The sequence below is a fragment of the Amphiura filiformis genome, chromosome 17 (genome assembly GCF_039555335.1).
Source record: "Amphiura filiformis chromosome 17, Afil_fr2py, whole genome shotgun sequence".
In the NCBI taxonomy this organism is placed as follows: Eukaryota; Metazoa; Echinodermata; class Ophiuroidea; order Amphilepidida; family Amphiuridae; genus Amphiura; species Amphiura filiformis.
In genome coordinates, this window is record NC_092644.1 from 4,472,991 (window position 1) to 4,533,938 (window position 60,948).

At 37.1% G+C, this 60,948-nt stretch overlaps 3 protein-coding genes across 4 annotated transcripts in view; 2 read left to right on the forward strand and 1 right to left on the reverse strand.

Moving 5' to 3' along the window:
- Positions 1-12,260, forward strand: part of LOC140136826 (sialidase-1-like) — a 20,689-nt gene extending 8,429 nt beyond the window's left edge. Inside the window, exons 4-6 of the mRNA XM_072158422.1 lie at positions 114-293; positions 7,055-7,274; positions 9,083-12,260. Coding sequence (XP_072014523.1) covers positions 114-293; positions 7,055-7,274; positions 9,083-9,288 — 606 coding nt within the window. The 3' untranslated portion in view covers positions 9,289-12,260. The remainder of the gene's footprint in view (positions 1-113; positions 294-7,054; positions 7,275-9,082) is intronic.
- A 6,600-nt stretch (positions 12,261-18,860) lies between these two features.
- On the reverse strand, positions 18,861-40,914 carry LOC140136827 (peptidyl-prolyl cis-trans isomerase-like 3). Of its 2 annotated transcripts, XM_072158425.1 has the most exons (5): positions 40,789-40,914; positions 25,317-25,447; positions 24,119-24,224; positions 21,005-21,123; positions 18,861-20,036 (listed from the first exon to the last, which is right to left on the reverse strand). In XM_072158425.1, the coding sequence occupies exons 1-5, from the start codon at positions 40,789-40,791 to the stop codon at positions 19,901-19,903; spliced, it is 495 nt and encodes a 164-aa protein (XP_072014526.1). In that variant the 5' UTR covers positions 40,792-40,914; the 3' UTR covers positions 18,861-19,900. The 2 variants fall into 2 exon arrangements, with proteins under 2 accessions (XP_072014526.1, XP_072014525.1); XM_072158424.1 differs by lacking the exons at positions 18,861-20,036; positions 21,005-21,123; positions 24,119-24,224; positions 25,317-25,447 and adding an exon at positions 34,039-35,144.
- A 233-nt stretch (positions 40,915-41,147) lies between these two features.
- On the forward strand, positions 41,148-59,284 carry LOC140136828 (anaphase-promoting complex subunit 2-like). Its single transcript, XM_072158426.1, has 13 exons — positions 41,148-41,304; positions 45,823-46,245; positions 46,729-46,931; positions 47,644-47,776; positions 48,686-48,850; positions 49,644-49,785; positions 50,342-50,459; positions 51,034-51,209; positions 52,883-53,175; positions 53,765-53,884; positions 55,524-55,662; positions 55,928-56,166; positions 57,493-59,284. The coding sequence occupies exons 1-13, from the start codon at positions 41,224-41,226 to the stop codon at positions 57,703-57,705; spliced, it is 2,445 nt and encodes an 814-aa protein (XP_072014527.1). The 5' UTR covers positions 41,148-41,223; the 3' UTR covers positions 57,706-59,284.
- Positions 59,285-60,948: the final 1,664 nt, after the last annotated feature.

Genomic DNA, 60,948 nt, shown 5'->3' on the forward strand with positions numbered 1-60,948 from the left:
TAATATTAGAGAGCTAAGAAATACAGAACCTGTGTTTTATTGAACCTAGAGGTTGCAATCTTGATTCCAATAGGAAACATAATTTAATATAAAATTGACACCATTAATTTCAGAAACAAAAAGAGCCATTCAAAGGACGTCTGATTATCTGTGGTCATCGGTCAATGATAGGTACCTTCTGTATATTAAGTGATGATCATGGAATGACATGGAGATATGGAAAACAAGGATTGGCTGCTCTCCCTTCACATCAAAGCAGACAAAAAGGGGACTTTCAACCTGATGAATGCCAGGTATGTTGATTTTTTTGTATCTTCTGAGTTTTACTCATGAACACAACACAAAACAAAAGTTCTTACTTAAATACCGTATTTCGTCAAATAGTCGTCCCCCTTCAAATAAACGCCCCCCACCACTTTTTTCAACCAAGATGTTTCAAAAATGCCGATATTTCCATGCTATCTTGTGCAGTAAGCTTACCAAGTTGCGCACATGGTCGATAATAGCGTCAATAATTGGCGAAAATCTGGATCAGAAACCCGGAAGTGAGCCAGAAGTCAGTGTTTCTAGTTCATAGTTCGTCATTTTAGCGGGTGTTTTTAGTTTACCTAATGATTTTAACAGGAATTATCGTTCTAAAATTGACCTTGAATAAACGCCCCCCCCCCCCTTGGGAAAATGTAACGCCCCCGGGGGCATTTATTTGACGAAATACGGTAACTCATCATAAATTTAAACCTGCTTATGTTTTGAAGATTTGATTGATAGCATCTTGTTAGCTCTAATTTGACACCACATTTGTTACCGAAAGCTCTAAAATTGACGATTGATACCAGTATATAAAATTTGGTGCATTTGTCAGGCATGAGAATTTTCAGTTTAAAAACTGAATGCAGTTTTTTTATAGTTAAAATTTCCATAACTTTATTTAATTTCAGCCCGTTTTTGGTACTTTTTGCCCAATTTCACGCACATTTTCAGTTTTTTTCAGTTATTTTTAGGAAGGTGCAGTCTCATGCCTGATTTGTAAAAGTTGCCAATTGAAAATGAGCACATAGAGATGTATCACAGAGCATGAACATGATGCCCAAAATGACTGCTAGGTAAATCGTCGTGTATATACAGCCTGAGTAAAACAATCCATGAATCAGACGGGCATATGGGATAGTCGGCAGAAGCTCGTGTTGAGCTTAGCCATGCCTGAATTCCAACTGCATGATCATTTTGATTTGCAAATGCACCAAATTTCATATACTGGTATAAATCTTTGTCAATTTAGAGCTTTTGGTGGCAAATGTGGTGTCAAATTAGAGCTAACAAGATGCTTCACATAGCCATGTCAATCAAATTGTCATAACATGAGCAGGTTTAGTGAATAGATTCATCAGGTTTGTAAAACATATCAATTAGCAATTTTCGCTTGACAAAACCAGTAAGTTTTACTTACTCTAATATTTAAATCCTACACGTCGGAGGACTTCATCAGATGTGACCATCTGATCCACTTTCCGGAAACTGACTTCCGGTTGTGATTGGTCTTGTCTCCAGTCTTTAAAAGTGGGTCATATACGTGACTTAGGAAATAAGTGCCTTCCTCTCTATTCATGGTCTTTGTCCCCCTCTTTCTGATCTCCACCCTTACCAAAGTGTCAGGCCTGAATTTAACCTGATTTCAGCTAGAAATCAGGCCTGAAATAATGACTGAATTCAGGCCTGATTCTAACCTGAAAAAGGACCGAAATATTTAAATGAGATAAACCAGAAATGTTAATTTCAGGCCTGAAATTTTAGCCAGAAAAATTTAACCAGAAATAATAAGCCAGAATTTTAGCTAGAATTATTAAACAGAATTATTAGCCAGAAATATTAACCAGAAATGAAATCAGGCCTGATTCTAACCTGAAAAAGGGCGAAATATTTAAATGAGATTAGCCAGAAATGTTACGGCTGAAATTTTAGCCAGAAAGATTTATACAGAAAAAATTAGCCAGAATTTTAGCTAGAATTATTAAACAGAATATTAGCCAGAAATATTAACCAGAAATGAAATCAGGCTTGATTCTAACCTGAAAAAGGGCCGAAATATTTAAATGAGATAAGCCAGAAATTTTAATGTCAGGCCTGAAATTTTAGCCAGAACAAATTAGCCAGAATTTTAACTAGAATTATTAAACAGAATATTAGCCAGAAATATTAACCAGACTTCACACTTCTCTACTTTAGCCTCATGCATGATATAGATTGAAATTCCCCCAATTGCCATGATCAGAATGCACCAGTGGCATAGCATCATAGAACGCAGAGGGCACACCCCCCCCAATCGATTGCAAAATTGAGAAAATCCCATAGGAACATTGCCAAAAACAGCTTGTGCCCCCTCCCCCGCATTAGACCCGGTACCCCCCAATCATGGTCAGTGCCCCCCCCCCCTCAATATGATCGGATGACCCATGCTACGCCACTGGAATACACCCAGGTGAAAAGTGTTACTGATGTTCTTGGGGTGTTATGAAGGGGGGAAGGGATATTTGGAGAGTTCAAATATGGTGAGTTGTCATTTGGAGAGTTCCAATATGGTGAGTTGTCAATTGGAGAGTTCAACTATGGTGAGTTGTCATTTGGAGAGTTCCAAAGTGGCGATTTGTCACCTTGAGCATATTGGAAGTTTTGTTTGTAAAGTTGGGATGTGGTGTGCTATGTCAATGTAATGGGAAGGTTTCTATTTTGAAGTGGGGAGGGTAATTTAGAGAGTTCAAATATGTATAGCTACCTTTAGCATATTGGAAGAGTTTTATGTTTACAAACCACATCCTAACATTACTACACAACTCTCCCAATATGCAGAAGGTGACAACTCTCCAAATGACCCTCCCCCACTTTAAAGTACAAACATCCCCAAGGCATCAACATGACATCCATACCACATTGCAACCTTTACAAAATATAACATTTTAGCGTGTGTTTTTAGTTTACCTAATGATTTTAACAGGAATTATCGTTCTAAAATTGACCTTGAATAAACCCCCCCCCCCCCTTGGGAAAATGTAACGCCCCCGGGGGCATTTATTTGACGAAATACGGTAACTCATCATAAATTTAAACCTGCTTATGTTTTGAAGATTTGATTGATAGCATCTTGTTAGCTCTAATTTGACACCACATTTGTTGCGAAAGCTCTAAAATTGACGATTGATACCAGTATATAAAATTTGGTGCATTTGTCAGGCATGAGAATTTTCAGTTTAAAAACTGAATGCAGTTTTTTTATAGTTAAAATTTCCGCAACTTTATTTAATTTCAGCCCGTTTTTGGTACTTTTTGCCCAATTTCACGCACATTTTCAGTTTTTTTCAGTTATTTTTAGGAAGGTGCAGTCTCATGCCTGATTTGTAAAAGTTGCCAATTGAAAATGAGCACATAGAGATGTATCACAGAGCATGAACATGATGCCCAAAATGACTGCTAGGTAAATCGTCGTGTATATACAGCCTGAGTAAAACAATCCATGAATCAGACGGGCATATGGGATAGTCGGCAGAAGCTCGTGTTGAGCTTAGCCATGCCTGAATTCCAACTGCATGATCATTTTGATTTGCAAATGCACCAAATTTCATATACTGGTATAAATCTTTGTCAATTTAGAGCTTTTGGTGGCAAATGTGGTGTCAAATTAGAGCTAACAAGATGCTTCACATAGCCATGTCAATCAAATTGTCATAACATGAGCAGGTTTAGTGAATAGATTCATCAGGTTTGTAAAACATATCAATTAGCAATTTTCGCTTGACAAAACCAGTAAGTTTTTACTTACTCTAATATTTCGTCCTACACGTCGGAGGACTTCATCAGATGTGACCATCTGATCCACTTTCCCGGGAAACTGACTTCCGGTTGTGATTGGTCTTGTCTCCAGTCTTTAAAAGTGGGTCATATACGTGACTTAGGAAATAAGTGCCTTCCTCTCTATTCATGGTCTTTGTCCCCCTCTTTCTGATCTCCACCCTTACCAAAGTGTCAGGCCTGAATTTAACCTGATTTCAGCTAGAAATCAGGCCTGAAATAATGACTGAATTCAGGCCTGATTCTAACCTGAAAAAGGACCGAAATATTTAAATGAGATAAACCAGAAATGTTAATTTCAGGCCTGAAATTTTAGCCAGAAAAATTTAACCAGAAATAATAAGCCAGAATTTTAGCTAGAATTATTAAACAGAATTATTAGCCAGAAATATTAACCAGAAATGAAATCAGGCCTGATTCTAACCTGAAAAAGGGCCGAAATATTTAAATGAGATTAGCCAGAAATGTTACGGCTGAAATTTTAGCCAGAAAGATTTATACAGAAAAAATTAGCCAGAATTTTAGCTAGAATTATTAAACAGAATATTAGCCAGAAATATTAACCAGAAATGAAATCAGGCCTGATTCTAACCTGAAAAAGGGCGAAATATTTAAATGAGATAAGCCAGAAATTTTAATGTCAGGCCTGAAATTTTAGCCAGAACAAATTAGCCAGAATTTTAACTAGAATTATTAAACAGAATATTAGCCAGAAATATTAACCAGACTTCACACTTCTCTACTTTAGCCTCATGCATGATATAGATTGAAATTCCCCCAATTACCATGATCAGAATGCACCAGTGGCATAGCATCATAGGAGAACGCAGGGGCACACCCCCCCCAATCGATTGCAAAATTGAGAAAATCCCATAGGAACATTGCCAAAAAACAGCTTGTGCCCCCCCCCTCCCCACCCCAATCAGACCCGGTGCCCCCAATCATGGTCGGTGCCACCCCCCTCCCATCGGATGACCCATGCTACGCCACTGGAATACACCCAGGTGAAAAGTGTTACTGATGTTCTTGGGGTGTTATGAAGTGGGGAAGGGATATTTGGAGAGTTCAAATATGGTGAGTTGTCATTTGGAGAGTTCCAATATGGCGAGTTGTCAATTGGAGAGTTCAACTATGGTGAGTTGTCATTTGGAGAGTTCCAAAGTGGCGATTTGTCACCTTGAGCATATTGGAAGTTTTGTTTGTAAAGTTGGGATGTGGTGTGCTATGTCAATGTAATGGGAAGGTTTCTATTTTGAAGTGGGGGGGGTAATTTAGAGAGTTCAAATATGTATAGCTACCTTTAGCATATTGGAAGAGTTTATGTTTACAAACCACATCCTAACATTACTACACAACTCTCCCAATATGCAGAAGGTGACAACTCTCCAAATGACCCTCCCCCCACTTTAAAGTACAAACATCCCCAAGGCATCAACATGACATCCATACCACATTGCAACCTTTACAAAATATAACATTTTAGCGTGTGTTTTTAGTTTACCTAATGATTTTAACAGGAATTATCGTTCTAAAATTGACCTTGAATAAACACCCCCCCTTGGGAAAATGTAACGCCCGAGGCATTTATTTGATAAATACGGTAACTCATCATAAATTTAAACCTGCTTATGTTTTGAAGATTTGATTGATAGCATCTTGTTAGCTCTAATTTGACACCACATTTGTTGAAAGCTCTAAAATTGACGATTGATACCAGTATATAAAATTTGGTGCATTTGTCAGGCATGAGAATTTTCAGTTTAAAAACTGAATGCAGTTTTTTTTTATAGTTAAAATTTCCGCAACTTTATTTAATTTCAGCCCGTTTTTGGTACTTTTTGCCCAATTTCACGCACATTTTCAGTTTTTTTCAGTTATTTTTAGGAAGGTGCAGTCTCATGCCTGATTTGTAAAAGTTGCCAATTGAAAATGAGCACATAGAGATGTATCACAGAGCATGAACATGATGCCCAAAATGACTGCTAGGTAAATCGTCGTGTATATACAGCCTGAGTAAAACAATCCATGAAGCAGACGGGCATATGGGATAGTCGGCAGAAGCTCGTGTTGAGCTTAGCCATGCCTGAATTCCAACTGCATGATCATTTTGATTTGCAAATGCACCAAATTTCATATACTGGTATAAATCTTTGTCAATTTAGAGCTTTTGGTGGCAAATGTGGTGTCAAATTAGAGCTAACAAGATGCTTCACATAGCCATGTCAATCAAATTGTCATAACATGAGCAGGTTTAGTGAATAGATTCATCAGGTTTGTAAAACATATCAATTAGCAATTTTAAGCTTGACAAAACCAGTAAGTTTTTACTTACTCTAATATTTCGTCCTAAACGTTGTAGAACTTATCAGATGTAACCACTTTCCCGGTAAACTGACTTCCGGTTGTGATTGGTCTTGTCTCCAGTCTTTAAAAGTGGGTCATATACGTGACTTAGGAAATAAGTGCCTTCCTCTCTATTCATGGTCTTTGTCCCCCTCTTTCTGATCATCGCTTCTCGTACTTCTCTGGATCTTCTGACATGCTCTTTGCCAAGTATCTCGGAGTCCTCCCAGTTGACAAAATTTTTTCCAGTTTTGTCAAGCGAAAATTGCTAATGAGCAGGTTTAGATTTATGTAGGGTTATGTAAGAAAGGAGTATCTATTTGTGTTGTGTTTGATATACAAACCTGCTGAAACATCGGAAATCTGTTAGTTTTCCTGATTCACATTCTTTGAACTAAGCACAAATGTACTGAATATCTGCGGTGCTAGAAATGATGAATAGCGTATTCTAGAATTTGGTCAATTCACCTGGGAAACTAAAAGTTAACAAGTTTTATGGATCAAAGTAGGGTTTGAATTCAGCATTTGGCTATTAAAGTTGAAATACACATACCCTATATGGAGGACATGCCCTTAATCTCCCGTACAGGGGTGTAGATTTCAAATGGAGTCACCCATTCAGGTTTAAGTAACTTCATTTGAAATTTACACTCCCTGTGTGTGGAAGGTCAAGGTAATGTCTTCCATGTAGGGTGTATGAATTTCAACCGATTTAGCCAATGTGCCCAGTTGTAAACTTATTCCTCACAAGTAAAATATCATCCGATTGCGCATTAAACAAAATTCAAGTGAATTTTATATATTTCAATTTTGGTTATGAGTGTCAGTTTTTGCAATATGCAATAAAAAATTGATTCTTTTTTTCCAACAGATTGTGGAGCTTCCAAATGGTTCCATCATGTTAAATGCTAGAAATGAACAAAAATATCGCTGCAGGTGTCGCATTGTTGCCATGAGCTATGATGGCGCCGACACATTCCCGATGGAAAAAGTCAAATTTGATGAAGCACTAATTGATCCAACAGTCGCTGCAGGACTTTTGTATCATGATTCCGTCCTGTTCTTTACTAACCCAAAGAATTCAACGCACCGTAAGTATATTGTACTAAAAACCCAATAGGTAATGTGGGTCTTGTAGGGGAGCCAGGGTATACCTAAAAATCCATGGCAGTGTGGGGGAATTTTTCTTGATTCCTGCAAATTTAGGGTTGCCTCAATTTACGTATCTACCTCCTACTGCCCAAAACAATGATTGAAAAAATACTGACTTCTATCAGTCACCAAATCCAAGATGGCAATCGAAAGATTCATGTCACAGATTAATAAATAAACAGATTGGAATTGTCCATGCCTGTGCCCTCTAAGTGTACTTGAATTCAACTGACGCCAGTACTGTGTTCAGACCTGGTGACATCGTGTGAAGTTTCTTTTGTGTACACTCGCACTATTTGCGCTATTTTTGAGTTTGCTCACGCGGTACCTGACTTAGCGTCTATCCCCATGGGCAACACGCCTTGTTTCCACGGTATGGTCTTACCATTCAACCGAACTATGGCTGTTTTTGCTGTTAAAATGCCCTCTCAAATCAGTATTATTGTACAATTATATTAATGATTTAAGGGGGTACTACACCCCTGTGGTAAATTTGTGACTATTTTTATTTGTGAATATTATTGGGGCAAGGAATCCAATTACTACACTGAAATTTCAGTGAATCAAGACAAGCAGTTCAGTAAATATGATAGGAAATGAGGTACATCCTAGCGGTACCTCATTTTCTATCACAAGTATCGAACCGCTTGTCTTGGGTTACTGAAATTCCAGTGTAGTAATTGGATTCCTTGCCCCTATAATATACATAACTTTTGTTACCAGGGTGTTATTAGTTTTTGAGAAAAATGCAAAAATAGTCACAAATTTATTGAGGGGTGTAGTACCCCCTTAAATAAATTATACCATAATTCGCCAAATAGCAAAAAGGTTAACATTTTGGGAAGATATCCATTTTCACAAAATCACCTCCTCCCCTTGAAAAAAGGTCCACTTTTTCAAAATCAGCACCCTCCCCCCAAAAAATATTCCTGCGTACGGGCCTGATAAAGTCAAACCGAGAGTCAAACTCGGTGCTTCACAAGTGCATCTTTTATCTTTCTGTTAACTGTCAATGTTTACACATTTTCCTTTTTGACACTAAAAATGGACATGATAATTTCCCATAACATACCTCCACTTCACATGATAACTAAAGCACGGTGGCCCAATGGTTAGGGCGCGAGCTTCATAATCGAAAGGTTGCGGGTTTGAGCCCCACCACGGCCAGTGTGTTGCATCCTTGAGCAAGATAGCTTAATTCCCAATTGCTTCACTCCACTCAGGTGTAAAATGGGGAGCTGCTGGGGGTAATCACAATTTAAGTCCCTGAGAGTACCTGCGCATCAGTTGCGGACTTGGTGAAGCAGAAACGATATATCCTAATGGCAGTGGAATAATTGTTGAAGTGTGCTGATAATTAGGTCATGCCCAGCTGAAGCGCACGATAAATCAAACAACATTTAGTTTAAATTAGAAGAATTTTTGACTTCAACACTTCTTAAAATTTGATCACTTACCGGGAGCGCTTTCACAGTACCAACTGCGTCCTCAGCCGGATGTTATGGCTCTGATGGTTTATGGCTTGTTGACAACCTTCGATGGCGGTCATCGATGACCATCAGAGCCATAACATCCGACTGAATGCAGTTGGTACTGTGAAAGCGCCTCCGTAAGTATCAAATTTTAAGTAGTGTTGAAGTCTAAAATTCTTCTAATTAAATTATACCACTACGTATGAATTTACAATTTTATAACATTTAGTTTGTTTATTATTTAACTTGTGTTTATTGTAATTTTTGTTTTACAGGTATGAAGCTAACCCTCCGATGGAGTTTTTCACATGGAAATCATTGGGATGGGGAATATGTGATTTGGCATAAACAAAGCGGTTATAGCACCATGGCTTCCTCCAATCATCCTACCGACAAAAATTATATCTATATTTTATTTGAAAAAGGTATCCATAGAGAATATGAATCGATCAGTTTTGTTAAAGTTAAACTTACACAGTGAGCTTTTTGTACATGTTTGTTGTTAAATTTGTGTGGAGCTAAGCTCCTGTATCCTGCCAAAAATGAGGTAAGTTCAGCGTTGCCAAAACTTTTCAGCGCCAAGGCGGGGCACATTGGCTCGCCAGGCCGCGGTAAATGAGTCTCAAGACTTGAGTCAAGTAGCCCAATTTTTAAGATTCCAAAGAAAGCACTCAATACTGGATATTTGGGCGGATTGACCCGAATTTAAAATGCAAATCGCCCAATTGGGTGGAAAAGCACTTGACTTAAAAACTTTAAGTTACGGACCGATCAATAAATGGTCAAAAACCCTTTGTAATTGAAATTTGGAGCTTCAGAGACTCAAAACCTTTATAAATCGGCTAAATTGAAAGGAAAACACAGCAAACTACTGCCGCGACCTGACTTTTTTAAAGTAGCACAATTTTATGCAGGTAGCGGCATGGTTATTTGAGTAGCGGCAAGTGATTGCCAAGTAGCCCAATTGTGCACCTAAGGTGCAGCGTTGGCATCACTGTTCAGTCTAACAACTGGTGGCAACCTTGATGACAAATTATGGAGGGGAACCCCAGCTCTTGCCAGAATGGTGATAATATTTCACGTTCATGAGTACCTATAGTACAAATTCTTGCTACTCTCATTATCACAAGAGCATTTTTACTTCATCCATGGCATTGTCTTTTTTTAAAGGCATTTCTTGTTACTTGTCTCCATTTTCATTTAATGTAAATGGAAGAGTAAGTTTTTATACTAATGAATAGCCTTTTTGTTTTGAATCATGCAAGGGTAACAGTTCTGAAGTCTGCTAAGCAGATGTCTACTAGGTGCTAACAAAATGAGCAAAATCAAATAAAAATGGAAAAAGCAATCACAATACCAATTGCTATGGGAATCTGTGAGAAAATTTTCAAGTAGATTTATTAGGGAATATTCAAATACATGTTTATCATGAAAATATAAGACAAAATATATATTTATAAAACCTGTGAGGGAAAATTATTCTTTTCTAGGGATATTTGCTTAATCATTTTTAAATAAACAATTTTAAATCTTCAAAATAAGATTACAATACTAAAAAGTATTTATGATGAACTTAAAGCCATATTATAACATTTCTTTAAAAATAGATTTGTATTTATTTTCCATAAAATGTTAGCTTTTACTGTCAGGTATATCCCCTTTTGAATTTGAGCCGAACAAGTGAGGTAAAGCAAAGAAAATTGGAATTTACTACTAGCGCTATTATATGTTACTCCGACGTTTGTAATACAGTACGACCCTCTGGCGTGTGTGTGTGCGACGATTCCAGCGGTTTATTCAAAATTTTGACAAAACTACAGCACCTAAAGTCTTGATTTTTGCAGCGAATCTTTGTTTACTAAAGTACATTACAATCGTGTAAAAACTTGAATTTATAATTTTTTTGAGGGCGTTCTCCTCAGCAAATGTTATAATATGGGCTTTAAAATAAATACAAAAATAGGTGAAGCATAATGATATTCTATGCCCGGATTCTATGTGCAATATAAGTCACCTCTTCCTTATTATATCTTTCTTTATTTTTTTTGCTGAACCATGAAATGGTATCAGCCTATAATAGTGTATGTTATAGTTAATATAATATTAAAGAAAGGGGGCATTTTGTATTCAATTACCCCTTGAAATGTTGTAACAAACTTTCCTAAATGTATCTACAATCCCCGAAATATCATTTAATATATTAAAAGCGTCTTTGGGGGAAAATAAGCCCCCCCCCCCACTCCCCCGTGCAATGTTGAAACGTGCAAATGTGTTCAGCGTGTCTCCAAAGTGTCGCAACATTGAATGATGGGGGGTGGGGAAGGGAAAAGTGTTAATTGATGACCCAGCTTTCTTCTAATTCCAAATATTGAACATTTTTATCCACATTAAAAATACACTTTTTATTTCATTCAAGATGCCTAAAGCATTTCAAGGACATATTTCAGGGATTGTAGTTGTATTTGGCATGATATCTTGTCTCAATATCTGTTCTTGTCCAAATTCAGTGTTGATTCAAATAATAATTTCCATAGATCTTTTTGTCAATATCTGTGCAATATATTCATGTGTTTTAATCTATATTGTTGTTACATAGCCATGGTTGTGGTTGCTGTGAACATCTAGTTTCTGTTCAGTGTTGATTCAAATAATAATTACCATAGATCTTTTAAATTTTATCTAGGTGCATATTTTCATGTGTTCTATTTATCTCTTACATGTCACCGGTGAATGTGTGTGGTTAAATTACATAGCCATGGTTGTGTTTGCTGTTCTTGTTCAAATTTGGTGTTAATTCAAATAATAATTACCATAGATCTTTTAAATTTTATCTGTGCAATATTTCATGTGTTCTAATCTACAGTAAGCCAAAAAATTAAGATACCAGTTACGTTCTCCCCCTGTATATTGTAAACAAAGGCAGATATGTAATAATTGGAACCAACAGCCAATAGCTGCATCTTTTAGCTCGAATTTAAGACCCCATTCGTTCACATTTTTTAAGAAATAAAGACATAACGATCCAAAAACCCAAGGAAGATGCAAATTTAAAAGTTGCAGTTTGCCACATTGCATGCCCTATTGATTTGTACACAAAGCGTTCTCGAACAAGACAACTAGTGCTGTGCTTTCATTGATTAGCACGAGAAACTAGCGTCATGCTTTCATTGATTAGAACACAAATGTGCAACTTTTTATTTTGTATCTTCATCAGGTTTTGGAGTACTGTTTCTTCAATTCTCAACCAATTTCAACAAATAAGGTCTTAAATCAGAGCTAAAGAGTACAGGTAATTCTGACACATTTGTCTTTATTTAGGATATACAGGGGTGAACACAACTGGTACCTTAATTATTTGGCTTACTGTATCTCTTATAATTATGTCATCTGTGATATGTGTGGTCATAGCGTAGCCATGATAGCATAAGTCACAATTTCTATCAATTTTTTGTGAGATTTGTGTCAGATATGTATTATCATTACATTGCCAAAATTGAAAAAATACGAAATAGGCTGCAATTATACCTTACCTTGGTAAATTAGTAATTTAGCCTGGCCCCCCAACTCAACACAAAAGTTGGCAACCAGGAGAGTTACCAAATTTTTTAAAGACCCCTTAAAGACCCCCTTTGCAATGATGTTTCTGTTTCATAAAATTTACCTCCCTTTTTCATCCAAAATCAAGGACAAAATTTGGCCAAAAAAAACCCCTTTTTGTGGTTTTCAATGACTAGAATTTCAAACAACTCTTTTCAATGACTAGATTTAAAACACCCATTTTCAATGATACTAAATATTGACATAAAATTACCAGATTTTCCCTAGTACCCATTTTATCCTAATTTCGCGGACAGTGCGAATTAAATACCCCTATTTGCTGATTTCACGGTCAAATTTTGCAGACAGTCCAAATTAAATACCCCCTATTTTACCAATTTCGCGGCCCTTGCTACTGGTAAAAAAATACCCTTTTCCGCGCTATTTGGTAACTCTCATGGTTGCCAATTTTGTGTTGAGTTGGGGGGCCGGGTAATTTAGTATATGATATGTATATTAAATGATATAGAAATAGTATTTATTTAGCTGCCATAAGTTCTTTCAGTGTGCCAAATAGTGATGGATGGTGCTATTCTTGTGATGTATACAAGTGTGTGAACCTTGCTCCATTTAAAATGGAGATTTTGTGTAAAATTTAAGATAAATATAAATCATGTGAATAACAAAATTATATGGTTACTGTTCAGCTTGGAAACCTGTGTGTTAGCTAGCCTACAATTATAGGGAAGTGCTGTGTTTTTGTCCTGCGAAGTATGCAATTCTCGCTATTCGCAATAAGGGCGCCGCCAGCGGTTTGCGACGTAATCGTGATGTATCATGGGAAAATCGTGATGTATCATGGGAAAAGGTCGACATCAAGTCCAGCATAATCTGAATATTACCATGCTATTACATAGGAACCGTGACAATATTTTTAGTTTGTCAATATAACGGTATTACACGCAAATCGATAGAGAAAAATTAATTGTGCACATTTCAAATCACATTATTAAGTATTATTGAGTATCGATTCGCGTGTAACACCTTTATTTTGACAAACTAAAAAATATTGTCACATGTTCTATGTAACAGCATGGTAATATTCGTATCGCGCGGACTTGGATGTCGACCTTTTCCCATGATACATCACGATTACATCGCAAACCGCTGGCGGCGCCCTTATTGCGAATAGCGAGAATTAAGTGAAGTTGAAAACCAGCATTGACAGTTAACTTTAAATTTTAAATGGATAAATTTTCGGAAGTAAATTTTCTGGACACGTGACCAATGCGTATCAATGTGAGTGTAACCTCAAGCCTGATCCCTGATTGATACATTGGTAGACCACCCGCTGTGCTCAGGGTCACATAATGCTAATATGTTTGCGCCCACGGGTGTCACATGGCCAGAAATTTTTCTTGAGAAAATTTACCCATTAATGTTGACTGATTGATTTTAAAGTGTTGTCAAGTACCAACTTTTTGAAATGATTCTAAAATCTTGCAACTGTAACAAAGTCTCAGCATCGCCCAATAATGAGGGCCGATCGTTCCATGAAATGCGACAGGGGAGATTGCAACTTACACGTATACTGTGAATTTTTACGTCCATTCACGTAAACGCAAAGACACGTAAAGCTTCATTGCATATACGCGAAAGCATTCAACACTGGCATGATTTTTAGACATGGCATGATCAAACGATCAGTCCTCGTGAATATGTGAGAATTCACAGCCAGGGCATAATTTAGTGTCAGAATTTTGCATAGCAAAATTGTGACAAAGTTTTATTTGTATAGCAATAATTATGTATAGCATGATCGACATGTTTGTGTGGTTGCATAGCAATTTGGCTAGATTGTGTCACAAAATGCGATGCTATACCAGTTATATCATATGCCCTGTTCACAACATACAATGCACAGGGACTTTGACTGTTGATAAATAATCTGTAGTAGTAGTGTGTGGTTATTACACCTGGTTCTGGTACTCCGATCCTCATCCGCGGGCATGCTCGTCGGTGAAATTTGAAAACATCCCTTTTGAATCTAAGTTTCGCGAACTTTTGGGGGCTAAAACATAATTATTTCTAATATACCCTTTTTGATGGAAACACATAAATTAATGCAGGGAAGCAGCACCCGCGGTTGTGATCTAATGTAATGTGTGCCAAAAGGAATAATGAAACTGGGATTCGTTCATGAACTGAATAATGAAATTACGATGATTTATGTGTATACATATGTACATGGTGACTAAAGAGCACCCTTTTTTTCAATTTCACGAACAAGTGTATGAAAAATGACCTATTATTGCGAATCATATTTCTTTATCTGCAAAATTTCCAACGAGCATGAGTACCCGCGTATACACAGAGTGCCGGAACTGGGTTATTACATTGCATATAATTTTTGTAACAGTATTAATGTCTTTGTATTTCAAGTATCTATATGTTGTGTATTAAATAAGAATGTCAGTGCAGATATACTAGTACATGTATGCACTTTTTATGCAGTAATATTTGTTAAGAATTTTCATTTTTATATTACAAATAGTGTGACCAATGGAAAAAGAAGAATAATTTTATTGCAAAAGTATAATATATTAAGAGAATTTTGATAGTTAAAGTAAATTGTCATAATTATGTAGAAATTGTCGTCCAAAGGAAAAGACCTTTTGGCATCATGAGTTGTGTGTCCATCAATTATTTGTGTTGTCCGTCAACAATAATTTTTTTGTAAGGCTTTGTGAGAGTATGGTCTCATGTGAACAGTTCAAATCCTATTGCAACCAAACATAAGTTATAGCTGCGTGTTGAAGGTCATTTATTGAGGTCAAAGGTCATTTGAGTTCAATTTGTAAAATTGGCTGAAAATGAACAAACTGTGCTTCACAAAAATGAAATTGATTCATGTGAATATTTACTATGTGTGATTTAATTTATGATATGCTTGTTGATCATTATGTTTGAAGTTAATATGAGTTGTCCGCAGTGGCGGCGCCAGGAATTTTTTTTTGGGGGGGGGGGGCAAATTAACCAATTTTGCACAAAATTGTTGCCAAAGTGCAAATTTGTGTAATTTTGGGTTTTTACTGAGGGCAAGAGTTGTGACTGGGGGAACCCCCTGTGGCAATGCCACTGGTTGTCCGTTTGACTCAAGAGCAAATATTCCTGGGAGAATTGGGTGGGACTTCAGTGGGGAGGTTGACCTGAGTAGTACTGGAGGGAATCATTCTTCTGTAAATAGTAGAAATAGGTCAATGATAAATTGGAAATATTTATATGAACATGTATGCAACATTACAGTGTCACAAAATGTGGACCATGTTAACGAAATGATGCTGTACATCCATTTTTACATCAAATATTAAGATATGCTGTAACATTTTGCTTTGTATTTTATTTATAGCAGTTTTGTATTTTGATGTCGTACATGTGCGATTCAATGTTTTGAAACACATGTTCGTGGGGAGGGGGGTTATTCCATGTAAAGTGGTAGAGGCACATGTGCGATTCAATGTTTTGAAACATATGTTCGTGGGGAAGGGGGTTATTTCATGTAAACATGTCAGAGGTGTATGCAGTGGGCCAACTTCCCCTTTTCAGGCTCTCCAGTTTCCACATTTGGATCATGCTCCAGTTCTTTGAGCCCCAAATTCTGACAATTGTGGCTCTTTAGCTATAATTTGGACAAATTTGGAATTTTTTAGCTCCACTGCTATAAACAAAATTTTAGTTCACCAGACCCCCCCCCCCCAAAGTGTTGAAATTTCAAGTTCATCAAGCCACTATTTGGCCCAAATATCAGTTCTTAATCTCCAAAGTGTGGTGAAGCACTGCACACAATTACCAAATTTAAGGACATGTTCACATATGGATTATTTATCAAGAACCTGAGTTGAAAATGTTTCTGTTCACAGAAGAAAATTGACCCAGTTTTTTACCTAAGGGTGTGTGCAATAATTGTGTGTACCCCAGGGTTATATACCCCCATTTGATCATGCCAAAAAGCCTTTGACCCCTCCTGTGACATGTTAAAAAAAAAAAACCTTTGCCCCCCCTTACCAGTCCTGTACAATGATTTTATATAGTCAATAATATAATATTGAGTAGAGCTCTTGGAGGCAGCCATTAGCAGACCACCCATTGTCAGATGACTGGATGATTTTCAGCTGCACACACAAATGAATAGGAGAATTTTGAAAATGAATCATGACATTTTGATAAACCGCTTATGGCAAAAATTCTGAGCACTGGGTGATTCTAAATTTCACATACAATGCACAAAACAATATTTGTAAAATCTTTGTCGAGAGATTTAAAAAGTTATTGAGAGAATTTTCTGTAATATTGTTTTAAATTAGCACAAAATACAATTTTCTAAGCAGAAAAATGGCCACACTTCCTATCTTGCCATTGAAAACTACAGGAAGACCTCCCGCAGAGCTTCAAGCCACATGCCAAACAACCTGGCGCCAACTGCAAATGGCTGCGCTCATGTGATGTAAGTCGATAATATATTATCGACTTTATAAAATCATTGTACAGGACTGTTTACACATGCAAGATTTTTGGGAACCCAAATTTAAAACCTTATAATTGTCTTATCATATGTAAATGCAAGTGCAGCTAGCAGGAAATGTGCATATTTGAACAGGTTCCTAACGTTTTCCTTCATCTTTATATGGCGTAAAATGTCATAATTCACTAACTCGATGTCCAAATCAACTGACATTTGGAAATCAGCTTTTTTCATGGATATTTATTGAACCATATCCTAAAAAGAGGGTTCTAAAATTATGAAATGGCCCTTTAAAAATACCATTACTGAGGATATCATGTGCACTCAGCTGAAATGCAAAATTATTATTTGATATTATTGTGTTAACTTTCATGATTCTGCTGTTTTTATTACATAATATTCTAGGTAACATTGAATTGTACTACATTATTTCCGGGCATGATTTAGTAGGAGTTCGTACTTTGTGTGCTTAATGGCAGCTTTATATTATTAATAAAAACATTCCATTGTTTTATCTAATGAATGCCTTTCTTCTCTTTGTGTTTTTTGTTGTTTGTTTGTGTAATTATATTGTATAAGCCAAACTGGTCTATATGTATCGTTGATACGAGGGTTGGTCAATAAGTTTGCAGAACGAGGTAGTTAACTGACCCCTCTGTCATGGATGGCAGCTTGACAAACTGAGAATAGGGTGCAGGACACAATTCAAGAACAGTCTCATTTTAACCATCATTATATTCAAGAATTCATCAGATATCAAATCAAATTTGTATTATATCACAAAAAAAAATCAAAATTGATATCATCAGGACATTCCTCATATTCAGAATACAATTTGGTGTGTCTGATGTGCTCTCAGGTCCCACAAAAATACTGTGCAAAGTTGCTGTTGGATCCCTTATTTGAACAAACTTCCAAATCTGTGTTATCTGAAGCTGCTACCCTCAAATATTAAATAATGCTTGTTCAATTAGGGGACATTTGTCAAGTTTGACTTCTGGATACCTGTTAGACAACAATTAAAGACTAGTCTTACAATAAAATATTAATTTCAAGTGAAAAACATTGAGTTTTTGAACAAATCTGTAAAAATCATCATTCAAAAAAAAAAAAAAATTGCGACCCTGATTTTTCAGGATTTAGAGTAGGATGGTTGAGGGCAACACAACAATATTTTTTTTGCCTTATGATGGAGATACACTTTGTTTCCCATGGCACACCTCAAGTTTGGTAAGTGATGTCAGTGCTTTTATGTGGTTGTGCTACAAGCACCTGCATCATAACCCAACTCCAGACAAAACAAGGTATAGAAGAGGTTCAAAAATGTTTGATAAAGTTTCTGTTGTTTCTCCTCGTTTCCTGCTTGTCATATTTTGTTTCTATGGATTTCCTTGATCTAAGACTAGCGTCATGTCAGCCTCCCCTATGACAGAATTAACCTATCAGCACTAACTGCAATTCTTTGGTCAATTGGGCTATTTCCATTTAAGATCCACACTACCCATGTGGAAGATTTTGGGAATATCTTCCACAGGGGGAGTATGAATTTCAGATGGAATGAACACATTAGGCAGCTCCATTTGAGTTTCATACACACTCTGAGAAAGATTCAACTTGAATCTTCCATTGAGGGAGGGTGAGTTTTAAATGGAGCTGCTAATGTGTTAATTCCATTTGAAATTTATACTCCCCTGTGGAAGATATTTCCAAAATCTTCTATAGGGAAGTGTGGATTTTAAATGGAACAGCCAACTACATGATGTAATCATCTGAGTAACCAATCACAATACAGCTTTTAGATCTCTCAGCAATTTTAAGCTTAATCCCCTTCAGCTATACTGACTATTCTAGAAACAAATCTTTGATTGGATCAATAGATGATATTGCCCTCTGTGTAACAAATCAAAATAGTTCCTAGAGGCTGCTAATTGACCGGTAATGGTTCAGCATCAAGTAGGGCATGTATAATAAAACATAGATACAAGATGCAACAATTCACTTTGAAAATCATCTTTAATGTATAAAAATCTGAGCTACAAAATTCCAGACTACATGAAGCTATGTGAGCATTTAAGAGCCTACATCTCTCTGATATTTCTGATTATTACATCCATAAATCATTCAAAAGTATGCAGTTAATGTTCTCATTTATTGGCCAAGACTGTAGAGGCCAATCTGTCCACAGCCTTGACACTGTAGTCCACTGCACTTATTGGTTCTATATGACTTGAGGATTCAATCATGTATCACTGTTGTTCATCACCGTTTAACATTGATGTGTCCAGCATGTGCGTGTGTGGTTTACATCGCTTTAGCTGCCCGAGCAAAGTAAACCACACAGACACACCGGAAACGAGTTGATAAATGGTGATTGAATCCCTTTCAACAAGGAAAACAAGCTAAAGATCGTCTAATTCACACGATTATTTCACAAGGAATGTCAGTTTAGTCACTGCTACTTAACATTACAAGAAGATCGATAACTTCTCTGTTGATATCAGCAATAAAACTACAGGATAAAAATGGCAATGTTTAGGTGCTTCCTCCAAAATAATGAATTCAACATGTAAGAGTGTATATGTACACAAGCTCCAGGCATGACAAATTTTAATGCGCAAACGCATAACGCTTCTGTTGACACATGTTCGCACACACGCTTCTGTAAAAGCGTGGATTCATCACCAATTAACAATGTTTGGCGCCTGTACAAAGGTATAAACAAATATGATTCCACACATTCCTACACCTCAATGGCAGCCACTGAAGTGGGCCATCCCACCTGAAATGTGAAATGATGCAGGCTTTGCAGGAATTTTAAAGTGTGTTCCATCACCCATGTGACAAAAGGATGTTGAAAGTTTACAATGCAATACAATAATAAGATTGATTTTGAAGCAGCGCTTTTCCACCCAATTGGGCACTTACACTGTACAACACCAGTTTGGTGCGGATGGCCCCCAGTAGTGGCGGAATGAATTCTGACCATCACTTGGCTTGTCAGATTAGTGTATAGGAAGAGTTGTTAAGCACTATTTCAAACAGTTCCCTCTGCAATAGGGTTTGCATGTATTGTGACATCTGTTAGTCTACATTCATTCAATGGTCTAAAGTTCTTCTCATTTATCGGTAGTTTCTCAAGTTCATCCAGTGTATCTAGTCCATCTATAACTCTGTAAGGAAGGAAAAGAAGAGAAACAATATCAAAATGTAACAACCCATTCAGAGATCCCAGTGCAAGTGTAAAAAATAAAATTGTTTATCAATTGATTAAAAGTGAAGGATAAGGCATTCAAATTGTCATTTGGTATTTTTGAAAAGAAACATTTGGCAAAAAATAAAGAAAACAGTAGTATTGATTACATGTAGCTAATTTATACAGATTCATGTCAAAGTCCATGACAATTACAAAGGTACCAAAATCTGAATTTTGATGATTTTTATGATCGTCCGGATGAGCAAATCACTGAATGGGCCTGTAAATGCCTTTCTATATCTCAGCCATTGGCATAGCTGGGGGGAGGCAGGACAAAATGGGAATGGCAAAGAGTAAAGTGTCCTTAAAATCACTTAAAATGGGACAAAAAATTGACAAATGGGGATGAAAATTTGGCTTTGCCCCCTCACAACAAAATCCTGGCTACACAAGTACGCGTGGTGACTACGCTAATGATCTCAGCCAAAATGGTCAGGAGTTATTTGATGTCATAAAATCTGACACTCTTGAAACCATCCTCTTGCGTTCGAGTTCTCTAACATCATTTTACAAAGTAATTCATGGAAATATCAGCACTAACACCCTGCAGGGCAACCCGAAAAAGCCCAGACAAAAAGCGAATTGGATTAAAATGTTTTCAAAATTTGCGGGTTGGGGTATATATCATCGGGTTAGATTGGTTCAAGTCGGGATCAGGAAAAAAATAAAATGTATTATATGATAGCTGAATTATGCACCCTCCCTTGATTCGTTTTGCTGTAAGTATCCGACAAAAGCAGCCTTGTGTTCCCTAATTTCTTTGTTCACAGTTAAATTTATTTTACTTCGGATCAGCCGGTCCGGTGTGCAAAAAAAATTAATCGGTCCAAATCGGGAGGGTTTGTTCAAAATTTTCCGGGACGTGTCGGGTCGGGGAACACTTACTTTCCAATTACTGTGTATTTCATGTCAAGATGTGGCTGCTTGGAATATGTGATGAAAAACTGGGAACCGTTTGTGTTTGGACCATTGTTAGCCATGGAAACCACTCCTCTCACATTATGCTGAAAGAAAATATGCAATATTACTGAATGGTTAAATGTTTGTCCATACACCCCCTACGGAAGACACAACCTGAATCTTCCAAACAGGGAGTGTGAATTTCAAATGGGGTTTCATATATATTTTATTTCACATTTGTGGCCATGGGCCAAATTACAGAGAAATATTACAAATAATTATAATTAAAGATACTTAGAATAACAGACAAAATTTAAAACATTTGGGCTGTTTCACAATCAGGGTACACAAGTGGGTTTCACGAGGGTGCAAAATCAGAGTATCTTAATGTGATTGTTTTAAATGTTAACGTGGTTTAAATATATCAAATTTTCAAGTTCTAACAATTATTTAGCCACTTAACCACTATTTTCTTTCAAATATTATTTTTTAATTGGATATATGAAGTAAAATGGCCAAATACCAACGTTTACAAACAGCATTACAATGATTTGATGCTGCCTTTTTTCAACTCCAAAGTTGTCTAATATTATTGCTGACAAATATAGCTTTCAAATGATATACAGATTGTATATTATTTAAACATCAATCATGTTAACTGATGGAAATGGTTCAAATATTGAATTTGACTAAGAGAAGTTACTTGCAAGTTTACCAAAACAAGTAAAGTCTACACAAATATGCATTTATATGAAGCAGTGGGTTAGTATCTTGTCTCATGTCAAGTTTGGCAGTCATACTACTTAGCGTTTTTGAGATATGAAGGAAAATGTGTCAAAAAATGTCCCCTCCTTTACATAGTTTCGTTGACTATTTGGAGCATAAAATCAAAATAATAACATTGACCAAGTGGATTTTGCTATTTTTATGTCTGTTTGTATCCAACCCATATTCCTAGGTTCACTTTTCTTTTGTTCAAACAAAGACAATCCTATTATTTCAATAAAATGCAAAAACCATTGATCGTAAAGGAGGGGACACATTTATTTTGACAGGCTGAAATCTTAAAATTGGAATAGCAAATTATTTCTCCACAAATCACACTTAATTATCATCAGCAGTTCCTAATATGAAATTTAACTACTTTTCACCACTCTATCAGTGTGGGAATATATAAAATTAGACAAAGTCATGATTTTGTATTATCAAGCGTAAAGGAGGGGACATTTTATGATGTGGGAAAAGAAAAAAGTCTATAGTGAATTTCAAAAATTGGTTTTTATCCCTACAATGGTTGCACCTTGAGCTATTAAGGGTTACCTGAATGGGTGAATCCATTTGAAATCTACACCCCCTGTGTATGGATTTCAACTGGAATAGCACAATGTTAAGAGGGTACTACACCCCTGTGGTAAATTTGTGACTATTTTTGCATTTTTTTTTTTTTTTAATATCACACTGAAATCAAAAGTTATGTATATTATTGGGGCAAGGAATCCATGTACTACACTGAAATTTCAGTGACTCAAGACAAGCGGTTCAGTATATATGATAGGAAATGAGGTACATCCTAGCGGTACCTTATTTCTTATCATAAATAACGAACCGCTTGTCTTGGGTCACTGAAATTCCAGTGTAGTAATTGGATTCCTTGCTCCCTATAATATACATAACTTTGTTACCACTGTGTTATTAGTTTTTGAGAAAATGCAAAAATAGACATAAATTTATCGAGGGGTGTAGTACCCCCTTTTAATACATTTTAGTCCAATAGATTAAGGTAACAATCATGCAAATCATGTTTATTTTGAGATATTTGGCAGAGATACGGTGCATAGAGCTAATCATTATAGGCTATGAGGCCATTTCAACAGCATCCATTATTTTGTAGGAAAAGTCATTGAACTTTACATGGTGGTCAAGTTCAAAGTTGCCCGGACTTGGTTCCCGGACTTGTTTAAAAACAACAATGTGTTCCACTAGTCATAAGGATTCAGTAAAGTATAGTTTGACCTATCTGTGCTTATGGAGTTATATGGGCAGATATGTAACATTGTGAAGTCATAGGTCGAATTTTGGCTCATCAACAGGGTGAAAATGACAATTGCTTCGATTTCTTTGAAAATGGTCTGAAAATGAATAGTTTTCCCCACATTTGTTTACCTTGGTAATAAAGCAAAATAGGACAAAATCAGACCATTTTCAACAAAATCAGACCAATTTTCATTTTTGCCCCCTGCAGAGCCAAAGTAGTATATTGTCCCACATTTCATTTTTTCATTCTATCATAATGCTACACTGATTACTGTTTCACCACAGCAGTTTTCTGTTCCCCAGTCATTTTCTGCTCAAATGTGTACATCCATATCAAAACGATGCACTTGTCGGCTGCTACATGTGTCTCATTTCACAAAATAGCTAGGAACAAATACCAGACTCATCCCAAGTGGAGGTCACTTCAGATCATCCCAAGTCACATGGTTTAGGAATACAGAGAACATTCCTTAACCATGTGACTTGGGGATGATTGTAAGTAATCTCCACTTGAGTTGAGTCTGATATTTATTCCTAACTATTATGTGAAATGAAACACATGTAGCAGCCGGCAAGTGCATCGTTTTGATATGGATGCACACAAATCATCAACTTAGTTCAGGGCTTAGTTTTGGGGCTCAACATTTTGTTGCTACACAAAGAAAAAACTGTATGTTTGTCAATACAGGAAAATGTATACATACGCAAAATTTGACCGTGAAATCAGCAAAATAGGAGGTATTTAATTTGCACAGTCCACAAAATTTGGATAAAAGGGGTACTTGGAAAAATCCGGTAATTTTATGTCAATATTTAGTGTCATTGAAAAGGGGTGTTTGAAATTCTAGTCATTGAAAACAAAAAAAAGGGGTTGTTTTTGGCCAAATTTTGTCCTTGATTTTGCATGAAAAAGGGGGGTAAATTTGATGAAAAATCATTGCAAAGGGGGTCTTTGAAAGATTTGGTAACTCTCATGGTTACCATGCAACTTTTGTGTTGAGTTGGGGGCCGGGTCAGAAACCTTCACTTTTGAGTGTACTTGCAGCTGACTGCTGGCATACATACCTTGAGTGTGTCAACTATTTCATCTTCAAACTTCTTTCCCCATATACTGGAGCCACCTTTCCCTGTCCCTGTTGGGTCTCCTGTCTGTACCATAAACCCGGGTATAAAAAAAAAAAAAAAAAACCCAGTAAAGTTGTCAATTCTATATAGACGAATCCAATTTCACGCATCCCTACACCTCAATGGCAGCCATAGCTGGGTCCCCCCTTAGGTATATCTCACCTAAAATGTGAAATAATGTGGCCTTGGCGGGGATATTAAACTGCATTCCATCACCAATGTTACACCATTCTTTCTAGAGTCTATGGTTACATGTAGACAAAAGAATGATGAAAGTTTACAACACAATACAATTAAACATCAATTTTTAAGCGGATTTAATCCACCCAATTGGGCAGTAACAACACCAGTTTGGTGCAGATGGGACCCAGTAATGGCCGACTGAATTCTGACCATCACTTGGCTCCTTGGATTCGTCTATACAGACAGTGAGACACTACTAGCTTATTATCCCTCGCAACAATAGGATTTTGACTCTGGAATTGGAAAGACAACTCTGCTCTATCTATAGCTGAATTTATATACTATATCGCTGAGCAATTGCAATTGGTTTTTAGCCAATGAGATATAACTCCTTTTGTTGCATCGGGAAAAGCGAGCTACCTTATTGGTCAACTACCAATAGCTTAGCAATGGAGTATAAATTCAGGTTATTTCCTAACTCAGTAGCGCCTGGTTTTGTATATTGCAGAGCCACATGATTTGCTGCAGGACATATAAATTTCAATTGGCTAGTTTACAACCTGTACAAAAATAATTATTTACCTGCTGTTGACACTGTGTGGTGCTATACCTGAGACCATAATACCTAAAGCAAAATGTGTAAGTATGTATTACTTAGTAGCTTAGTATTGGGCTATTCCATTTAAAATCCACAGTATCCTGTGAAAGATTTAGCCCAAGTCTTCTACAGAGGGAGTGTAAGTTTCGAGTCGAATAGACAATTGGGTAACTTCCATTTGAAATAGTCACTCCAGTTGTGGAAGATTTCTAGGTAAATCCATAATACAGGGAGTATGGTTTTCAAAATGACAAATTACATGTGAAAATATACTCCCCTGTGGAAGATATTTATAAAATCTTCCACAGGGGTAGTGTGGATTTTAAATGGAATAGCCCAGTAGCAGTGCAAGTAAATTACCTGTGTATCAAGCATCCTTTATAATAATTTGAAGCACACAACGCTAGGAAATTCTCTGCAGCCTTAGGAACTTGATCGCAAAACAGTTCAATCTTGACGTCACCAACATCTGTGTGCAGTGTCACCGACTAAAAGATAGAGAACAGAACAAAATAAAAAAGGCTTGATGATTATAATGATTCACATTTATAATTATTAGTTCATTACTGTATTCACCCAAAAGAGTGCCCTCCCCTTTTAAAGGATGTCTCCGGCAATCACAACATTATCCCTTATATGAAGAGTTTATTTCCAAACCATGTTAAGTCCACAACCCCATGTGTCTCATTTCCTTGTGAGATACAATCACAATTACTTTGACAAGTTTGACATTAGCAACAATGCTAATGTATCATCAACAAGCTATTATTTACCATAACAATGCTGCATAACAATATGCAGCCTATTGTTCTCATTTGGGAAACAAAGGCCTCACACTATTGTTACTGTGCGTCCATCCACTGTTTGCTTTGTAATGGTGCATCCAACTGAAATTATAATACCTACTGTAGCATCACAACACATTGCAATATCGCACAGGGAAATCAGAAACATGGGATAGTGGACTTAACATGGTTTGGAAATAAGCTCTTCATATGTTAGAAAAATAATTATCAAGCACGAATCACATGGTTTTATTTAAAACAAACTCATATTGACCATAAAAACAAATAAAAACAGCCGGCTTTCAACACGCAATTTTCAAAATTCCCGCACCAAAATTGTCTAGTGCAATAACGTCATGGTTCTTTGTGCTCAATTGGTGTCATTGTATTACTGGGACGTCATTGCACTGGTCAATTTGGATGCTCGGGAATTTTGAATATCGCGTGTTTAGAGCCGGCTGTATTAATTTGTTTTCATGGTAAATATGAGTTTGGTGCTTGATAATTAATTTTAACATATAAAGCATAATGTTGTGATTGCCGCAGTCATCCTTTAAGCATTCAGTGTAATCTTTCTAAATCAAATGGTTGTTATTTTTGATTTTTTTTTGTTTCAGTGCACATAATGCATGGAATTGGATCAAAAATCTTGAATCAAATCAACAAAACACAGTGTGGACATTGATGAATTGCATTGGCTGTGAAATTTCATCATCTACAAGTATATCACAGAACAGTTTATCTCACAAGTCAATTCAAGAAAGATTCATTTTATAATTTTGTCAAAATTCTTTCTAGTAAAATCTAAAAACTTGGCCACTTGAGTGCACATGCCTTCCTCAGTCCTCACAGTGCATTTAGGGGCTTAATTTTGGCCTGGCCCAGGGCCCCCAAAAAGGTAAATCCGGCCCTGGAGGGACATTATTTTATTTATTTATTTTTATTTATTTATTACACTTTATCACTGGCACAGAATTACAAGAAATATATAATATTGCACATAAGTTACATCAAAAATTAAACAATATTATGAAAGGAACATTTGTTTTAAAAGTCCAGTGAATGGCTGGAGCGAACAGGTGCCAGGCACCTCTAAGACCGCCCCACCAAAACCAAAAAAGAAGGGAAGGGAAAAATAAATTAGAGGGGGAAAATGCAGGTAAGTTACATTTGCCTGCAATTTGGACAATTACAAAAAAAGAGGTCCAAGTGCAAACAGAAGTTGCATCAAAGGTGAAAGCAAATTTGGACTGGTAAAACTCCAAAACTTGGTGCTTAAATGAAGCAACAGAATTTGTAGATCTGATAATACTAGGGAGCTGGTTCCAAATGGGCACCATACGCTGAAAAAAGCCCATCTTGTGGCACTCAGTTTTACGCTGAGACCAAAACCTTGTACATGCACACAAACCAGGTACCGACCAATTTAAAGACTTGAGGTGTGCAATACTTTCAGAATTCATACAATGTACATGTAGAAGGTTTTGCAGGTCTGGATTTATCATAATAGACTAAAGAGAATGCTATAGCAAAATTTTAAAGTGAAATTTGCATCATTTTCTGCTGTTCTTACATTTAAATTTGCCATCACTGAAATATTCAGAAAACAGGACTGTCCCTCTTTTTCACTTTGGTAAACCCCAAATGAGGGACAGTCCCTCAAAATGAGGGACAGTTGGCAGGTCTGTATCTTGACATGGACTCCAGTGTCACTAAATGTGTTGCATATACCTTTTCCATCAATATGTTATAAAAATTCTGTACTTTAAATCCTACCATAGATGCCAATATTTCATAATCATGATGATACTGGTACTGTACTTCTCAATAATTTGGAAAAGTGATCAGAAATACTTCACACATGTATTATTTGTATCCCACACACATGGATTGACACTAATGATCACATTATGACCACAGTATTTTGTGAAGAGTGATAAAAGAATGAAATAATTTACAATACATAACATATTCACTTATTTAAGTTTATTGTCAATGATCTTAAACATACATATTAGTACATTATTATAATGTAATAGTGTTACATGATTATTGATTAGTGATTTGCTCTTACAAGATCGGAGTGTCATCATTGTAGGCTTCAACATAAAAAGCCTCAAGTTGTGAGACAGTTTTGCAAAATATAAAGAGCTATCCCAAGAACCACTTAACCAATACAGTGCTTATTTGTACTCATTTTGGTGCATTTTTCATGCGGATTCCAAATCATTCAAAAGTACAATTCTGAAATTGTTGAAATTTTAAAAGAAATGAGAGTGGAGAAGTCAGGTTCGCCATGTTTGTAAGTCACTCATATTCAGTGGCGTACCGTGGCCGCCCCAGACCCGCGGGGCAGAAGAATAAACAATTTTGACGCCCCTTCCTTAACAGCCCGAAAAGGTTTACCCAATCATTTTTCATGGTCGTTTGAAAAAGTGAAGAGAAAAAAAAAAAAAAAAAAGGATTTTAGGCGCTAGCGTCCCAAAAGCAACCTTTTTTCAAAATTTTTAATGCTTTTTCAATTTTTGCCGCCCTTTTTTCTTTGCTAATTCATTTTGCCGCCTCCTTCATTTTTGCCGCCCCTGTTTTTGCCGTCCCTTCGTTTCTGCCGCCCCTACTTTGACCCGGGGCTGGCGCCTAAAGCCCCCCAAAATCGCAAAGCATGCTCATATCAGGTATTTATTAACAGTCTTTATTTTGTACACCTGGATTGTTGGCATTAAAAGGGCATTTTGTGATCCACAGCCTCACCCGCCCCCCTTTTCTCCAAAAGAGTTGAGATTTTTATACCACTGGAAAGCTCTCAACATAATATTTATGTACCAAAAATTTCTTGCAGATTAATTCGTTTAGCAAAAAAAAAAAGTCCTAATGTAGGCCTAAACCTTTGCAAAATCGCAATGCTCATGAATGCTTTACAAAACATAATCGTTTCATTTTGGCCCTTACATGTAGCTGAAAAATGCCATTGGTGTGCTATTTTGTAGACCATTAGACTACTCCATTTTTAAAGAAAAATACAGTACTAATTTTTGAGATTTAAAAAAATGTTATCCTGTTTTGCCAAATGAAACATATCTAAATCCTAATCATTTAGTTAGTTCTAATTGGCAATAAAAGTTAAATTTCACTATTTGGTCAAATTTATTAATTAAGGGCCAAAAATTTGCATTTTTAGGGTGTTTTTCACATGCTGTGACAATCAAGTCTAAAGACTTGTATTATGTCTAATTTCAATTTATGCATTCTAATTTTTTGGAAAAGACATGTTTCATTCTTGTAACCAATACTTAATTCTCTTATACAAAATAAGCTATTTGATCAATTTTCTCGTTTGGCCTTGTAGGCAGATTTATCACTTTTACATTTCATCATTCTTGCTCTGCAGAACTACACAACATTTATCATGTTAAATTATCATTGCAATATCTTTGTTAATAGCTACATGTACAGCTGCTATGTACAGGTCCTTTCCGACCATTAGGCCAGGTAAGGCAGTCACCTAGGGCGGCAAACTCAGAGGGGCGCAAAAAAAGGCGAAAAAAAAAAAAAACGGGAATGGAGAAAGAAAAGGGAAGAAAAAATGAGGGCGGATAAAAAGAAGAAATGGGAGGGAAAATAAAAAGGGGACGAAAAGAGAAACAGAAAACAGGGCGGAAATGGAAAAGGGGAAAAGAAAAGAAACGGGGCAGAGAAAAGGAAAGAAGACACGGGGCGGAGACGAATACAAATAGGTCAAAACTGATAAGTTTTCGACACATTTTTGGTATGCTTTGGGCGGCAGGGAGAGTCTTTGCCTTGGGCGGCAAAATCCCTAGGAACGGCCCTGGCTATGTACGTTATAACTTTGCTCATTATAATGTGCAATGCTTAAATGCTATCACTCGACACTCAGGCTAAATACATTTTTGGTATTATTGTATTGCTTATGCCACGCCTGAAAACTATTATTATAATGGGATTTAACAACCCATTTACACCTACTGTGTAGGTTTGGTTGTTATTTTTACCATCATAACTCATTGATTTACTATTGAAAACATAGCTCTTGTGATAATAAGTTTATACCTAACCCACAAGGCACATATCTTACAATTATGTATTTATTATCCTTCTATAATTTTAAAGGTCCGTGACCCGATCGACAGCATCATCCCCCCGATATTTTTCATTGTTGATGAGGTTTTGGTATCACATGATAGATACTATTTTTCTCATTACTATCCTGAAATTTGACGCTCCAAGTCGATGTATTTCGGAGAAATCATGAATCACAGCGGTTTTTATAGGTATACCAGTTTGTAAATACTAAAACTTCGTCGGAATTGTGGGGACGGAATTAATTGCGAATCATCAGTCGCCTCAACAGCTACTTTGGTTTCGCGTCATACACATTCTGTGAAAAAAGCGAACCACACTAACTGCTGAGGAGAAGGTACGCTGTATATAGTTATACAATTCCAAGATGGACGAGGTGGGCGATTTAGCTCAATCGACTAGCGCGTTGTGTTTTACCGGAAAGATACCCGGTTCAAAACCCGGTTTCGGAAGTTTTTTTCCTCTCCATTTTTAACCCAAACTTTTTTATATTCATTTGAAATGTACATATTATTGCAAGGGGAAATATATTTTGTTTCCTTTTTTTTCTGATACGGAACGACAAAAACTCCAAAATTTCTCGTTCAATACGTGCCGGGCATTGTACAGCATTGTCGTCATCCGCCCGGGAGTTGGTGTTGTTGATTGCCTGCCCATAATGCAATTCACGTATACCAAGGTATTGGATTGCAGATTTGGCTATTTATTCACATTTACGCTGAAAATGCTCTGGTTTTCTCACAAAGCAGCACGGGCAATATTTGATATTATTATGTAATTTTAAAGACAATCCATATCCAAAACCAATAGGGTTACCCCCCTTTAATTATCATATATTATTTAATACTAAACTTAATTGTAAAGGATGCCACAACAACACGCCCTGCATTTCAGTGGCATTCTCATCATTTTCAACATATTATGCGTTGTTTGTAAAAGCTTTTTTATATTGTAATTATTTATATGGATGGAATTTGATGAAATAAACTGGTCTGAACTGAACTGAACTACAAGATCCTTAAAATTATTTTTCACAACACAGGCTAATCAGTGACATGTTTTGTACATTTTGTATGCCTTGCTTTTTAATTGTGAGTAATAAATTTAGGTGACATGATCTGCTCCATTTTTGAAAATTGAGTTCAATTAAATATTACCAATTATATCATGATTACAGTGACTTTAGCCGTGTGATAGTTTTTACTATCACATGGCATGAAATGAAACCATGTGATATCATGATATAAAACAAATATTACATGCCAATATTCGTGTAAGAGTAAAAATATATCATTCGGTCAAATTTTGACTGACCTATTTCACTCGGCTACGCCTCGTGAAATAGATAAGTCAAAATTTGACCTCATGATATATGTGATGTGATCAAGCAAAATGAGTCGGATGTCGGGAGTATTGATTTTGAGATACAACCAATAATAGCATTCAACTTCTTTTGTATTTTATTGTTCTGAGCAACACTAAAATGGCCATATCCCTGGAACCATAAATCTAATTATGATGCGGTTTTCAGCAAAATAAAGCTCTGAGAATGGCTCAAATAATAAGACTGAAAACTAAATTTTGATTTTGATCGACATCAGACTCATTTTGCTTGATCGCATCACATATTTTGTACTATCACACTCATAGGCATGTATTATTTGTATAATACTACATTTTTTGTAGGGCTGCTAGGAATACACAATTGTGATTTTTTTTCTTTTTCCTCAGATTTGGAGAGTCCCTTGACCTAGAGCCAAATGCTGCAATCATTTGTTGTTGATTTAAAAATATTTTGGTTAAAAACTACCAACAAATTATAATTTTGTATCAAAAAGGGGCAGATTTAAAACTTGTGTTTAGTTCAGAATCTACAAATGTATTCAAGATATATAGAAATGAGTACAAAACCAATGAATTTTCAGATTTTGAAAAAATTTGGTTTTTTTTGTGTTTTTTTAGATTTTGTGTTTTGGCGGGAAATCACTTGTTTTTTGCATTTTTTTTGTGGAAAATCGAGGTGCGCATTTTGGCCTTCAAAATTGTTTATTCCTAACAGCCCTACCATATACAAACATTAGGCTATCATTCTGAAACACCACCAAAGGTCTAGCATACAAGTTGTTTCTACAGTTAAGTTTTGTGTGGATATTTTCCTATGTACAGGGTGTCCCTGAAAGAACTGTATCGTCAGAAACTTAATTGTTTGGGCCTTTAACTAAATAACTGGTGCCATATATCAGGAATAAATCGGCTATTACATACTTTTTGAATTATGACAATTGACCACACTGTTCTTGAAATAAACATCTCAAAAAAAGTAACTAACCCCCCTAAAGGGGGTACTACACCCTTTGTCTTGGGTCACTGAAATTTGGATTTTAGTAATTGGATTCCTTGCCCCTATAATATACATAACTTTTGTTACCAGGGTGTTATTAGTTTTTGAGAAAAATGCAAAAATAGTCACAAATTTATTGAGGGGTGTAGTACCCCCTTAAATAATGGCCATTATTCAAAAAGGGGCTATTGTATTACAAATCTGTAAACTGCGTTGGAAGCAGAATTTATTTCTGCGCATTTTGACACCTCATTTGATACATTAAAACACCGGTTGATTTAATGTAGTGAGGTCCAGATTTGAAAGTTGCACTTACATACACATTTGTACAATACAAAAACACTCAGATATCATTACATAGATTTCCTTCCATTACACTGAATGCAAAATCAATAGAATTTACTGCAACTTTCAAATCTTGGGCTACATTGATTTAAGGGATCTGGAATGAGCGTTTTAAGCGTTTAGACAGTATTTTTTGTGGGACATGAGAGCACATCAGACATATCATTGCATTCTGAATCGCAGAATGTCTTTCTGATATCAAATAATTTTCATTTTTTGAAATTCACGATATAATACAAATTTTATGACAAAATTATTAAAATTTGATATTTTTACATTTTTGATATAACGGTCCTCAAAGTAATTTTTATAAACCTAATGATATATTCTTAAAGTGTATGTAGCTGGGAGGAAAAGCCGACGATCAATTGAAAATTTTGACCTTTCATATTGAAGATATTGATTTTTTCCCCAAAAAGACCTTTTTTTTTTGGTGTTTTGGGAAAAAAATCCATATCTTCAATACGAAAGGTCAAAATTTTTAATTGATCGTCGGCTTTTCATCCCACCTACATACACTTCAAGTATAAATCATCAGATTTATAAAGTTTACTTTGAGTACTGTTAAATATCAAAAATATCAATTTTTAATGATTTGCCATAAAATGTGTATTACATTGCGAATTTCAAAAAATCAAAATTATTTGATATCATCAGGACATTCTTCGTATTCAGAATGCAATTCGATATGTCTGATGTGCTCTAATGTCCCACAATAAATACTGTCCAAACATTCATACCCCATCCCTTAAATGTACGCTGTGACGTCAATATTTAGTTAATTGCTACAAATGAGGTGTCAAAATGTGCAGAAATAAATTCTGCTTCCAACGCATTTAAGGGGGTACTACACCCCTCGATAAATTTGTGTCTACTTTTGCATTTTTCTCAAAAACTAATAACACAGTGGTAACAAAAGTTAGGGCAAGGAATCAATTACTACACTGGAATTTCAGTGACCCAAGACAAGCGGTTTGTTATTTATGATAAGAAATAAGGTACCGCTAGGGTGTACCTCATTTCCTATCATATATACTGAACCGCTTGTCTTGAGTCACTGAAATTTCAGTGTAGTAATTGGATTCCTTGCCCCAATAATATACATAAGTTTTGTTACCAGTTTGTTTTGAGAAAAATGCAAAAATTGTCACAAATTTACCACAGGGGTGTAGTACCCCCTTAACAGATTTGTAATACAATAAGCCTTTTTTGAATAATGGTCATTATCTAAGGGGGGTTAGTTACTTTTTTTGAGATGTTTATAAGAATTTTACGAAACCACTTCATTTTCAAACCTTTCCACAGATTCAATATCATTAGCGCATGAGGCATCTATGAAAGATATTTGACTCCGTGAAACGGATTGAAAATGAGGTAGTTTCATAAAATTCTTGTATTTAAAAAATGAAGTGGTCAATTGTGATAGCTGATATATTTCTCAACCATTAAGTTATGTTTGTTTATGCTTTATACGTTTAACTACCAAAAAATTAAGTTTCCGACGATGCAGTTCTTTCAGGGACACCCTGTACCGGTATTTTATTGTGTTTATACTCCATATTTCTCAATTTTAATCATAATTTCACATTTGCCTCTTTGGCCCCCATGGACCAGATTGTGTCACATATGATGAGTTATTGAGTCAAACTTGTTTTTAACATTTGCATTGTTCTATGGAAGAGAGTTGTGTACAGCTACATCATGGCCGTTGCCCCCCTCCCCATAGGATGACTCAAACTACACCACTGTACAGCTAGTCAGTCCTGCAATGATCAGCTGTACATCTTCATCATTGTTATCTTTGACTTTTCATATGCACCCAAGAATATAGCGCCACCAATGCTAATCCACATGACACGAGGCACTATGCCCGAAAACAGTTTCTTGGTTCCTTCAGTCCTCCAAATCTCCTTCAGAACGTCTGGAATGTTTCCCCTAGCAGTTTGCGATCCGTGCTCAGCTAACATGATCCTTGTTTTAGCCACATCTAACGGTGTTGTCAAACCTGCTGATATTCCACCTGATATGGCGCCACATATGCTGGATTGCCAGGCTTCAATAGGCTTCCCTTCCCGCTTTGACCAAGTGGATTTCATGAACTCCCATAGTGGGAACTGTATTAAAGAGAACGGAATCTCCCTTACTACAGTACTCAAATATCCGCGGTAAAAACCTCTAAACCCTTCTCGCCGTAATGTCTCACGGAAAATCAGACTGCTGGGCTGTCTTCCCGCTTGAGCTCGTTGTTTGACTACCTCGACAGGAACTCGGATTAAACATGCTGTGATCTCTCCAACACTTGCTCCAACCATATGCAAAATAGGTGCTGGCACGTAATTGCTACCGACAGACTTTGTTAACTCGTACGTACAGAAAAAGAGTGCTGCGCCTGGGGCCGATCCAAGAACGGCAGGCCCGATACCAGCGTAGATCCCTCTGAACCCACCAGCTTTGAAGAAGCCTTGCTGGCTCTGCAGACGTGTCTTAACAGTGTCTAGCGGGAAGAGGGACACGTCGACAGCTGTGCCAGCGATGCCGCCGGATAAGAGAGCAACAGTATTGGTAGGAGGCTTATCCATTTCAATTGAGTTTATCAGAGCAACAGACAAGAAGTAACTGCAGAAAAGAAGAGAGAAAAATGTCAGAGGGTAGTAAACAGGGCTGTCAACTCTCACGCATTGGCCGTGAGTCTCACGCATTGGGTCACTTTCTCACGGTCTCACGCCAAGGTAGTACAATCTCACGGCTAGGTAGTAAATCTCACGCAAAAAGCGCTCGGCTCAAATATTCGTGGTAAAAAATGAACATTGGAGTCGGCAAATCCCGGTACGCCTCTGTCTCACGCCAAGCAATTACAAAAAGTTGACAGCCCTGGTAGTAAATATTATGCAATCACTTGAAAGGTGTTTGTATGGAACTCTTAATTTTGTGAAATGCCAAATCATGCTAATCAAATACATTGAAATAATTAATGTATCAATCAGATAAACACAAAAATCAATCTACATGTACTTCATAACAAGTACTAACTCTGACATTTTTGTCCCTTTTCAACAATATTTCTGTAAATATGCAATACAGTGCAAAAAATCAGCCTCTTTGCTTCTGATAGGTAAACTGAAATCTCATGTCATGTTCGCGTACAAAATCATGTTTTGGCTTGTCACTGGCACTACAGTGTAGGTATTGGTGTCTGCAATGCGACTTCTGTTTTTTTCGTTGTTGTCACCTGTTGATGTTCTTTGTCATCTTGACCATTTCCTTGTTCACTATTAGGGCTACTCATTTTCCTGTCTATTTCGATGCAAAACTGCTCCTGAATGATCCTGTGTTTGGTCTGGACAGTGTATGATTGTGGCTCACTTCTTTGATCTTGAATAACAGCTGGCATCCACTTGTGGTTATCTTGGTCTTGCACCCGAACACATTGACATTGACCTGGCTGGGAGTTCAATCAGTTCATGGACAAAATAGAGGGTATTCAATCAGGCCCGTACGCAGGATTTCATTTGGGGGGTGCTGATTTTGAAAAAGTGGACCTTTTTCCAAGGGGGGGCGATTTTGTGAAAAGTGGACCAAATTTGTCCAAAAAGCGTAAAAACCCAATTTTTTTTGTCCAAAAAGCGTAAAAACCCAATTTTTTTTTTGTCCAAAAAGCGTAAAAAGCTCCGCACCCCCTAAATGCACGGGCCTGTATTCAATAGGCAATCAATACGACGTCACTCATGACAGAGTCATCCTCATTTAAATAAAATTATATCCTCCATTTAAGGTACCACGGGGCAACTCGCATGATAATACAATAAAACGGGTGATATAGTGTATGAATGGTTGTGGAATCGATCTAGAGACCTGTCCCTCTGTCATCTTAAAGGCCCATTCAGTGATTTGCTCATCCGGACGATCGTAAGAATCATCAAAATTCAGATTTTGGTACCTTTGTAATTGGCATAGATGTGCTAACAAAGCCTGCTAGTGGTTCGGTCGAAAGCCGTGTATTTTAGACAAAATAAAGCATTTGCATGATTCTGGACTTTTGATACTGACAGTACAAAAAGTCCGACTCGAGATCGAAAGAAGCTCACTCTCCACGTACCAACACGCGTTGCGTATTGTTTCTACTACTTATTACATCAGTAGCTACTATTTTAAACAAAATACACAATTTTAACTGTTTTTCATATTTGAATTAACCGTTAGTTTGCCTCGGTGATCTTTAATTGCTTATTTTGTTTTCTACTACAAAATTGTAGCTTAAAAGCGTCTGTTTTAAATCAATTTAGACTCTACTTCCCCTGTGTTAGAAACACTGGACTAGGAAGTTTTTCCAGTCGATTGGTGGCGCACTGTACGAAAATCTCGATTTTCTCAGAGTTGAAGTAGAAAACCTTTCTAAAACTTCTGTTTTTTGACTAATTTGTCGATGTATTCAGGGGAAAAGTGGTTTAATGAAATTCTGTAGACTTATTCTTTATTTCTAAGCAACTCTGACAAATTTCCATTTTTTTAATGTTCCTGTGAAATCACTGAAAGGGCCTTTAAGCTATCTTAGAACTGTCCTCCAGCATGGCTGCCATTTCAATTGTTATACCGTTCCGGTTGGTTTATTGCATACACTCTATACGATTTCTCGCTCTCCTCTTGGTGTGTCTGTAGTCTCTCAGCTAGGTTGTCTGTATCTGAAAGTTGGTTTGTATCTTGACTGGCAGGTTAGACCTTATCTTGTGACTGTACAGAGTTCTGCTGGAGAAGGCAGATGGTGGTCTATGGGTATAGTTATTATAAGCATAGGGAAAATGCGCTATTTTTTAGAGAAAAATGCGCACGCCAGTTTTTGAAAATGTGCAAAAATGCGCATTCAAATATAATTATGCAATATTAAAAAATTTGACTGTTTTTCTTCTATATTTTCTTGCAAATTTTTATGACAGCCTATTTTCTATACTTTTTGTTGGATTCTTTGATTTTAGTGAAAGCTTAAGGTTTTTGGAAAATGTATTTATAATATAAAGCAATATGAGCAAAGCAGACATCAACAAGGCCCTATTGTGTCTACGTACTACACAAGACAGTAAAAATGTGCAATGCGCAAAAAACACTGAAAATTGCGCATTTTGGGTACAATCGCGCATTTTAGGTCCGACTGCAAATTTTAGAATTTGCCTAAAATAACCATTTTTCAAGGCTTGAATCTTAATACTATCAGGACTTATCTTATATAGCTGAGACTTGGTACAATGTACATGGTGTACAAGTAAAAGTATTATTACGTTTAGCATTTTGCTAACTTTAACCTGCATTAAAGGAGGATTTTGTGATCCTAGCAATCCTCTTTTTATGACATTTTTCAGTCTAACCACAAAAAAAGCTTATTCCCAAAATTTGAGTTGATTCCGATTTTGCGTTTGCGAGTTATGCATGATAATGTGTAGGTACTCTGCTCCACAGGCAGTGGTGAGGCCACTGTTGTAATTTCAAATTTGACGATATTTTTGCTAAACGAATTAATCTGCAAGAAATTTTTGGTACATGTACATAAACATTATGTAGCCAGAGGTTTCCAGTGCGTGGTATGAAAATCTCAACATTTTTTGGTAAGGGGATGAGGCTGTGGTTCACGAAAATGCCCTTTTAATTAGAGGCTAGCCTTTTAGAGTTCATTTTATTTTTTCAAGAAATTAACCCTAATTAATTATGCAGAACTACAATATTATATTTCTATAGTTAATAATAGTGCTTGATGAAGTTTCGGGCTACTCCGTCCTAGTGTCAATAGATAAAAAGTATTCGAAAGGAAAGCACCCACACTACATTTTGTACGTACATGACGCCCGGTACAGGCATACTCAGTGTACATTCAAGATTGAAGGAAAGCTTAAAAAACGGCATTCCTTTACTTTAGGGTTTTTTATTTTTACATGTAATAGCTGCCTTCTGCACTGGTTAGGGTTAGGGTTATAATACTGTACTTCCACAAGGCAGCTATAACATGTTATAAGAATAAAAAACCCTAAAGTAAAGAAACGCCATGTCACTTGCTCATAGAAATTTAAAAAGAACAGGTAGGTCAAGGAAACCTACATAAATATGTTTTCTATACTTCACTTGACCCAAATATATGATTTTGTATGGTGATGAGACAATCGCACATGGAATTTTAGAGGGATTTTGATAGCAGTACCATTAAAAAAAGCTGCTATCATAAATGAGACTAAGATCTAGAAACACCCCCGAAATGCCATTTTGCCAGAATCTTTTTGATGAAAGTCAATCTTTGACAAGATGTAACTTTGCTACGGAAAGTGCTTTGACAAAAAGGTTTTCAGTTTTGTCTTTCTTTACTCAAGGGCTTTAATTTGATATATAAAATGATGCAGTTTGATGGCAAATTTGAATTCACCTGGCATACCTACTCTTACTCGAGAACTCTAGCTTAGAATTTGCACACGATGGTTACGCATTCGATGCTAGTAGAGTACTTTCCTATGATTTTTCAGTCGGACAGCGGTGCAATTCTTTGCACCGGAGGTTATTTATTCTCTTAATGTTGAAATTTGGATGAAAGTTATTTCGATGAGTCAAATGTATCTTTTGAGCAAGATTTACCAAATCTGGACAGTCTAAAATTTTGCTGACATGTAATTTTACTTTAGCAACAATTTTGATGCAATCGCCTGCTGTAATCGGCTGTGTTTACTTCTGAACTTCCATTGCTTTACACAGTGTCATGCTTCAGCGAATCCGACTAGATTTTGAATGCAAAGGTCTCTAGCCTAGAATGTGAAGCTATCGGTGAGCAAATTCATGGCTAGACTTCTCGAGCAAACCTACTCATAGGCTACAGTACTACAGTAGCTGAGCATAGTTCCAGTAACTGTAACTCGGCATACCGAGTTACAGTTCCCTCTATTAAGGGGGTACTACACCCCTGCGAAATTGTGTGCCTATTTTTGCATTTTTCTCAAAAATTATAGCGCATTGGTGACAAGTAAGATATGTATATTATAGGGATAAGGACTACAACTACTGCACTGGAAATTTTATTTCAGCACAGACAACAGTTGTGGAGTTACAGTCAAAAATGAGGGAAAACCAATATTTCAATCAATAACTACTTGCCTTGAGTTGCAGAATTTTCAGTGCAGTAGTTGTAGTCCTTGCCCCTATAATATGTATATCTTACTTGTCACCAATATGCTATAATTTTAAGAAAAATGCAAAAATAAACACAAATTGGCCAGGGTGTAGTACCCCTTAACATCTATTCCACAAATAAGAAACATCACAATATGTGGGCTCATTTTGGGCTCTAAGGATGTAGCTGAGGAACTCTCTCAAGGACACTGATGATTTTAATCCCAGGCATTGTACCAGGGTTTGGGCCCACATTTTAATCCCACTGTACTAGTCTATACTCACAAAGACAAAGTTGAGGTAATTGATCTACATTTATCTTCTTTTGGGTGGGTTCAAAATTCCCTGAGTTGGCAAAACCTGCAATCTGCATGGGAGTAACTTACTTGTACTACTTAGTGCAAAAGTGGTCAAAATATTGCTCTGCAAATTGTCTTAATTTTCATGATTTGGATTTATCATATTTAGCAGCATTCTACTTGTGATGTTTCTACACTGTGTAGAGAGGGTCTACAGCATCTGACAAATACAAGGTATATTTCTTGATGCTTGAATTGAAGTTTGGATTTCTTAAACGTACAGTGCATCCCTATGTATAGCTCGTTCACGTAGCGTTTTCGTTGTCCCACTGGTCTACTACAACTAATAACGTAGATTGCCTGGCGATCGGAGTGTTATCGTCAGAGCACCTCGGACTACCCTATGTACCGCTGCATGACTTCAGGTCCATAGCCCGGGTCCATAGATGTCATTATGATAAAGACTGAAGTCTTGCTGGCAGGACTATAGTCTTGCCATGCCAGCAAGACTTCAGTCTTTAAGCATAAACATAATCACATCTACGGACGTCGCGGCGCAAACACAGCTTTTGAGAATTGACCAATCACACGGTCGTTGCTAGGCAAGGTCAAGGTTCGGTCATGCAGGTCGCGCGATCGTGTTATTCTATGAAAAGTACGCTGACGCAGAAGGTACATTCTCTCATGATCGAGAAATTGTTATTTTGGCTATAGCAGGACTAAGCTGAGCAATGAATGGCTGCCTGAGTAAGCTTAAAATTTAACTGACTATTTAACAATGTCACAATTATTCATTTTATATTCTACCAATTGGATGATTTCCTTACCATGTTCACTTATTGTCTAGGTAGTCCTGTCACAAACACGACAATATTACACCATATAATTAGCACTTTATCAATGCAATTTTTCATAAATTTCACGTTGTGAAGAAAAAATGGTTTGGCCTACGAGCTCTCAATAAAATGTCACAGGTTGAAGTGTTTCTACCCACAGATAAATCTATACATTAAATTAATTTTGTAACTAGTTCTTTTACAAAAATGCATCAAAAATATTGAGATATTTTTTCCACAATAACTAATTTACTTGTCAATATAGAACATTATTGGCTTCAAATGAGAGAAACAACAGAACACAATCATCCAATTGTTTCTGTGTTTCTATAACTTCACATCCACCGCGAAATGATTTTGTTGTTGAATGTTAATTTTTATCAATGAAAATGTTCATATTTAACTAATTAAGTACAGGAAATAAACATGGCATCAGATGTTGAATCAGTACGACATGCTTGGCATGTATTGACTACTGCTTTTAACTCGCCTATAAAGCATGTGCTGGTAAGTGGGTTAGAAATTTGGATGTTTTAAGCTTACCTAATTTTTTTAGAATTTAGGTACGCTTAATTTTAGTAAAATTAAACTTTTCCATTCAATCCATTTTTGCCAGACATACCCTGAAGTCCAATACTAGATGCAGTTACTATCAGTCATGTCAAAGCTGGGCCAGTAAATTTATTGCAGGGCCACTAGATTTGCCATTTTTACTGGCTCGGACCGATCTATCGGCTTTTGACTAACACACGCGTCGCGTCGCGTCACGTCGCGTCACGTCACGTCACGTCACGTCACGTCACGTTGATATCTTCTTAAAAGTTACAAACAAGTCATACGGTTGAGATCCAATTTGACCTTGACCTCTATCAAGCTGGGGGCATTGGGTGAATGCACCGAGGTGGGCCACATAACACCCGCCTAGCGAACTGGGTACCGTTGGGTCCCTCAATTCTCTGTTTTCAACTCCTATTTTCCTATTTTATTTTTATTTGATAAAAACTTTCCGGAAACTTTTTTCCTTCGCCACTTAGTTTGTATTTCTTTTGCCAATTGAGAATGCTTGACAACCACCTGTATTTACTGCCTTTTTGACAACCCGATCCAATCACCCAAAACAAGCCAGAACTCAACATGACCCTTGTTTGCACCCCAATCAATGAGCGTGTTTATAGTGGTGTACGGTATTTATACGGTATTCTTATACGCATACGGGATTAGAATGGAATGTGACTTATCCGTTATCTCGACTGTTTATAGTGGCAATCAATAGAGCTCAATAGCGCTATTCTGAATCCGAGGTGGTTGAACTCAGCGTGTTCGAGGTCACCGCAATGCAATGTGGGAGACACAAATATGATGCCAGTTTCAAATAGTTTGCCGTGGAAACGATACCCGCCTATTTTTTAAACATAATTGCTACAGTACCGTACCATTTTGTAGGTGATGTGTTATTACAGTGACACATTTGAGCTCGGAGAGTTATATAACCCTGCTCCACTTCCTTGAATAACGGTATCGTTAATCCCTGTCTGTTTATAGTGGCCGTATACGGAATGAATGTACTGCAATATCCATCGATATCGAAGGATATCAGTTCCGTATAATATGTGCGGCAAATAGCGCTATTGGTCTGTTTATAGTGGCGACCAATACCGTATAAGATGTACTTATACGCTAAATACCGGATAATCTGGCTCACTATAAACACGCTCAATGTTTCGCTTAGCACATACCATGAACATGCACTAGGAACTTCCATTGAAAAGACCCGATATGAATGCATGGGATACGCGTGGCTATTTTTAAACTGTGGAAAATACCGGGCCGTATTCTCGCAAAGGGGCTAACACCGTCCCAGGACACACCCGGCCCAGAAAAACCCCAGACGCATACGAAAAAATGAACAACACAACGGCGCAATAACATGACCCAGCCCACCCCACTTGACATGGCCAAAGAGCCTCCCAGGCCTAAGGTTGACCCGTCTTCAAGAATACGACCTCAGAGTTTTCAATGGAAAATTCCATACAGCTGTGTTTGTTTTACTTGGTCACGTTGTTGCACACGTGTTTTCCATGGCCTGCTCTATTGCATATGATACACACATGCTGATATCGACAGCTTAACGAACTTGCACCCGCTGGGCCTGTTGAAATCAAATCTTTGCCGGGGGGTCCACTGTTGCAGTAGATGGGGCACTTGGGGTTCTTTTTAGACGGTATTGGGAGCCTCCGTGAGGGTAATTTGTGGAGTTTCCTGGGCCTGATTGAGTGGGATTTTTGAACCCAGAGAACCCATTAAATGGGGTCGGATTTGACATGAACATTACTGCAAGAGTGGACCCCCGGCAAAGATTTGTTTTGATTTCAACAGGCCCAGCGGGTGCAAGTTCGTTCGCTCATGAAGATATCAACGTGACGTGACGCGACGCGACGCGACGCGACGTGACGTGACGCGATGCGTGTGTTAGTCAAAAGCCGATCTATCTGGTGCTGATCGGAGAAAAGGAATAGCAACAAATGGCGAAAAATTACGTACTTTTACAAGGCAAAAAGCAGCTTTTCTAGGCATTGTCGACATGGTGCCTTCACCAAAGAAAGTTTCCTACGATAGACCTAACTTTTGAGATGGTTTGCATATCGAAAGGTGCTAAATTAACAATAAGGCGCCCGGTTATAAATCCGTGTTCAGCAAGTCATCATCACAACACTAAACAAACCGTGCTCGAGTTTGATTGACAGGTGAGGTCAGATGCGATAAATTGTCTTTATCTAGTTGTCTTTCATTATAGTTGTCAATTTCTTACCGCGACCACTGCTCAAAATCAACATCCACTTGTACATTGCACTAAAGCTACATTTTAAAGTACAATTAAGCTAAATAATATCCAAACTTCTCTCGTTTAAGTTGATTTGAGTCATTGATCATCACAATTTTTGTGGGAAGATTCCAGCAAATATCGGACCAAAATTTTGCAGACACAGAATCTTCAAATGGGTACATGTACTGTATTGAACTTTCCGACTCACATGCTTCTCAAATTGATAATAAAAATAGATATAACCATAGGCCTTTTCTTTGTGTTTGAAGGCCTATGATATAACTTACATTTTTACTGATAATCAAATAAAAATATATATAGAAATTTAGCTAAAATTTTAGATAAATTTTAAGCTCTTTGTAACTGCAAAAATGAGTGTACATTTTAAGGCATTTTTTGTTACTTTTTTTATTCTTGAAAATGCATCCGTGATTTTTTTTCTCCATCGGTAGTCTTGGGCATTTTGATCTGCTCTTTCCGATGCCAAAGTGCGACCACCTATTGTTAATTGCGAGCATGTGTTTGAAATAAACAATTCGCACTATAGTGAGAATTTCTCACTATGTGAGAAACTGAGAAGGTGAATTCTCACTATTTGGCGAATTCGTACTATTAGGAGAATTCACCAATTTTGGGGTTGCGACTCTACTGCTTAGTTTCAATGATGCTTACCGATTGAGTCCCCTTGATAGTGTATTTCCGATCATTTTGCAACATGGCTGAAAAATATTTCCAGGACGTGAGGTCGCCATTAGGCACGGCCTGGTAACCTGGATACAAATTTAACTCAATCGATCATCCAACCCCTGTTCACCTGAGTGACCACGTGGTGTGCCGAATGAATGGAATCAGTGTCGGAACAAGGATTGTTACTTGTAAACAAATCGTTTCGCCGGCATGTTCAAGAAATAAAATTTACGATCTTTTGATAATTAGTTAGGGAACGTTTTATTTTAGCCTCAGATGGCATGCAATGAGAGATTGAGAATGTGGGATAAAGATAAGCCACTCTTGTGTTCTCATTTTGCAAGTAGGCTTCTCATAAAGCTTAAATTGACAGGCCAGGATGCTAGCCATCCGGTGTATAATAAAATGGCGGACATGCCAAGCACCCTCACTACGTTCGGGTATGAGGGTGCTTGACCAGGCATAAGTCAGTACGGCCGCAGCACAATTAAACTTCTTACAAGTCTAAATTATGCAAATTTCCTAGCAACGCACCACGCACTGACTGCATGACATCACGTGCACAGAACTGACGAATCGTGTGCATAGGATCAGTGAAATTTGTGTAAAAAATAAGAAAAAACACCTCATGCATGTACGCATATTGTCTGTCTCCATTGAAAAACTGGATCCTCTGAAGTAAAAGTTAAGTCAGAAAAAAAAAATAATGTCGAACAAAAATTATAACCAAAATTACAGATATAAATAAAATTTAATTTGAATATCTTTAGTCATCAAAATTTTTGTTTGTTTGACGCCAAAAAAAAGTTTTCAAAAAAAAAAATTTTCAAACGATATTCCGAACGGAACCACAGATTTCAGTTCTGTTTTCACCAGGACCCAGCAGACATCTTGAATGTCCCGAAAAACATGAATATGCATATGTCTGACCCCTGTAAGGTCATAAAAGCATGTCGGGTCAATTCGGACCACTCCGATCTTCCGAAAAAGACCACATGAATGTGACGTGTCGGGTTCATGAATGAGCAGTGCGATGCAGCCGCAAACGGTAAAGAAAGATGACGGGGATCATTGCTTCCGTGGTGCTTCGATAGGATGCGCCACGCATGCAGATAAGCGTCTCTTTATGCGTAGTGTATCTGTGCGTTAACAAATTGTGCGACTACGCAACGCGATGCATTGTTGCGCGCGTGTACCCCGCTGGTACACAGATTTTCTCTCCTTTTAAATTGCGAATGAGTGACAGTGCAATGAAATCCATAAAATAGTGCAGTTGGAGTTTACAAATCTGGATTTTCTTTCATTGTATTTATAATTTACATAACTCAATTACATTTACTCAATTTCGCTAAAGAAACAACGTCTAGAGTACACAGCCACATTAAACATGGATGAGATCAGATTGGTATTTTGATGTCATTTGTAAGGTAGAAAACAATGTGCACAAATCTAGACCACCTATCTTTATATTGATTGAAGTGTTTGTAAATTTTGTTCAAATCTGGTTTTTACAGGAAACTCAAGATAACCCAGAGATTGCTACAGAGTTACATCAAGCCACAGAATTGCTTCATCAGCGTGGAATGGGTCACCTCACACAGGAGTGGTTTATGCAGGAACTCAGACGTGAACTACAAAGAGATATCGTCCCACAATTCTGGAGGCATTTTCAGCCTACAATTACAACACAGTCTAAAGATATAAACATTGCTGCATTTACTCACGCTGTAAATCAACTTCACAGTGGACTTGCATTGAAGATGAAAAGCGCAGAAACATTGGAGAGCTTGTCGGAACATTGCAGTCAACAAAATATAAAGACAAAGGGATCTTGTATTACGGAGAGAGTAAAAACTCTTATAAAAGCAATTTTATTCAGTAGAGTACCAAAGAGCTTTCATGAACATGTGAAAGAATTTTATTCACAAGCATTTAAGGTAAAGTGATTAACAACAATGTGAGCTTAGATAGACCATTTTTATTTGACATTTTAAAACAGTTCGACAAAAATACTATGCATGGTACTTTTTAAAAATATCTTGGAAATGGTAATGGGATTTTCCTGTTGATCTGTTGATCCTCTTTCATGTTCTGTTGTATCCTTTCTCTAAATCCTATCAGTTGATGGTCACTACAGATTTATTGTAATGTCATTTGGTATGAATGCAATTATCTGTAAGGGTTCTGGTAGCAAGCAACATTTGGACAGTATTTTTTGTGGGACATGAGAGCACATCAGTCATATCAAATTGCATTCTGAATACGAGGAATATCCTTCTGATATCAAATAATTTTGATTTTTTTTTAAAATTCGGACAAAGACACTTGCCTGAAAATGAAATATCAATATGCTGAGTAAATTGTTCAATGTATTTAAATGTTGTTTGTTTGTTTATTTTAATTTCATTTGTTTTTACCAGGCATACCACCACAGCAAGCATACCAAACCAGATGATAGCCAAGTAGTAGATGGTATGGACATCACCGTCGAAGAAGATGATGACGATGATGATGGTGAAGAGGTGGATGGAGATGACGTCAAGTGTCCCGGATGCAGCAGGGAGAAGGAAGGATGTCAGTGCAAGGAGATCCTTCGGACATTCCATCAAACTAATGCAAAATTGTAAGATACATTCTTAAGGGTAGGCGAGGTATTGTTGGTGAAGCAACCTAAAAATCGATTTTCATTATCTAGATCAATATATTATTGAAAAATAACACCTTGATGTTTTGCAAAAGTTCATTCTACAAATCGTATACTTTGCAAACTTGCTTAATTTATTAAATAATGAGTTATGTACGTTTTACAAAAGTGTTGTTGTTTTGCAGCCCTCTTTACAACGTAACTCAAGAACCGCATCACCTATAAAAGTATATCTGTGATATTTTAATTCTTCTACACACTCGCTATGAATTGAGCAATGCAGTTTTTTTGCCAAAGCTCACTACCATTCGTAAGATGCTGTGAACTACCAAATCACAACAGTTAAAAATAATTAATAACCTTAAGTTCTCACAGAGATATGTGCAGAGATGTCACTTTTCCGATTAAAAAAATATATTTCCCCCATTTTGGTCATACTACCCTACAATGTACATGCACCCTACAATGTACATAAACCCTAACCCATCCTCCAAACCTTACTGTTACCCAAGTAACCATTACACTAACCCAGAATCTAGCTCTAACCTAAGGATATTGTAAAAATGTATAATTTTCCTGCGAAAAATGGTTTTAACATTTTGGTAATTTTTCTGCGGATTTGGACAACCCATAGACCTGTTTTGATGTGCTAGGATCTTCATAGCCCAATTTGTTTCTTGTTATTGTATAGGTTTGATCTGGACCTCTTAGAAAGGATATGTGGTGAGCCTGTTACAACCATCATACATGATAGAATCAAACATCATGTTGACCAGACGTGCAAAGGAGAGTTTGAAACATCATTCCTGGAGCCACATGAAAAGGTTAGATGTCATCATGTGATTTGGTTTTAAAAGTCAATATTTGTGTTACGGCCAACGGCCCTTTTCAAATCAACCACGGAAACATTCGGAAAACCAGAAAGTGTGCACCAGATGTGTATGCAGCATAATACAGGGATGTGAAATCTCTGCGTTTAAGCGGAGATCCACGTTTTGAAAAATTTTCAGAAACTCTAATTTCTGTGTTTTTCTTAAAAACCCTGAAAATCCAACTTTTTTCCAAAATCTTGATATCCGCAGTTTAATTTAATACATGGTACGTCACTCTGTGTTGTTGTATAAATGTATGAAAGAGACTAAATTGCTGTTGCATGCATTGTAAGTGTATATAAGGCTATATGATACAGGAACACGGTAGGTGTAATCTTTAATGTGCATGTGTATCTATGGTCGCGGAAAGTTGCCATGGGGATGATGTTGATGGCAGCCATTGCTAGATTGTTAACATGAGTGATCTTTTTTAATCGTTTTGCAATCCAAGTCATCCAATGTGTACAGAGAATTGTGTTTCTTCTAAACAAAGCTTATGTGGAAAAGGATGGAATATGGCTTCTAGGGACCATAATTTTATTGAATGGGGGACAAAGATGGATTCAGAATCGCTGAAAGCAGATCAGAAAGACCCTTTGGTTAATAAGTGGGAATGGCTAAATCGTGATCACAACTTGATAATGAAAACTTCTTTTTGGCCAATCGGCAGGTAGTTCTCATGGGGTTAACAGGTAGGGTGTTGGGCCCCTGGGGTACAGGGGCAAAACCATGGTGCGTTCCAGGGCAGTACGCCTGAAAGCTGGAATACACATGCATGGATATACGAACAAAACAGCATTGACGTCACTGCCACATCAGGGTGAAAAATTGGTATAGCCATGTTTTTATGTTTTCTTGCAGTGGTTGGAGCATAAGGTTGTTGGTTGGTTAAATCTTGTGTTTTGTGGTCCAGACAGCAGTAGGGGAACAGCAAATAGCAGATCAACCAGCAAGACTTGTATAGCACAATGGAAGGATAGGTTACAATATTTCTTCTATCAAACCTATGCTCGCTTAAGAATACAGGTAGGAACATTAGGCCAAGAAAAAAAAAATGTTTTTTCTTATGAAAATTTTTGTTGGCCAAATAGACACAAAAAAAATAATAAAAAGCCATTAAAATTATAAACTAAACAAATTATTTTTAAAGGGCCGGCTCTGATTTTGGCCAGTTTTTGGTCGGTCGGTGGAGGGCAAACAAACAATTTTTTTTAGCCTTATGTGTTCTATTTTTAATTTACTAGACTATGTGATTTAATTCTATGTGTACTACAGTGAAAAGTTCAATTAAATGAACACAGCCTGACGTAGCAAGACGATTTTTTGCATACACTGAAAAAATAAGGGGGGATTGATCACAGGGTGGCACTCAATTTCAATTTTGGTAGGGGTGTGCAGTGTAGAATGCTAAACTTTGGGAACTAAAACTGATTTTTGGGCAAAATAGGGGCTTGATGAACTGAGATTTCAACATTTTTGTGAGTGTCTGGGAACTAAAATTGGACAAAATTACTAGCTTTGGAGCTAAAAATTAGAGTTTGAGGCTCAATGAACTGGAGCATGATGCAAATGTGTGTCTTAAAGGAACTGCTGGAGAGCTTGAAAAAGGCACCCTTGACCGACGCACATATCCGTACCACCTATATATGTGAGTGACCCCCCCCCCCCGGGTGATATTTGGATAATGGGATTAGCACACACGCATACTTTCATTTGAAGAATGAAGAGAATTTGGTATTGATGTATGATTATTGATGAAATGGGGAGATGAGGTTACATCCCATATTCTACAGTTAACTCCTGATGCTTTTTGTTATAGGAGCTGTTTAACATCATTGTGGAATTTCCAGACTCGCTGAGTGCACTAGAAGATCTGAAAAGCTGCTTGGAAAAGACCGAGTTGCGGACATTTCTGATGCAATCACTAAGAAGTGATTTGGAGAAAAGGCTCCTGCATCCAGGTACATGTACATTGGGTCCTAAAAATTGGTCACTATATCTGAACAATATAATTTCTATGTAAGGTACTAAAATTGTCTTGATCTGGGTCTATTTGAGTGTTTTTATTGTGTAATTTATTTGTTTGTTGTGGTTATTTTGGAAATAAAGAATTGATTAATTGTCAAGGTCTAAAGGATGCTGATGATTATTTGCCCTGGGCTTAGAACCAAAACCCTCTCCCCCAGAGAATTTGGGAGACAACCTTTTTTTGGAAACCTTACCCATATGGGAATTTAAATCAGGTTGTCTATAAAAATATCGACCCTGGGTTAAACAGTGAGGGCGCTTTTTTTTAAATGCCACCAGAATCCTATATAATGGCATTTAAATACCAATTTTAAGTCATTGTGAGATTTTTTTGTTTAATTTTCTTTGTAAATATGGTTTAATATTGAGTAAAGCCTACTTTTGCAAATAAAAAGCATTGATAGAGGGCTTTTTTCAAAATGGCCACCAAAATGCCTTAAAATCCCACAATCCATACAATAATCTTGTGACTTATATTTGACTTTGCAGGTGTAAATACAGATGACATACTGACCCAGTATGTGTCGTCCATCAGAGCCTTGAAAGTGTTGGATCCATCTGGTATCATATTGGAGCTGGTTTGTGAACCTGTCCGAAAATATCTAAGGTTTGTGTCCAAAAAAAAAAATGTGCAAAAATTTGTATGTTACACTATTTTGGCCCATGATCGGAGCGAAAAGGGCTTTATTGGTACAATGTGCTCACATCACATAAAATTTGTATGTTACACTATATTTGGCCCATGATCTGGTGAATTTTGGTAGAAAAGGGGATCCTTGCCCCTGTCTTTTCCGTTGCCTTCCTGATTTTCTCTTACGTTTTTGGCCCCCACACATATGCAAGGCTTATGTTATCAGCCAAATGGTTGTCTGCCTGCCTGGTTGTTTGGCTGTCCAGTTCTTTGTTTCTTTGTTTGACTGTCCGGGCGGAAGCAAATTCATTAATCCACTCACTGTGCAGCTCCAATGCAATAACCGATCAATTTCTAACTTGGTATGGTGATAGGATATGGTGGTCTGATGTGCTTTGTGTGGGGCCACCTTAAATACAAACCACATAATTCTAATTTGTCATACAGGCACGCTGCCCCCAACCCTCCCCAGGTACTTCAAATTTGAAGTTCTACTGCTACACTTCTATACTTGACTAAGGTAGCAAATGTGTAATCCTTCTTTATGCAGAACTCGTGATGATACAGTGCGCTGTATCGTATCTAGTCTAACAGACGACAGCAATAGAGAATTAGCTGAAGAATTAGTCAAAGCAGAGCCATTACATATGGACGAGAGTTACTCAAGTGAACATGAAGAGGAGAAGCCAGAAGAATGGCTGCCGGACCCAATAGATGCTGATCCTAGTAAGTTGTAATGGTAAAAGTTAGAATGGCATGATCATAGATTATCAATAGAGAAGTAACTGAAGAATTAGTCAAAGCGGAGCCATTATATATGGATGAGAGTTACTCAAGTGAACATGAAGAGGAGAAACCGGAAGAATGGCTGCCAGACCCGATAGATGCTGATCCTAGTAAGTTGTAATGGTAAAAGTTAGAATGGTGTGAGCATGGATTATCAATAGAGAATTAGCTGAAGAATTAGTCAAAGCGGAGCCATTACATGTACATATGGACCAGAGTTACTCAAGTGAACATGAAGAGGAGAAACCAGAATGGCTGCCGGACCTAATAGATGCTGATCCTAGTAAGTTGTAATGGTAAAAGTTAGAATGGCATGAGCATGGATTATCAATAGAGAATTAACTGAAGAATTAGTCAAAGCGGAGCCATTACATATGGACGAGAGTTACTCAAGTGAACACAAAGAGGAGAAGCCAGAAGAATGGCTGCCGGACCCAATAGATGCTGATCCCAGTAAGTTGTAATGGTAAAAGTTAAAATGGCATGAGCATGGATTATCAATAGAGAATTAGTTGAAGAATTATTCAAAGCGGAGCCATTACATATGGAAGAGAGTTACTCAAGTGAACACGAAGAGGAGAAGCCAGAAGAATGGCTGCCGGACCCAATAGATGCTGGTCCCAGTAAGTTGTAATGGTAAAAGTTAAAATGGTGTGAGCATGGATTATGAATAGAGAATTAGCTGATGAATTAGTCAAAGCAGTAAGTTGTAAGTAGTAAGTTGTAATGGTAAAAGTTAGAATGGTGTGAACATGCATTATCAATAGAGAGATTTCTTTCTTACTGAATGATGAGTTGTCAGATATGGATGTGATTTAAAAAAAACCATGCAGGGGCTTTGAGATATAGCCTTTTTTTTTAGCCTAGAAGTTTTTAGTCAAATGCTTTTCCACCCAATTGAGTGATATATGTTCTTAATTCAGGTAAAAGTGCCCAAATATATGCAAAAGTAATGTACAACCTCTCTTATCCGGCCATGATCGGACCAAGCATTGATGACCCTTTAAGTGAAAAAAATCAAAATGGAGTAATACACTGAAAGATATGGTATTTGAGTGCTACATACTTTATGGCCTTCTCAGGCCTTGCCGTGTGGGGCAAGCGATCGCTCTCACTCGCCACCGCTTGCCCAAACTCACTTTCTAGGGAGAGATTTTCCACTCACCATAGAAACTAAGTATCACTCCCTGTGAATCACCCAAAATTTAATGCAATTTATATTCCAAGTTTCAGCACTTCGAATATATTTCATTATACTAAATTAGCCTTAATTCCAGAAAACAAAATCTGAGAGAGTGTCAACAGTGCATGTCAACAGTATTTCATATTGGTATGAATGATCTTTCAGACCTAGAGAGTGATTCAATCACTCTAGAGATTGATTTGACCACTCGCCTAGCATCATGCTAGCGAGTGATTGACTACTCGCGTCGCCTTTAAAATCTAGACGGCAAGGTCTGCCTCCTGAATGCTGCAATAAAGCTCTCAAAGCATTAAAAAACATGTTTTGCTATGAACATCACATGTCTGGATAATAGAAAGAGGCACAGAGGTTGGACTGTAGTAATGTCACATGATCTGTTTACCAGTTTGTACTTCATTTTCCTCCCTAGGGAGAACAGCGAAGAGTCGACGCTCATCTGACATCATCAGCACGCTTGTCAACATCTATGGCAGTAGAGAATTGTTTGTGAATGAGTACCGTGGCCTGCTAGCGGATCGCATCCTGTCAGGCTTCAGTTACGATACAGCCCGCGAGCTTCGCTACTTGGAGCTACTCAAGCTACGGTTTGGTGAGACTCAGCTTCACCATTGTGAAGTGATGCTGAAGGATGTCGCTGATTCAAGGAGATGCAATTCCCACATACAATCATTGAAAGAAGAAGGAAAAGATGAAGCTGATAATGCGGAGTCCAAAAAGAAGAGGAAAAGGAAGATGTAAGGACTTTATTGTAACAGTAATTGCTTTAGTAACTAAAATGAGCTATAGTTGTAAACATGTTTTGTTTCCTGGACTCTGTATAATGTGACCAGCTCCAACAAAACCCGTAACAAGTCGCCAGGCATGTTTTTGAGTTATAGGCCTTTAAAGATTACATTCCCATAAAAAAAATGAAAATTTTGAATTCTTAATGGTATTTGACTGTGGGACTAAGTGGACTTTCAAATCCTTGAAAGTGCTTTTCAAAAAGAGGTGTATTTAATCAATAAATAACAGTTGAACTATGACAATCCTTATTTAATCCTGTGTAAGGCAGGAAACTAATTGGCACATTACTCAGAATAGCAGTTTTGAAAAATATCAAGGTATCATTTATACAATTATCCATATCTTAAAAAGTATTGATGCTATTTATATAATTTTGGTATCATTTTAAAGCTTATTATCTACTGTTTACATTTTTATTCAAATCATGAAATGTCAAAAATGTGACTTGTTCCTTTGAGTTGATCTTTGTTCTTGTCATTTTTCTTATTGCACTTTGTCTTTGCAGGTGGCCGATTTCAACTCTATGATCCTTTCAGCCCAGTTCTGGCCGAGTCTTAAAGAGGAGAAACTGGAAGTACCAGAGAGTATCAAAAAGGCTATGGAAAAATATACCAAGTCATATGAGGTAAGCTTAGAGCTTGACAAATGCCAACATTTGTGTTATCAAAGCAGACAACAAAATATAAAATCAAACAGTGAAAACTAAACTGAGCTCAAAAAGAAACTTATAATTTTTCACAAGGTCATATCTTGAAATCCTGTCTATCAAATTCTACCAAAATTACACACAGGTTTACTTCAATACTCTACTCTTAACACATGTCAGTAACCACACAGTTATCCAACTGACACAACAGCAAAATGCACTGACATGGAACAGCTTCCTGGAACACATTCTCAGCCCAACCCTGTTTCATGAAAAAAGTGTATGAAAAGCAGAAAGCAGCACCGTTTTATCATCTGTGCAAGGATCTTGTGTGCATTCTCACAGATTTTTTGTGCTGGGTGCCAAATGCTGGGCTGTGAAAGTGGAGGAAGTCCAGGAAGCTGTCCCATGACAGTGCATTTTGCTGTTGTGTCAGTTGGACAAGTGCTTGGTTACTGACATGTGTTTTGAGTAGAGTATTAAAGTAATCCTGTGTGTAATTTTGGTTGAATTTGATGGACAGGATTTCAAGTTATGACCTTGTGGAAAATTATAAGTTTCTTTTTGAGCTCAGTTTACATTCAAGTCAAAAACTGAAGGCAAGTTCAAATAGAACTTGTAGCAAACAAGACAACAAGCTCAGAGCAAAATAAGCTGTGTCTTCCCTTTACTCAATGAAAGCAAGTTCACTACTATTATAGGTAAGCATAGGGAAAATGCACAATTTTTGAGAGCAAAGTGTGTGCGCTAGTTTTTCGAAAATGTGCAATTTGTGTGTTTTGTTCCCCAAAATGTATGAATTTTCTCCAGAAAATGTTTGTATATATTTAAAAATATTTTACTTTAAATTTTTACTTATTTTTCTTGCAGTTTTTTGCAACGGTCTATTTTCTATATTTTTTTAACATGGATTGTGTTGCAGATCATTATGGATTTTGTGATTTTAGTGAAAACATTTGGAAAATGAGTACTTGAAAAATGGTTATTTTGGGAAAATCTTAAAATTTGCGGTCGGACCTATATGATAGGATGCATGATTATACCCAAAATGCGCAAATTTAGCGCATTTTCCCTATCCTTAATGTAGGCCTGTTTAGTAAATTGGAAGTGATATATATTTATTTGCATGAATCTTTAATTTTCAGCTCCTAAAGGGCATGAGAACATTGAATTGGAAGGCTAACCTTGGCTAAGTGAATTTTTTTTATGTCGGGCATATCTAGGCATTGACAGCTGTAATCTAGGAGATAACGCTGACGAAACTTCGGCCAGGCACAAATGACCTGGTGAACGAAGGGGGTTGCTGTAGATAGCTGGTTGGGGTATTTTTACAGGACAGGCAAGTGTAGCCGACAATCGGGCGTTACCCTGATCGGAACCGCCTGTAAACGAGGTCTTTATCATGGATCATCTGCCCCGCCATTACCAGATGAACCACAGGGAGAGCGGAGATTTTTTTGGGTCCTGCAGGGAATTGAACTAGGGACCTCTCACGCCAAAGGCAAAGACCTTAACCAGTGTGCCACGCTGCTCTCAATGAAAGCAAGTTCACTACGATAGGCCTGTTTAGAAAATTGAAAGTGATATATATTTGTTTGGATGAATTTTTAATTTTCAGCTCCTAAAGGGCATGAGAACATTGAATTGGAAGACTAACCTTGGCTTGGTGAATTTAGAAATTGAGCTGAAGGACAGAAAACTCAACTTATCTGTGTCACCAATACATGCTACAATCATCATGCACTTCCAGGACAAAGGTAAGTAGCCAAGGGTTTATCATATCTAGGGCTCAACCGATAATCGGATCGAATATCGTATCGGCCCGATGTTTGCAAGATCGGTATCGGATCGAATTTCGGCAAAAAAAATTTAATTTTAAGTTTTCGACGACTTTAGAGAACCACTGGACCTATTCTGAAGTACTAAGCTCCAAAAACTTTGAGAGATAGTCACTGCGGTCTGGGAACATAAATTTTGTCCCCTTTTTTTACCTAATAAAATTTTGACTTTTTCACTTTGCAGCCAAATGGACTATTGAAGAATTAAGTGGCATCATGCAAGTACCCAGCACTGCTCTGAGGCGCAAGATAGCCTTCTGGCAGAGTCAGGGAATCCTCAAAGAGGAGTCAACTGACACCTTTGTGCTGGTTGAGGAACAGCGTGGTCCATCTGGTAGCCATGATGTTGTCATGATGGATAGTGATGATGAAGCTGAATCTGCTATGGCGTCAGCAAAAGATCAAAGGGAGGAAGAATTACAGGTAGGTCAAAGCAGTATGGCATGATTCTGTTATGTCTTATTCACATAACCTTCACCCTGAGCTAACACTAATTAATAACCCTAAACTTAACCATAATAGTACAACTTAACAAGCAAAAGGAATTTTGTTTTTATCCTCTGTTGTGCCGTAGAGGATCTAGGCAGATCCAATATTTTGAGTAGTGAATGCCAGCGCAACTACCATCTGACGTCGGTACAACGTCCAGACCTGGTGACAACGCTTATCATACACGCAAAGTTTCTTTTGTGTACTCTCACGCTATTTGTGCTATTTTTGAGTTCGCTTACGCAAACTTAACTTAGCGTTGACCCCCATAGGCAACATGCCGGGTTTCCGCGGTATGGCAACTACAATAAAATAAAATATAGGACCTGCCTATCCTCTGTGACATGATAGAGGATAGTAGACAATAAGTTGCTATATTATGATGATATGATCAGCTCGTAAAAGAATTATTTTGATTTTTGTTACTGCGTGAGTCAATAAAGTCCCAAACTTACGCCCTCATAAATTCACAAAAGCGCAGGTCAATTACAGTTCATGTAAGCGCTGGACCCAGCTGTTTGTACACCATTCTATATCAGTGTTGCCAGTCTTCAGGAAATTTCCTGATTTCACGAAATTTTACTTACTTTGATGATCGTGTAGAAATGTATAGGCAAAGTACATTTTTCAGGAAATTTGTTGCCATTTCAGGATTTCTTGACAACACTGACTGGCATCTCTGCTTTATCAATCCGCAATGTTGTGAGTCCCATGAGCTGATTAGAGTATAATTGTTTGTAGTTGGTGAAATATTATTTTAATAGCTAAAAACTATTTTATTTAGCAGAAATTAAGTTACCATCATAAAAAAGTGAACAAAACTTGTTTACAACTTACATTGTGTGTACTGCAATCTTGTGTGTGTATTTAGCACTAAGCTTATGCCTACCACATGCTACATACGCTTAGCTGGACACAAACATGTTCCGAAACAACGCAGCCACTGTTTATGTCAAAATATAACTTCGCAAATGCCTGTTACAATACAATAAGAAGCTGAAATTTCTATATATGACCAACTTCAAACTGATTTTGAATAACCACATATTTGTCTTTGTCTCTCTCTCTCCCCCTCTCTCTTTCTCACTCTCTCTCTCTCTCTCTCTTTCACATGCTTATCTATTGTCCTCACTTTTACACTGTAATTTATAATTCAATTTAATTCAGACAGAGCATTGCATGTTGATTGAGATCATTGTACAATTTTGATGAACAATGATGAAGACAATTATTTACATATTATTGCGTTTTCCTCTCCAGGTCTTTTGGTCTTACATTGTGGGTATGCTAACTAACCTTGGAAGTCTACCATTAGAACGGATCCACTCTATGCTTAAGATGTTTGCCATGCAAGGACCTTCGGGATCCGAGCTTACTGAACACGAACTGAGACAGTTTCTTGATCGCAAAGTTCGAGAGCAACTGCTGGTGTACGCCGCTGGAGTTTATAGAGTACCTAAGGGTGGCAGCTAATCATGGGCAGGTCTGAGGGAATAGCTTGATAGCCATCTCAAGAAAACAAGGTCTTCAAAAAAACTGCTCTCGCTGGTTTCTTTGGGATGCAGTTTCCCAATAGTTAAAAACTATAGAAAGCATTGTAAACAAGTTTCCCCCAAAACAAGGTCTTTGAAAAAACTGGCCTAATTGGCATAGCATGCCGGATGCAGTTACTTTTTAGGGAACGCTTTAAAAACTATCTATATATAGAAAGCATTGTAAACAAGTTACCCCTGATCAGGTTGTCAACTGCCCGCCCATACGTTAAACGCAATATAATTTTATAGTTTACCATGAGATGAGTTTTGACTCATTCTGGCACCCATGCAATACAGTTTTAGAATAAAGGATATTATATCGTCAGCCTGCTACGCTATTTAAATTGCCGAAGTCATTTTTTTTGTGATTTTGAGAACAAAGAATAAAATGTGATTCAAGCATGCATCAGTTACATAATCACCCTAATTATTTCAGATTATTCCCTTTCATTTGTATCATTATCATTTGTTCTTGTGCAAAGATTGGTGAATAAATATGTTTAAATGCATGCTTGAACCATATTTTGTACTTTGTTCTCAAAATTACAAGAAATGACTTAGGCAATTAGCGTAGCAGGCTGACGATATGTCCTTTTATTGCTTTATTGCAGTATGTACATTTCACATGATAAAAGTAAACAATTTTGGGTGAAAAATGGACAGAAAATAGAAATAAATTACAATTCGCCTTACTGGGAATAGACCCTGTACATGTCACACCCAAAGCGAGAATCATACCTAGACTAGACCAACCAGGCAACAGTGTGGATCGTGGGAATTCAGTATGTATATAAAGTTATTATACATATTTAAGCCACATGTGAAAGTATCGTACATTTTGATTGGCGGTAAATATCCATATGTTTGTACTTCAGCCAATCATGATCGTTTTTTATGACGAATAATTTACGATGTGATTTTCGAGTGATTTAAATCGAATTTCATGATATAAAGCATGCAAGCAATAATATTAACATTTCAGTGAATCTGCAAACCATACTCATAAACATCACAATTAAAATTTGATATAAAGTTCAGATATTAAAAGAAGGCTCTAATCATTTCCTAGGTCTGTGTTAAGTTCTGATTAAGAGGGGGGTCAAGAGGTCATGTTCTGGAATCAATATGTTTGGTGCCCATCAGGTGTGTGTATTGTGTTAACTTAAAGACATATTATAAAATTTGCTGAGGAGGATGCCCTCAATATTGTTCAAAATTGTGTTTGTTTACATGATTATATTGTACTTCATTAAACCAACATACCCTGCAAAAATCAAGACCCTGTAGTTTTGTCAAAATCCAAGATTTGGAATAAAACGCAGGAACCACCATTTTATTATTACGATGGAAATATTAGTCGAACGCATACGCTATGTACATGGCATGCGGGATGGCGATTTACACAACAGGATATTACCTTAACATGACCGAAAGGGTGGTACATATTGGCGCCATCGGCGATGGTAGTAAATTCCAATTTTCTTTGCTTTGCCTTAGTTGTTTGGCTCAATAATAAAAGGGGATATATCTGACAGTAAAAGCTAACATTTTATGGCAAAGAAATACAAATCTATTTTGTATGAAAATGTTATAAATATGGCTTTAACTTAACTTAAAGGATTTATAATGCACACACACCATCAAAACAAGATGTTCAAGGCGCAACACAAAAGCAGTTTAAGATAAAACAAAAGTGTAATATGTGATACGATCAAGCAAAATCAGTCTGAACTCAGAAATATTGATCGCATCACATATGAAGATATACAATGATGATTTAAAACCAATACATAAAGACAAAAAACCAAAAAATATTTAGGGCCTAATGTGTATAGCCTAAGTTCAAACACAAAGTCAATTATTTTTATAGGCAGTACAATTACATGTGATCTCAACATAAATATGTTTGGTGCCCATCATGCAGGGTGTGGCAAAAAAACACCTTTTTTCTCGGATCGACTTGGAACTATCAAAGAATTTTACTGGGGTACATACTGTGCTGAGACATATCAGTAAGATTGAAGCATGTTTCGCCCAGGCAGTAGATTTTCACAAAATCCCTACTTATTTGCTGATTCTTACTGAATAGCTCTATATAGAGAAATAACCTGGGAAAAGTAGGCATTGAGATGACATCATAGCAAATATTAAACACATGTATTTTGTTTGGACCCTCTAGAACATCACCAGATCGCAATCAGTCTCATATTGGTTCTATTATTTTTTGCCAAGGACAGGTATGTAGTTCAATATTGATGATATTTGCGTTGCTAAATTAAGGGGTAGGGATACCATTATGGAGCATTTCCTCAGTTTTACTCAGTCAAATTACCCAATTTCGGTCTTGCATAGGTATGAACTGTAGCATTACCAAAAATAAATGATAAATGCTTTTTGGGTAGCCACACCTACTATATAAAGTGTTTAATATTGGCTATGATGTCGTCTGAAAGCCTAATTTCCCCATTTATGTTCTTACTGATTTCTCTATATAGAGTTATACAGTAAGAAATAGCAAAAAAAGTAGGGATTTTGTGAAAATCTATTGCCTGGGTGAAACATGCTCTGATCTAACTGATATTTCAGCACAATAGTAGTATGTACCCTAGTAAAATTCTCCGGGAGTCGATCCGAGAAAAAAAGTGTTAATTCGCCACACCATAGTGCACATGTTACAATTACATGTGAATGTGATCTCAACATAAATATGTTTAGTGCCCATCAGGGTGGGCACATATTACACGTATATACCGGGTCACTTTCCTCTGAAGTGAACATTACCATTTCTGGCCTGTAAGCCCTTGATTTGTTGTGATTAACCCTATTCTATTACCCCCACAAAAGTGGTATATTTGAGTGGTGTGGGGGTATCATATTAAAGCCATATTATAACATTTGCTGAGGAGGACGCCCTCACTGATTTTTTTTAATTCATTTTTTTACACGATTAAATTGTACTTTATTAAACCAATATAGCCTGCAAAAATCAAGACTCTAGGTGCTGTAGTTTTGTCAAAATCAGAGATTTTGAATAAAAGGCTGATTCAGCCCTTTATTATTACGATGGAATTGTTAGTCGAGACGCATACACGATGTTCATAACACACAGTACTACGCGGCGTGCGCGACGGTGATATACACAACAAAGGGTCGTACCACAACATGACCGAAGGAGTGGTAT

Coding starts and splice junctions, on each gene's coding strand:
- LOC140136827 (XM_072158424.1), bottom strand. CDS start 35,107: ATGGATAAGCCTCCTACCAATACTGTTGCTCTCTTATCCGGCGGCATC.
- LOC140136828 (XM_072158426.1), top strand. CDS start 41,224: ATGGCATCAGATGTTGAATCAGTACGACATGCTTGGCATGTATTGACT. Junction 49,786..50,341: donor GAAAAGGCTCCTGCATCCAG/GTACATGTACAT, acceptor TTGACTTTGCAG/GTGTAAATACAGATGACATA. Junction 55,663..55,927: donor CATGCACTTCCAGGACAAAG/GTAAGTAGCCAA, acceptor TTCACTTTGCAG/CCAAATGGACTATTGAAGAA.